General features: G+C 41.0%; 1 protein-coding gene and 2 pseudogenes across 1 annotated transcript; 1 reads left to right on the top strand and 2 right to left on the bottom strand.

The window, feature by feature from the left end:
* Positions 1-13,894: 13,894 nt before the first annotated feature.
* Positions 13,895-21,138, bottom strand: LOC147464439 (uncharacterized; annotated as a pseudogene).
* Positions 21,139-25,232: 4,094 nt separating this feature from the next.
* Positions 25,233-26,184, top strand: LOC147464438 (uncharacterized; annotated as a pseudogene).
* A 9,553-nt stretch (positions 26,185-35,737) lies between these two features.
* Positions 35,738-37,177, bottom strand: LOC147464437 (uncharacterized). The gene is made up of 2 exons (XM_086493569.1): positions 36,748-37,177; positions 35,738-35,832 (listed from the first exon to the last, which is right to left on the bottom strand). Exons 1-2 carry the CDS (start codon positions 37,175-37,177, stop codon positions 35,738-35,740), a joined length of 525 nt encoding a protein of 174 aa, XP_086349695.1.
* Between the last annotated feature and the right edge of the window lie 34,912 nt (positions 37,178-72,089).

Raw genomic sequence — 72,089 nt, 5'->3', positions numbered from 1 at the left:
ATTTCAAGAACCTTCTTGAAGTGCTCATTCTGCACAACAAGAACTCTTAAAGTACCATTCTCCATTGCAAGTGAGCGCAACTCTTCACCTTGCTTGGTGACGGTTTCTTGTAATGAGATCAAGTAAGCCATGATCATTGATTCCGTTGTTGTAGACGACGTGCTTGGATTAGCATCCAAATTCCTTGGAGATTTTGCATCATTCTCCATGGCGAGTGTGGATTTTCCACCCTTGCGAGTTTTGTCTGACATTGCCTTCAAGTCGGCAACAAAAACGTAAAGTTTTGATAATTTTTTCAGTTTTGAGATGCTATTACAGAAAAGCCTTCCATTGCTCAAAAAAATTCTGTCTTTACATCAATGCGTAGAGGGCTTCGTGCTCTTCGATTGAGGCTATAGATCACCTAAATCAGGGTTCAAATGAAGAAGTTATGATCAAAAGAGTGAACTGGTGTCTACTAGGTCAAAAATTGGTTGTGAGTGAGTGAGAGAGAGAAAGAGAGGGGGGGGGGGGGCAAAGAAGGAGGGAGGGAGGGACGTAATTAAACGATAAACCTTGCAAATTTATACTGATTTCAAAATATTTTAAGCGAAGTTCTCTCCTTTTCCCTCCACACAACCGGCTAATTCAAATTTTGAACTGGCTCAAGGATGAATTGAGACACAGTTTTCCCGAAGAGTGTTGAGAGAGAGAGAGAGAGAGAGAGAGAGAGAGAGAGAGAGAGAGAGACAGAGAGAGAGAGAGAGGTCCCAATGTTCGAGAAAAGAGTGTCTCAACATACATCAATATATATATATATATACATCAATATATATATATATATATATATATACACACACACACTAAGAATAAAGGGAGCTCCCTCCTCCTAACACATATCCACATTTCCTTCTTCCGGCGCGCGCGCGCACGCAAGAGAGAGAGAGAGAGAGAGAGAGAGAGAGAGAGAGAGAGAGAGAGAGAGAGAGAGAGAGAGAGAGAGAGAGAGAGAGAGTTCTATTATCGTCCTTGGAGGTCAAATATGACATATGGGACCAAATGAACATGTCACGTGGTGTGAGTGCAAGTCATAAGTAACTCTTGAGTCTCAAAAATGGTTGAAATGAGCATCGCAATAGAGAGTCCACATCATGGTTGGGAGAGGAAGGTATGTAGGGAGAGCTATGGCTGAATATATGGGGAAAAGAGGACCTAATTTGGTCAAAAGCTGAGCACTCAAGTAGTGTGTGGTACTCACTCTCTCGCACTTGATGAGGGTATAAGGTGCAAAGTCGATGACACTCCTCGTCAGTGCCGCAACGTTCTGTCTCACATCATAGAGAATGGGAGCTAAGACGAATGGAGGCAATGGTGTGGATCGCACTCAATGGGATGGGCTCAAGGATGTAGAGATGGGTTCGATTACCTCGTTCAAAGAAGAAGAGAGATTTGTAGTGATAGCTGTTTTTCGGCTTTCCATAATTGCCATAGTAAGCTACCTCACCCTATCAAATCACTCAAACATTTTGGTTATGCCTACCATTTCACTGTACATAGGCGTGTGTGAGTTAGGAGACTTTCTCCATATTTTCTCAAAAAACCTTCAATTAGCTAGTCACTGGGCTAGTTGACCCAACAATTTTTTTTTAAAAAATTAAAAAAAAGGTATATTATGGCCTCTTTGTGTGTAAATATTTCATTGTATATAGGGCCTAAATATAAGGATTTTTCATAATTATTTTGGTATTTATTTAAATATTTCTACCTATGGTGTGTTATTTATGCTATGTACATTGACTCACCATTACCATATTTTTTCTTACCATTTTGCATACTCTTTATTCCATATAAAAATAATTTCATTCAAGCTTCTCTTATTTTTGGTGTAACTCCATCCCAACAAAAATCCAAAAAAACTAGTTCTATTTATGTGTATATTTTTTCACTATTGTGATTTTTTCCTTCCTACATCTATTCTCTATTACTCTCATAAATTAGACCACCAAAAATATTCATCTTTTTATGGTAGACTTATAATGAGAGAGATTTATTTTGACCCCTTTATATTTTTTCCACCTATATTATTTATATTTGACATATACATATTTTTTAGACCCCTCAATATTTGATTTTCTTAGTTGTACTATTCACTTATATCATGATCTCAACAATATCTTCAATGATAGACCCACCAAATAAGGTCAAGGGTATGTGGCATGCATGCATGCACCATGGGGAGCTCACTCTTGGAGGTATTCAAAAGAATCATCCAAAGAAGGACCTCACAAGGACTTTGTGCAGTGGAAAAAATAGTCGGTTTTGCTAAATTTTTAAAGATCACATGCTCCCCGAATTTGAAAGGTGATACAAACAAAAGTTGTAGCTCGTGAGCTGAAATTTTACCTCAAATTTATTCATATATTTTTGAGATATGAGCTGTGAGCTATGATTTTATTGGTGGACCCCAATTTGCCCATGCTATGTAGCCACACCCCCTCTTCCACTTTATCATTTTCCTCTTTCACACACACTTCTCCACTCATCATCCCTACCTCTCTCACCACTCCTCTCTGCACCCTACTCACCTTCTTCTCAACCTTGAAGAATAAGAGAAACCATGGTGAACTCATGTCTCCTACACACACTTCCATTCCAAAATTGACCACCTAGTCTCATTTTTCCTCTTCCATATTACCCATATCTATCAAGAAAACCACAAAATTCAGCCTCTTCACTTGAAGGACAGCATCATGGTGATTCACTCACCTTGGCTCCCAAGGAAGGTCAGGAGTGGAGAAAAAACGTACCGTCAAAGCTAGTGGACCGTCAACAAGCGTCAAAATTGACTCTACTCAGGACACTTGGAGCATCAACATTGTAAGAAATCTTACCTATTAAGAGTTTTTTCTTCCTTATTTGTATCCTACTTGGATACTCCTATTGTAAATATCCAATTCCATTTGTAAATCAATAAAAATACTAACTCTACTAATTTACTTAACACTAACCTACTATGAAAAGTCCTATCACCTCCACTTCTCTCCTCTCTCTCTTCTTCATCTATCCACACCAACTTCTTGATAATTCCAAGAAAAAGAAATTAGATAAGTGCTGAAAATCTAACCCAACCATGGTTAGAGGAGTATTCCTAGCCTTCAAAATTGCTATAAAAGGAGGGTGTAGCTAGCACAAAAAGGGGAGAGTCATAAGAAAGAGCACTATGCTATAACTTGAGAAGCCAAGCTCAACCTCTCTAGAAGAAGCTCTTGAGTGAAAGCTCATTGTCTTATGCATGTGCATGTGTTGTAATAGGGGTGATTATCAAGGGAAATCTATGCCATTGTAAGAGAGAGAGTGATCATTCAATTGAGAGTAGGAAATCTATCATTTCTCCTGACTCCCCTGGCCTTAAGATAGTGATTGGGGTGGCTTTTCTTGTGATGTGTTGTGGTGTAATTTACTCAAGCTATGTTGAACAAATACTAATCTCACTTTGATTGGTCGTGACAGATTTGTAAGAAGGTATTAATGCAACAAGCATCCCCTCCCACTTTCTCTCTCTTTCTTACACATATAATTGTGTTTGCTTGATCACTGTCGATACATTTCAAAGAAGCCCGAGCATTATCTCTCTCTCTCTCTCTCTCTCTCTCTCTCTCTCTCTCTCTCTCTCTCTCTCTCTCTCTCTCTCTCTCTCTCTCTCTCTCTCTCTCTCTCTTTACGCGTCCTAGTTCGCATCCAAAACTAGGTGGTGCCCCAAATTTGTGTAGGGTTAGGTTGCGGGTTTGTGTGTGTGTTTGTTGTTTTTTCCAACCCCAACCCAATTGAGCAGCACGGGAGCCTACAAGGGTGCTTAGAGGCTACTCTTCTTGTTGCCCGCCCCGGACCGCCTCAGTAGTTTGGGGCAATGTGTGGTGTAATGACTAAATCCAGAACCTCCAGATTTCTCACAAGCCGTGATACATTGGCGTTGTAAGAAGGCCTCGTTAACCTGGGAGTTGATTGAGGCATGCTTGACCAAGTGACATGCATCCCATCTTCCAAACCATTTCTTGATGTCAAGCATCCACCCAGAACTTAGTATGTTGCTCTTGCATGTCTTTTGAACCTTTTGACTTGCTTCATATGGGATTCTAGGAAGTCGATGCAAAGGGCTACGTTGTGTCTTACGCATGTACTCCACAACCCTTTGCATGCCCAAGACCTTAATGGGAAGCGATCCGGACTCAAGAAGTAAGAACATGTAGGGTGTTTGTGTCTTGACTTGGAGAAAGTTGGTGAGAAACGCTTTTGGACATTCTCAAACTCTTTCCAAGTAGACTTCCGGATGCTTCCACCCCACACCTCAACTCCATAAAGAAGAGAGAGAGAGAGAGAGAGAGAGAGAGAGAGAGAGAGAGAGAGAGAGAGAGAGAGAGAGAGAGAGAGAGAGTCATTGAGAGAGAGAGAGAGAGAGAGTCTTTGAGAAAGAAATGTGTGTGCGCACAGTAGAGAGAGAAGCCATAGAGAGAGTCAAGCATTTAGGGCAGGCCACCCTGGCGGGAAGAGAGAGAGACACTCATTGAGGGCAGGCCGCCCTGGCACCATAGGAAAAAGAGAGAGATACCCATTGAGGGAAGTGAGAGGTTGTTCGCGCCCGTGAAAACAGTTTCATTGCAGGCTGTCTGCGCACGTGAGAGAGAGAGAGCCCTTCGCTGAAATAGTTAGGAGGTCTTAACTTTAATCGTTAATAAGCAGATGTTTTCCTAGAATGGGACTCGGGAGGGTTTTCTATACATAAGAAAATGCCTACTTAGGTGTAGATTTTTTCCTTTATTTAAAACAATTTTTTTCCTTTTCCCTCTCCTCTCAACCGACTATTTCAATTTTGCGCATGCGAGAGAGAGGGAGCCCTTCGAAGTTTGAGCGGCAAGGAGAATGGTTCTTGGATATAAGGTTTTAATGATAAAAGGGTTTTCTATATTTTTTCCTATATTTTCAACAGAGTTTTTCTTATATGTTAAGCGGATTTTTCCTCTTCCCTCTCCTCTCAACTGACTACTTCAATTTTTGAACTGGTTCAAGGATGAACTGAGACACACTTTTTTCGAACACTGTTTGCAACAAGCGCGCGCGCGCACACACACACACACACACACACACACACACACACACACACACACACACACACACACACACACACACAGACAGAGAGAGAGAGAGAGAGAGAGAGAGAGAGAGAGAGAGAGAGAGAGAGAGAGAGAGAGAGAGAACGCCCAGTTCAAGAAAAATTAATTTTTACAATATTATCCAAAAATCCCTTTGAGATAAGTATAGATTCATAAGAGGAATTTTTTTGAGAAAATTAATCATTGCTATTGGTATGGGGAGAGAGAGAGAGAGAGAGAGAGAGAGAGAGAGAGAGAGAGAGAGAGAGAGAGAGAGAGAGAGAGAGAGAGAGAGAGAGAGAGAGAGTTCTATTATCGTCCTCGGAGGTCAAATATGACCTATGGGACCAAATGAACATGTCACATGGTGTGAATGGAGGTCATAAGTGACTCTTGATGCTCAAAAATGGCTGAAATGAGCATTGCATTAGAGAGTCCACATCGTGGTTGGGAGAGGAAGCTATGTAGGGAGAGCTCATGGCTGAATATATGGGGAAAAGAGGACCTAATTTGGTCAAAAGCTGAGCACTCAAGTAGTGTGTGGTACTCACTTTCTCGCACTTGACGAGGGCATAAGGTGAAAAGTTGATGAGACGCCTCGCGAGTGCCCCAATGTCCTATCTCGCAACGTAGAGAATGGGAGCTAAGACAAATGGAGGCAATGGTGCGGTTTGCACTCAATGGGATGTGCTCAAGGATATATGGATGGGTTCAGTTACCGCGCTCGGAGAAGAAGAGAGATTTGTAGTTTGGGGCAATGTGTGTGGTGTAATTACTGAAGCGAGAACCTCCGGATTTCTCCCAGGCCGTGATACATTGGCGTTGTAAGAAGGCCTCATTAACTTGGGAGTCGATCGACGCATCCTTGACCAAGTGACATGCATTCCATCTTCCAAACCATTTCTTGATGTCAAGCATCCACTCCGAACTTAGTATTTTTCTCTTGCATGTCTTTTGGACCTTTTGACTTGCTTCATATGCGATTCTAGTTAGTTGATACAAAGAGCTACGTTGTGTCTTAAGCATATACTCCACGACCCTTTGCATGCCCAAGACCTCAATGGGAAGCGATCCGGACTCAAGAAGTAAGAGCATGTAGGGTGTTTGTGTTTTGACTTGGAAAAAGTTGGTGAGAAAAAGCTTTTGGACATTCTGAAACTCTTTCCAAGTAGACTTTCCGATGCTACCACCCCACACCTCCACGCCATAAAGAAGCACCGGTGTCACCAATGTGTCAAAGAGGTAAACATACATCTTCAATGGTAAAGAAGGGAGGCATAAACGGAAGGGAGCTACAACACTCCATCTTATCAACATTGGGTTGCTCATAGAGGTTCTTGCAATGCGTATACATATCCTCAAGAGTCAAGTCACCAAAGCTCTCAACACGCTTGCCTTTTAGATTTTACCAAAACTTGCCACATGCATGTGCTTTCTCTTGCACTAAAAGAAGTTGTTTTTTGACTTCTCACCTTCTCCTCTTTTTTTGAACAAGTGCTTTGTATGTGTGTGAATGTTGCAAGTAACTTTCCTTGTCTTTGCTTGCATCCAACCTTAGTAAGTGTTTTCGAGCTTGACTACATTCCATGTCAAACCATTTCTTCTTGGTGCTACCCTTCTTAGTTCTTTTGCAAGACATGTGTTTCACCGAAAAGAATTCACTCGCACAAGAGCAAATTATTTCTTTGAAAACTTTCCACTTGCATTCTAATCTTGGGCTCTCTTGATGCTCTGTCATGTTTAACATTTGGTGCACCATATCAACATATATAAGTGCACGTTTGAAGTCTAGACGTAGGTACAAATGATTCATATCATGATTGGAGGCTACATGCTTGGGTCTTTTACCACACTTGAGGTCAATACATAGCATCCTATGATCCGATTCCGGATTCCATTCACCAAGTATAAATCTTTGTATGCATTCTAGAGTGGCTTCGGAAAACAACATATAGTCGATACACTATTACCATTGTGCTTTCTATATGTAAAGTCATTGGTGCCTTGCCATAAAGATACACCGTTTGCAATGAGCATTCCGGTCTCCCATTTTCCCCCTGAATTAAGGCTTCATTACCCAAGTTATCTGTAAAGGTAAAATTCCCTTGTGCACAATGTATGTGGGCCCTATTTTGCTTTAGCCAGTCCATCCCTAGTATCCCATCAAAGAATCCTAAGGGTAGGGTTCGAAATTGGGTGTCCCTCTAAATCAAAGTCAATTTTGCCTGCTGAGTGTTGAGATACTACCTCCTTGCCGTTTGCTAACTCGACAACTAGCTTGCTTGACGGATACTTATCTAGCTTAAGCTTCCTCATGCATCTGGGTGAAAGAAATGAAAGAGTACTGCCACAATCTATAAGAAAGTTAACTTGTTCACCTCTGAGAGATCCTGGCGTATGAATGACTGCGTATTGCTCGCAACCATTGGGATTGTCAATTGCAGCATGCAGGGTTGCTCTCTCCACTGCTTCGTCACCCACAGTTGGTTGAACTACTGCGGCATTCACTCTGGCGGTAGCTCCACGCCCTCACCCTCTGTTCATTCTTCTGCATCCTCCTCTTCCATTAGCTTGGCCATGCCCACGGGTATTCAAGGGTATGGCATTGGCGTTGGTTGCATGAATGTTCCTGGGGCAATTTGATCTGTAGTGTCCATGCTCGCCGCAACCATAGCATCGAACATCAGGGAACTCCATGGTTGTGGTGGTAGCCACAATAGGGCGCTGGTTATAGGTTTGGTTGGCTGGTCTATTGTCCCAAGCAGTGTTCCTTGCCCTCTTTGCCCAATGATTCCTCCTATTCTGATTGGCCTTTTGTACTTCGAGAGCTAGAGGTTTAGCCCTCAACAAGGCATCCTGAAGTGTTGACGGCCTGAGAGCCTCCAGCCGAGTGTTCAAGGGATCGATTAGTCCTTGACAGAACCTTGCCACCTGTTGTTCCAAGGTCATCTTAGGAGCATATCTCCGAAGAGTGACAAACTTTGCATAGTATTCTTCGACCGTTGAATTCAGCTGCCGAAGTGAAAAGAATTCATTCATTCTCAAGGTCCTATAGGCAGGTGGTAAATAACGTCCCATTATTGCAGCTTTGATGTCTTCCCAGGACTGGGAAGATCCCTTAATATCCATGTCCCTGCAATGTTGCTTCCACCATATCTTGGCATCGCCAATTAGGCGGAACATCGCAAGCATGGTCTGATTTACGGGTTGGGTTCCCGTAGCTTCAAAGTAATCGTCCATGGCTTCCATCCATACTTCCGCATCTCTCTCCACATTTGCCCCGTCGCCCTTAAAGATCGGAGGTTGGGCTTGCTTAAGGAGGAGCTTCTTCTCTTGCGCTGCCGAGTACAGAGCAACAGGCAGTACCTACATGGGTTATACGAAATTCTTGATACCATTACTTGAATTTCAAGAGACACGAGACTTTAATAAAATTCAAAATTCCACTTTATCAAGAGACAGAGATTCAGAGACAAAAAGCACTTTATTGATGGAATTTTATTACAATCGAAACTCCTCAAGGTTTAGAATGACTGGTGACCGCTTATTACAAGGCTTTATGGATTTGCGTATAACATACGCCTAGGAAATGGTATTGACATGATGCACTACTTCATTCGTGTAATAGTTCTTATACACATTCTTGAGGGGATAATAAACTAAGATATCGGACCGGAGTTCCGCTTGCAGTAATCCAAAGGTTTTGACTCGGTTTTCTGGAATCACATTGGTGACCTTCTCCAAGAGCCAGTCGTTGATGGTTTGGTTGGAGTTGCCCGAAACAGTCTGGTCCAATCGTGTGGGCACCAAGTAGAATATCTCTATTACTCTCAACTCTTCTCCCCAATGTATCTTCTTCAAGTCGGTAGCCAGGCATCCTAGCTTCTGAGCGTTGATGTAGTAAACCCCTCCTGAAAATGTCCAATCAAGTTCCCATCCTTTGTCAATGCGAGTGGAGTGTGGCGTATAAGCCTTCAACAGTATCTCCATGACATCTCGCCTGAACTGGTAAACAGGGGATCTTCGAGCTTGCTCATAAATAAGCTCAAACACTTGGAACTTCCGATATTCGAGCACGGGGTCTTCCTGCAACACCAATGCAAGGAATTCGGATCAACTACCTATATACTTTCAATTCCTTTTAAATATTCAAACAATACGACTTTATTTTCCCAGCCTAACCTAGGCTCTGATACCAGGTGTGAGGTCCCCACCCCGTCGTATCAAACAACGGATCTGATGGTAAACCTGGTGACCACTAGATCTATAGCGGAAGCAAAAAAAATGGTTCAGGGTTCGACTAGCGGACGATCTCTCATCACAAAGTGAGTCGAGTTCGAGCCTACTAGCAAGGAGATCTAGCTCCACCTCGCAGGGGAAGCGTACTTAAACTATCTAGCGATCCTATGACCCACTTTCCAAGAGGAGAGAAGCCTCGAGTGCCTTTTTCCCCATGTTTCAGAGGCACGTACTCTCGAGAATTCCCCGCTCTAGGGGCAATGAGCGTTACTAATATCGAGTAAGCACTATGGGGACAGAGAGTTCCCGACCAATCGGGACCACCCATCTCGTAGGCATTGGCAACCTGAGCCAAGCCCCCACTTTCCACCCCCACACTCACACTTCCTCGTGTGACCTAATTACTACCACAAAGGTTGTTCAACATAAATATTCCTTGTTTAATTCCGAATCACTTGGTTCGTTAAAACAGCCCTTCAACCAATATTGCAAACAACACCAAGACAGAATTCTAGTAAAAATTCTACTCAAACTTATTCATAAAAATTCCAATGTTCTGGAGGTACAACATCCCCCCTCCAGCGAGAGTTCACTCCTCCCGTTGTCGCCTAGCTGCCCATACAACTAGGTATGTCCACCGCATAGAAAGCATGTCATGTACACTCTCACCGCATAGAAAGCAAGACGTGGGTTCCCACCGCATGGAAAGCAAGTCGTGGGTATCCACCGCATAGAAACCAAGTCGTGGATTCAAGAGCCCTTAACGAGGAACTCTACCCCCTGTGATCAGTAGGGGGGTCAGGACTGATTCGACATTGGAAATAAAATGAACATGCCGAGCTAAATTTTTCCTAGCAGACATTCTTTCCTCTTGAAAACAGCATACCCATCAAACATTACCTTCCTACTTTAGAACTTAATGTATAATGATTTCAATGCCGAGGTTTCCGTCGGATTTCTCCAACATGTTTGGGGATATGAGCATTCCTAACTAGCATATGCAATGTTAATTTAAACAACTTGAAAAAAAAATATGATCTACCTCTTCCACTTCTTCATCGATGGCCCGTGAGATGGCCGGTATTTGCTCATCCAAGGGAGCCTTTCCTTTTCCGTTGACATTGCTTGTTCCCGCCTCGCGGTCGTGGGCTCCACCGAAGCGAGTTCTCTTAACCGGGGCCATTTCTCACTACTTTAAATGATTAGCTTGGAGAAAGAGCTAAGGTTCACAGCATCATAACAGTCCAATGGGTAGATTAGTGACATCAATTAATCCCTCCTATATGAGAGTCTAGATTTCTTTCATAAAGCAATCATTAAGGATGGCACATAATCCTATGGGAACCGGTTCTAAGATAATTATTCGGCTTGCATGATCAAGAATAATTAGTATTTCATTATTGGAATTACTAGAGAATTGGATTAAGTATGATTAAACTATTTCCTAGCAATTAGATGATGCAGATTTACCCTATGCATATGTGTGAGGAAAAACCAATTCTTAGAGACTTATTGATGGATTAATTTCTCCTTAATTACGTCTTAATGCATAAGAGAAATGAATTAAATTAAGCTACAATGTTAATGAGTGATTACAATAGTGATTCTCTTCAATCTGCACAAATACTAGCTTACCGATTAATTACTATGCTATCTAGAGAGAGAAGATTCTGATAATTATTCTCTAATCATTAATTCGAGAGTGAAGAATGGCTGATAATTCAGCTATGGGATGATGATTACATAATAGAGTACGAATAAGGAGAATTTAGAGAGTAGTCATAGAGATTTTTGACTAGGAATAAGCATAATAGACAAGGGATTTAGATGGCATAGAAAAAGATTCACAGATGGCATTAATTAAACTGTCGTTACCGTGATTAAGAGCTGGTAATCTTCTCGATTTTCTGATCTAATCGAGCCTCTTGAGATGAAAATTCGGCAGCACCTCCCTCCTAGCTTCTTCTTCAATAGGTATGTGATTCGGCAGCACCTCCCCAATGTGTGTGGGTGTGTGTGTATGCACTGTGTGTGTGTGTGATCATAAGTGTGTGTGTGTGTGTGTGTGTGTGTGTGTGTGTGTGCAGGTCTTTAAATAGGCTCCTACAGGCTGAAAATTGATCTGGGTTGCTAAATGCATCTGGGAGCTTCTCCAGTTAAGCATGGCAAGTCCAGTTCACTGCCCACCAAGTGTCAGGTTGGCTTGGTTAACTGGTTCTGAGACTGAGTTGCAGGCTTGGCAGCTTTCCCAAGACTCCCACAAAGCAAGAGGGCACCCCCTAGCTGCTAAAGCTGATCTGGAGTGGCCTGGGACCTGTTCCCACACAGTCCCGGGCCCCCGGTGCCTCCCCGGACAATTTTTAGGAAATTTGGTTCTAGGCTAAATCGGGTCATACGAATCGGATTTTGATGTCGTAAATTGCCATACAAAGCTCTAACTAAGGCGTACTGGCCCGAGTACCTGCCATATTTAGCAGCCCCCGGGGTCCGAAAATGCATTTTTTCAAATTCGGGGTACGGGTGCAGATTTTCGAGACGGTCAAGACTGGACGGGTCGGGTGACCAAAAACATACTATTTTTGGAAATTTTTCACAAAAATTATTTTAATTCACATTTTGAAGCTTTATAACATTCTAAACATCATGGCACTGACAGAATCTGAAAAACTGCTAAAAATAGTAACTTATTCCATTGTATTCATTTCGTGGTACAAGGGTGCTCTTGTGATCGGGTCAGAGACCTTACAGGAGGTAATGGTGCGGATTGCACTGAATGGGATGGGCTCAAGGATGTAGGTATGGGTTCGGTTACCGCATTTGGAGAAGAGAGATTTGTAGTTTGGGACAATGTGTGTGGTGTAATGGCTGAAGTGAGAACCTATGGATTTTTCCCAAGTTGTGATACATTGGTGTTGTAAGAAGGCCTCATTAACTTGGGAGTCCATCGATGCAGCCTTGACCAGGTGACATGCATCCCATCTTCCAAACCATTTCTTGATGTCAAGCATCCACACCGAACTTAGTATTTTGCTCTTGCATGTCTTTTGGATCTTTTGACTTGCTTCACATGCTTAAGTATCGACTTCTTAGAATCGCATATGATTTGCATGCCCAAGACCTCAATGGGAAGCGATCCGGACTCAAGTAAGAGCATGTAGGGGGGGATATTAAATATAGGAGCTTTTCATTTAGAGCTTTCTCTACAAAGTTAGAGCTTTTTATGGGTAGAAAAATCAGATGTAACCTTTTGTACATACTAAGGTATATAGCTTTTGAACTAGGTCGATAAAGTGCATAGTAAAAAATTTGTGCTCTACATGTTTGTGACACAATTAAGGGCCATCGTAATACAACATAGATTTGATTTTTAAAAAAATAACCATATCAATGTCAATATATTGATACTGCAATGTCATATACGTAGTATTTATAAGAAAGATCGTCACAAAGTCTATGTTTATGATCCACAAGAATTTTAGTACAAAGTAAAATATTTGAATTTTTGGTATGAGGTAAGTTGAAGTCTACTCTAGCACAACGAGTCTTTATCTTGTTCGCATTATAAGTCAAGTAGAGAGAGAGAGAGAGAGAGAGAGAGAGAGAGAGAGAGAGCAAAGTGAAATATTTAAATTTCTTGCATGAGATAAGTTGAAGTCTACCCTGGCAACAAGTCTCTATCTTGTTTTCTCTACAAGCAATTAGAGAGAATATGAGAGAGAGAGAGAGAGAGAGAGAGAGAGAGAGAGAGAGAGAGAGAGAGAGAGAGAGAGAGAGAGAGAGAGAGAGAGAGAGACAAAGTGAAATCTTTGAATTTTTGGTATGAGGAAAATTGAAGTCTACTCTAGTAATGAGTCTTTATCTTGTTGATGCTATAAGCAATTAGAGAGAATAAGAGAGACCCCCCCCCCCCCCCCACACACACACACACACACACATGATGATTATTGAGTAGGAATTTGCTTGCATTACCCTAACCCCAATAAGAACAACAAGAACAAGATAATGACATGAGAAACACAACATTTTCCCCATAATTGAACAACATATAGATTGAGCTTCGATTTTCAAGTCAAGGCACCATGATTGTGGATGAAAAAACCCTTGTGGGGACAAGGGAAAAACCCACAATCTCCATATGTTTCTCGTTGTTGCATTAAAAAAATACTATCTCAAAAAATACATAGAGTCAAGCCACAAAAATAATTGTCCACCAATGGAAGTAGCTAATCTACTAGTTTTCCTCCTCAGGAGGAGGACCACAAACTTTCTTCTCTAAACACTCAGAGAAGACAAAGAAATCACCCTCTAACATTAGACAGTGACGTATCTCCTTTGTGCAAGCAAGCCCCAAACCACCACACCCGGCAAAGATGTCCATAACATGGTCGTCCTCATATGTGAATGTTTCTAACAGCCAACTGTGTTAAACATAATAATCAAAGTTTAATGACAAGAGATTGCATAGAACTATCAAGATGTGTGTCCTGATTCACAAGAGTTCATGGCGAGAAAGTTACCTGTAAAAAGTCTCAGTACGCTCTGCTCCCCCTCGAATCAAATCTCCAGCTAAACTTGTATAATCATTACATGAACGAGGAGGAGACTCTGTGAGGTAGCTTCTTGAGGCCGGAAAGAACTCAGGAGAAACATCCTCCCCAGCCTTTCTATCATAATGAGGTGTAATGCTTTGAGCATTCTTACGATAAAATAGACCAAGAGTGAGATCCATCACCTGTGAAAGGAGAGAACAAATCACTTAATAAGAAGAACTCTAAATTCATACGCAAGCTTTAGATAGAGAAGGCAACCTCACCTGCTCACCAGTCTCTGGGTGTAAATATCCCCCATCACACATCAAAGTCCACGAGCGATGGAGCTGCAAACTAAATCTATTAGCTTGCATGACAAGATCTCCCAAATGTTGTGCAAGAGACAAAGTCACCAAGAAACCCTCGTCTGCCAAGTGAACATCAGCAATCTCCATGACACCAGTTGCCAAGGCAGTGGAAAAGTGGTTCCACTCAGGAACAACTTTTACATTACCTACACAAGCAAGTTAAAATGAAAAATTACATCATAACATATATGCATTCTATAACGAGCACGAAGCCTCCCAAATGACATAAAAAAAAGTTCACCTATAGTGTGATTGTGAATACCATCAATTAACATGGACGTACGGAAGTCTGCAAAGATCAATCTTGCCACATATTGGGAGATTTCCCCCTTCAATGCATACTCGCGCCCATCATAGATTGGTGTTTTCTTGAACCACATTTCAATACTAACACAAAACAAATGATTATGATAAGAGTACATTATGGTAATATAACTTTTTAGAGAAATATGTAAGTCTTACCTATGCCATTCTAGGTCATCAATTGCTTCCACATCCAATAACAAAGCATCCACACATGTAATAAACTCCTCTCCTAAACATGAAAATGCAATTTTCAATTGCTTAGAATCTCAAAGAATGCTTAGAAAACCATAGGACATGTCAATGGTTAATGCAAGTAATAATTAATTAGAGTAATAAAAAGCAAATAAACAAGCAAATAACGTCTACCTGTGGTACGTTTTGTTGGCATCCACTCATTTAGAGAACGACTCATAATAGTCTCGGAGAAGCAAGACTTTGATGCTAAGGTGGATCTTTTTGGTAGAAGAGAAGTTGGAAAGCTCTCCTCCTCAACATCAACATCTGCAGGCACACATTGGGGGGTTTTTTCTATACTTTTTTTTACCTTTTCTTGCACGTGAGGGTGGCTTGGTGGATGGCTCAATGTATGTAGCTTGGGGTGAGATTACACCGTCATTAGAGATGGGACTCTCTTCCAAAAAACCTTTCCATACAAAAGTTCACAAAAAAAAAAGATCAACGAAATTCTATTTTAACTAAAATATAGTACTTCATACAAGAGATTGTAGTTCACTTACGAGCATGAATCTCTTGCTCGCTCTTTGGGATAACACCTAGGGGATACTCCAACCACCATGGACAGTGAGAGCACTCCCAAGGTGTAATACCCTTTTCCAAGAGTGTTGACGAGAACATAGTATTCTCGTCCTCTTTATCTAACCATTCTTGTACATCCTCCGGCATAGACTCTATCATCTTTAGCCGCATACAATTCAATCTCCATCTAAATGAAAATTCAATATAAAAATGAGACAATAAAATACATCATCATGAAACGAAATTAGTATTCAAGAAATCCAATACCTGTACACAAGACGTTTGCTTGCATGCATCACTTCGGGTAAAGAGACATAATCTGAAGCACTCTGCATGTTTGCCATAACATGAGTATAAGCCAATGAAACATGTGTCTTCCTAGATGCCTTAACACTAGGTTGGTAATGGGACACTTTTATGTCCTAGGACACTTTTATGTCCTGTGAAGTGACCATTTTCCTTGAATTATGTCAAGAGTTTCAAAATGGATTTTGAGGTGCTATCTGTCTAGAAAGTTGTCTCATGAGCTGAAAAAAACTTGACATTTTTTTGGAATATCAATTCCATCTTTAACCTTGTCCTTGCACAACATTTCACAACCTAAACTGTGTGAAAAAACGGATCCTGTTTTTGGCTTTTTACAACTTTTTGCAACTATACCACTCTAGAATTCATGTTTGTGAGGTCTATAATGCTAGAGAACTATCTTTAGTAGTCCTCAACATGTCCTGATGCTTCTAGGGAGAAATAAATATTCAAGTTATAAGTTATAACCAAATTACAAAAATTGTCAAATCCTGTTTTTTAGCCAATTTTAGCTCTTCTATGATTTTTTTGGTGGATTTCATGATATCCAAATTCATTTTTGATTTTCTATGTCGCATATTGTAACATAAAGCTAACATTCCTTGAGTTTTGGGGCACCTAATACCGTATTTTGCATAGTACACAATGATGGTTGATTTTTTCAATTATGGAAGAAAACGAAACATTCTAGTATATTAAGTATAGCTTTTTCAATATTGTTAGTTTCTTGTGAAAACTACATGCATTTTGTAGGTAGTAACCATATCTAGTCATAAGGATCAAATTTGGCTAGTTATTGAATAGTTTCTATGGGATTCTACAACTCATAATGTTCAACCCAGTTTTTTCATGTTTGTTGTATTTAACACTTCATCTTTGTCCCCAAGATTCCCCTTGGTAAGAGATGTATTATTCTTTTGACATGCTCCATGGCTCCTTATGAACATAAAGGACAATAGGGAACTAAGAAAACATGCATATATTATTTGTATTGAGCGTGGCTATAGAAACTTTGATGATAGGTTTGCAGAATGGTAAAAATTCAACTTTTTTGTACCTATTTATTTTGGTAAAACAAAAAATAGTGAGTGAGAAGCAATCATATGTTCTGATCACCAACCCATTGAAGTTAACTAGGGAATTTATCTCAAGTCCTACAAAAATCCCTAATCTTATTTTTATGCAACAAAACGTAAGAAATGACTGTTTTGATGAAAATTCACTGGTCCATCAACTTTGGAGGCTTGGTGTGACGAAAAGATGAGAAATTTTACAAGTTTCTTATTTTTTCCATGTTTAGTAGGCCTTGAACTATAACCTCATGAAAGGATTTTACAAAATGAGTGGATCTACTATGGTTTTGGAGGTTTTTTTCAAAAACCTGAAAGGACACTTTTATGTCCTGTTAGGTTACCAACCTAGTGTTAAAGAAGGCCTCAAATGTTTTTGGCAACAAAGGACCCTCCACCTCAAACTTAGCAATAATAATTGTAGCTTCACCAAACATTCCCTGCCAATAGGTCTCTTGCCTCATGTAAGCTCTAAGTTTCTTATAGTCTGCAAAATGACCTCCTTTGGAGTCCTTAACTTTGGTCAAAATCGTCATGTGAAGAAGTTCTTTGCGTCTATTGAATTACAATCGTTGATCCAAAAATTAATGTTACTAATTACATTGCACATAAAAATAATAAATCAAAGTTTAAGATGAAATAAAACATACCTCTCTATTGTGATCTTTGCGGCGCACAAGCTGTATAATTTATCACGAGTGATCCCTACCATTGTTTTGTCATGCCAATCCTTGTCAAATAGCATAGTAAAAAACTCTTCACCATGTGCAGGATTTGCAATAGAAAGGTACTTATATCCACTATCCCTCATTTTTTCTCCTTCCTTCTTTAAAGCTTCATTCATCTTCTTTTTTAAATCCTCCCCAAGAAGACCTAAAGTTCTAAGCCTTCTCTTTTCATCAGCCAAAAAGGACTCCCATCTCCCCTTCAAAGCAAAACAATTATTTGGCAATGTTTTCATGAGCCATTAGCAACACAACACAAACAAATCCATGACTGCAAATAAGCTTCCCATGCAAGAATTCAAGGTATATTTCAAACCATCACTCCCTCCCTATCTTGCCACCGCCGCAAAAGCTTCCCACATGGGAATTCAAGGCATATTTCAAGTCAAAATTTATCCATAACTTGCCACCTATGCAAAGGCTTCCCACATGATAATTCAAGGAATATTTCAAGCCAAAATTTACCCATAACTTGCCATCTCTGCAAAGGCTTCCCACATGGGAATTCAAGGCATATTTCAAGCCAAAATTCACGCATAACTTGCCACCTCTGCAAAGGCTTCCCACATGGGAATTCAAGGCATGTTTCAAGCCAAAATGCCATCCATAACTTGCTACCTCTGCAAAGGCTTCCCACATGGGAATTCAAAGCATATTTCAAGCCAAAATTCCATCCATAACTTGCCACCTCTGCAAAGGCTTCCCACGTGGGAATTTAGGGCATTATACAAATCGTAACCCAATCCATAATTTGAATAGACTTCCCACATGAAAATTAAAGGCTTATTTGAAAACATGGAGTCATGCATATCTTGTAACCTTCAACTAAGGCACCTTCAAAGTAAAGTAGTTGAAGACATACTCATTCTCAAAGTACTTGCAATTTAATTTTTTTAAAGAAATGTATTTATTATCCCAAACAAGTTGAGCATCATGACATACCTTCCAAACAAGCTGAGCAATCAAAATGCATGGCGTTGAGTACCATGGCACAATCCCTTGGTTATGTCTTGCCTCCAATTTAAGCTCAACCTCCATCCAAGATCTCTGCTCAGGAGTGAGATACTCCATTATGCTTGACTTATTTACTATACCAAACTTCTGAAACATAAATACTTCATGTGCCAAGTTGGGTGGAGCTATAGCCCACGAGATTCTAAAAGCAAGAGTTGAAGGATAATCAAATGAAAAAGCACATTACAACCAGAGAATTGAACAACAATAATCCATATAATTCTTACTCGTTTGTTGTATCAAGAATCAAAATCAACTCTGCTTCCTTCTTTTTATCTATCTCAATAAATTCACAACGAACTTGCACATGATATTTTTCATCCTCAGAGTGCTCTACAAAAGAAACATCATCCAAAATAAAATTTCAAGTGCAACAATGTATATTCAAACTCAAACACAAGAGAAAAGAAGCACTTTCCTTCTTCAATTCGTCGCATCCAAGTTTTTAACCTGTGGTTACCATCCCACACAAAAAACAGTTTTCCTCGAAGATCTACCCAATCACCCACAAGATTCTTTTCAAATTCTACATTGAGTCTTTGCCATATTGGATCCCACTTCTCAATCGTGTCCTCTGTCAAATGTTTTGTTTCTCCATGTCGTCCTTTAAGTGAAACAATAAAAGAACCCATTGAAGAGACATAGCCAACCCTATCAAACGTGGATGTCAACCAAGGTGCATCCGAAATTGCACATCGAACAGCATCTGTAGCTATTAATCTACATAAGGGAACAAAACGGGGTTCTGACTTTCTTTTGATATGAAATTGACTTATGACTTCATTCATCAACCCTAGAGACACATTCTCCCCAAAAACCCTGTCATGCTTTGAAAAGTCATCTTCTTCATCCTGGTTATTGTTCTTTGTGTGAGTAGTTTGTGGAGTGGGAGCAAAAGATGGACCAACAGTATTTGGAGTGATAGCAGTGCTGTTAGAAGCTCCATCTATAGACCTGTCCAAGGACCACGCTTCATCATCAACATACACACATTGATTTCTTCTTTTCACAGACTTCTTTGGCGGACTCATTGGTAGAATCCTTGAGGAACCATCCTCAAGTGTAACTTGCCTTCCTTGAACAGTCCCAGACCGTAGAGTCATACCCCCTGAACATTTCACTTCTCGTTTTCTCATGGAGCGTTTAGGAGCCACGGTAAATATATTAAATCTCTATAAAGAAAATAAATAACATAATCAAAACTTTGTTTACAATTACTAACTCTCTCTTAAAATACTGCAAGTGCAAAAAAACCATAACAAATATATAAATACCAAAGGACAAAGAAGAAGAAGAAAATCTTGACCTTCTCCTAAAAAATGAACATACGATAAATACCTGATAAAAATGATCCTTCAAGATGGTTTCAAGTCATAAAAATTGCACGTCAAAACCTGTCAAAACCAATAACCAAATAGCAACATGTCAAAACCAATAACTAGCACCAAAATTTTCTCAGTGGAACAATTCTCCATTAATATTTTGAAGTGGACTTGAGGTACCGTATACTCATATACATACCTTGAGAAACATCAAAAGACACTAATTTGTTTTGGCCTCCAATAACTTGCAACTAAGCATGCCATGATTTTGAGTAATGGAACGACTTTGCTAATCACCTCTTAATTATGGATTAAGTGGCTTGCAGTGCTCCTGTGGCTTAATGATTAAGCATACATTGGCCATGGAAATGGCATGATTTGAACCCTTAATCAAAGCTTGTGCTCAAACGGCATTGCAAAGTAGAGGGGGCAAAGTCCTATAACCAACGCTCAAAGCTTACAGGTGACAAATGGACGGCCAAAGTTGAGAGAAATTTGAGTTTGTTGATGACAAATATATACCTAGATTGCCTAAATCCAAGAAAATTAGAGAGCAGCAGGGTGGTAGAGAGTGGAGCTTGCATGGTACTATGTGGTTCTTGAGATGGATTATTATTAAAAGTTACTGTATTTCTAAGGGTCGAGTGTATATGGAAGTTATAAATAGCTTCATAATAGGACTTAACTTTAGGCTAAATGGGTTTGGATTAGTGCAAGTTAGAATCCCAACCATAAGTTGGTGTAGTGGGTAGGCCGGGTGGGAGGTTCTTTTTGGTTTTCCTTTGCAATATTCCAAAGGGTAAGGAGGAGGCAATAAGGACAATATGTGGGAGGCGGAGTGGAGGTTGTGGCAAATGCTAAGCCAAAGGATCGGTCACACGAGTAGCTACAAGTCTTGCATGGCGACCTTCACTTGACAGTAAGCAAGAGATAAGCCATGAATGACCAGAATGGATGGAGACAAAGCCAACTTATAGCATAACTTGTGCTCATTATTGAAGGATTGAGCTCGCTTGAAAGGAAACCAGCACAAGAAGTTTTGAACAAATTATCACAATAATTCACACATTGTGGCTTACCTCAACATCATGAGCTTCTATGAGGTCTGGGATCTGAATTCATTATGTTTGCTGTGTTTTTTTGGGTGCAAGGCGGCCACATGTGCAGATAATTTTTTCCTGATCCGAAGACCTACAGCCTCAACTTTGCCCCATCCCAAACTATAGTGCATTTCAGTGGTGTCTAAAAGTTACTCCCACCTGCGGACGGTGCTTGGGGTATGATACATCCCAAACTACTCCCATCTGCACCTGGGTATTCTAAAACCAGTTCACCATGTACAAGGCACGCCACGCCACGCCAGGGAATCTCCAGCATCTACCGTCTTCAAAGCCAGAACAGTGCAGCGAATGGAAACGGTAAACAGAACCTACAACGTTCACCTGAGCTCGCGTAAACTGCAGTAGCTCGCGTAAACTGCAGCAGCATTCTCCTGCACGATACTGAACCTCTGGCTATGGGTCTGACGACGACGATGCAGGGTCTGACGATGACGTCGACGCAGACGATGTAGGGTCTGACGATGCAGGTCTGATGATGACGACCCAAATGCAGGTCCGATGCAGGTCTGATGATGACGACGCAGGTGTACAAGCACGCTATCTGTCCGCGCGCGTGCAGACGGACAGCGAGCTCGCACCGGAGAGGGTGAAGTTTCACAAACCAATCAGAGCTTGGGCAGAACACAGTCAAAATGCTTCTTACCTCTCTTCCTCCATCTCTCCCTCCATGCCTTCTCCCCACTCATTGAGCACGCTATCCGTCTGCGCGCGCGCAGACGGATAGCGTGCTCAATGAGTGGGGAGAAGGCGTGGAGGGAGAGATGGAGGAAGAGAGCAAAAATGGGATGTACTTCGTCTGCTCGTTGCTCTGCTTCGCCATTTTTTCCACAGATAAGAAGCTTTGTAAAGTTAAGGGTTATTAATAATTTTAGGGTTTTAAAACTTGAGGATCTTCTTAATTTGAGAAAAAATTACCAAAATACCCTTCTAATTTGTGCAAATTCCAAAAATACCTCTCAAATTTCAAAATTTCCCAAAATACGCTTGCTCACGATTTTCTATCTTTATTAATTTTTGACAATCAAGATCCAATTTTTAGTGCTCACCTCCCAAAAAAAAAGAATTATGTCTAAAAATAATGACTCAATTCATCTCCAAAGCGTAAATAACGAGCTTGAATTTTAGTTTTTGACAATCAGTCTTCTTATGAAAAGCTATAATTTTTTTAATCTTTGGATAAATATACTCTCACAAACAGGGGTATTTTGAGAATTATGAAAAATTTGAAGGATATTTTTGGATATTCCACAAATTAGAGAGGTATTTTGGTAATTTCTCATTAATTTTATTATCAAATTTTAGATGGTCAAAAAAACCTTGGTTTTTGTGAAATTTAGTGGATTTTTTTCGTAATACCTACGAAACTTATCCAAAAAAAACCTCTTGGTTTTTGTGTTTATATTCTTGAAAATAGGTGTATTTTGTGGAATGATCTGCATATCTAATGATTGCGAGTCTCTTTTACCTCATAAATATATGATTTTTACCTAACGTTATGATTGGACAGAGGATATTAAAGTATGATTGTAGCCGTCGGTATTATTTAAAAATCAACCATGAGAGAATATTAAATTATGATTGTAGCCGTCGTCATTTATGACGCGGCAGTCACTGATTCTGTGAAGAATATTACATTAGTAAAAATATATGCATTCTCTTTTAACATTATGTTTTATAATTTGGTAAGAAATTTGTATTAGGTCTAGACAAGCCGTTGCTTCCTTTGTCTTGCTATGGAGATGGACAGAGTAACTATCTCTTGGACACTTGGAAAAGAGACTCACACTAGAGAAGTAGAGCTTCGACACAACAAACTCTTGCTCAGCAGATATTATCTTCAGTGTCTTCTTCCTCCAACCTACAAATTTACCTGTTTGAAAGCAATAGTTTACATCGGGTTGGAAAAAATGTATATCGAAACCCCTTCAGAGTGGGATATTGATGAAAATGAGCACTTTTTACTAGACTCTACTCTCTCTTCTGAGTATTTCATTGAACATTCTAGTGATATGCTCTATATTACAGATAGTGGCGAGAGTGATTTTGGTGCTAAGCCAGGCATAACAAGCATCAACAACAGTCCATGTGCAAAAGAAGATTGTTTTGAGATAAACAATCCACCAATGCAAGAGGAAACAAAGCCGGTTGATAAAAAACAAAGACTGGACTCCAGTGATGATGACATGCATGATTTGACAAAAAACTCCATTATTTTAGGTAGCAAAACATGTTTCAGACTACAACATCTGATAAACAATAGTAAGCAAATCAAACAGGTGACTGAACTTCCACAAGTTTATGATGGTGACATTTCCTTTGAGCTACCCCCCGTTGAAGAAGGTTGTAAGAGGATGGAAGGGATGGAGCAAAAATTTGATGGTCATCTTTGGACTAGGCCGCATAAAACTAACATGTCCATAAATTGTATTTTTAGGCTTAGTTATTGCTTGGGCTCATTAGTTTTTCATAGAGTTCTTTGCCTGTATTATTTGAACAACACCAAGTTCAATGTATCCTTCTTTCATGGTTACTTGGATAAGCAAGTAAGCAAAGGGCTTCTATGTGAAGACGAAAACCTACGTATCATTTGTCATTATTGCAAAAAAGTTGTTTTCTGTGAGAGTCCTTGTTCTTGTAAAGTGTACTACATTTTGCCCTCAGATCCAAAGCTTACAAGAATGATGATTCACATAGGTCATCACTTGCATGAAGTTCAAGCAGGTACGTCAAGAGCCACAATAGAGAGAATACGGAAGATGGCTGCAAGTGTCTTGAAGGTGGATAGAAGCAGTGGACCAAGAAGAGTTCAGATGATTGTCGCCAGACAATTATTGGTTGACGCTATTGTTGGTTCAGATGAACTAAAAATGGGGGAGTCAGAGCTCTCAAATATATTGGAAGAAATGATTCCACTGGTTCAGAATCAAAGGTAAAACATTTGACATTTAGATTTTTCAATGCAATAAGGTTATTTCAATTTTTGACTTGTTTTGTATAGATTTAAGGTAATGGTAGCCACTGAGAAAAGACAACAATACTCGATTGTTGGGGATGGGTTTGACCACATCATGGTTTTGAAGAAAAAATGTCACTTTCCTTACTTTCATGGGAGTCGTTTCCTTGGACAAGGTGGCCCAAATGATAAGTGCTACATCTTTAAGATGTCAACAAAAGGTCCAGGGTCTGGTATAGACCTTGTCAATCGCATGCGTCGAGGAGGAAATGGATATTTGAGTGCTTCTTGGGTGCATTTTGATCACACACACAGAATAGATGGATGGGCAACTATGTCATGCTGTGTCTATGATGCAAGGTAATTTTTTAATGGTTTGCAGCATTTTGTCATTGCATCATTTGCATACTTGTTATGGCTCTGATTTGTTATTTTCTTTAGTTTGAAGGGATTGATGGTTATAGCGGTTTGTGACACCAAAGAGGAGGATACAAAAACACAAGTCTTGTTTTGGAGATCTCTTAATGATGTTTTGGCTCAAGAAGGTTATCCATCAGCAGACTTTGCAGGCTTTATGGCTGATGAGGCTGGAGAAAATTGGGCTGCCGTGCGTACAATTTTCAATGGAGGGCCAAATAAAATCATGATTGGAAGGGAAAGGTCATGTCTCTTCCATTGGGAGCAAAGTCTACAGAAACATACTAAAAAATATATAGCCAAAGAAAAGTTTAGTATCCACAAAGACATGTGTGAGACTTGGCGCAAATCAAGGACAATGGGTCTGGCAATGAAGCAAGCAGAAGCAATTAGAAGATGGTGGTCAAATAATGTTGCAAGTGAGAATATCAAGTCACTGGAGAAATGGTTCAAGTGGTGGGAGACAAGGATATCTCATTGGGGTAGCCTACACAATGAAGTATGATACAATGATGAGCCTAACTTTGACCTTCTCTATTTTTTGTTTCACTGATTCAAAGTTTTGTGTTGGTGGAATGCAGATATCTATGAGTCCTTGGGAAAAAGCTCAAATTCCTAGTACCAATTTGTCAGAGACCATTCATGCATCTTGGCTTGCTGGTGAAGGGGGTAGCAAAAAAAATTCCTTGTATGATGCATGTGTCACTGATGTCATCAATGCTTACATTCAATGCACAAAGCAACATGGCTATCTGACTGGTAGATACATAGGGCTTGGTCTGGATATGCAAACGTATCTAGAGAGATCAAGAAATAAAGAGAAAACTCTCAGCCCACTGGCACTGGCACATGCTCTCCAAGGAGTAGTCGCAGGCACACCATTTTATGGGCAACCTTTATTGCATGGAGACAGGGAAACCGTGCAAAGAAAGAAGGCAAGAGGGTTTGCAGAAATAGATTCTCATAAGCCTGGTTATGTGATGGAGTCTAGACAACGAAAAGAGCACGGACGACCACGAAAGATTTTGTTTGATACGGACATGAAGAAAGAGGGACATAAATTTGATGTGAATGCAGATTCCACAGATGAGGAGATTCATGAAGATAATGACATAAGAGATGACACCGCACCCTCTATTAGTGAATATGCTATTTGTGATTTTGAGATTGATATGCCAAGGGGTCATTGGGCAATCAGACGAATGCCTCAAAATGTCTCTCGTAAGTGCTTTGGTGTGCTTGAAGGGATCGAGAAGATGTGAGAATGTCATGCAAAGTAGGTCTCCAGGACTTGTGGCCCCATGATTTTGGGGAGAGAGAACTTACAAAGACCAGAGGCAACACCAATGGATGTGGTTTTGTGGCCATGATGTGCAGCACACTGAAGTTGTGGCCAAACAAGTATTGTCACCACCGGAAAGGCCAAAAACTTGGCTAGTAGAGAGTGGAACAAGTGTATAAAAGGAGGAGTATGCTGGTTTGCTAGGGGCAGGTTTTTTTATTAGAGCTCCTTCTCCAAAGGTTTTCAAGAAAGGGGAGACAATGGGAAGCTCTAGCAAGCGCAGTAAAAAATGGAGGTCCGGTGTCTCTAAGGAGGCAAATAAGAGCATGGAAATAGGAGCATGTATGGAAGCTTGTTTTGTACAAGAGATAATTATGGTGCCTGATCGTCATGCCGTGTTCAAGATATTAACGCAAGATGTATATGATGTGCATGTGGCTATGGAGCCCTATTGTACATGCCCTAATTTTCAAGGACGAGAGAAAGCAACAAAATCTTACATAGCTTGTAAGCATTTATACTTTGTCTACACACAGATTCTTGGGTTGGATGGTAAGCAACATATGATTATACATCAACCAACAGTACGTGAAAGAGATCTCACTTTCATCTTGAATCAGCCCCGACGGTATACGCCTTCAAAGAAGTAGAGAAGATAGAAATGCCCAGTAGTTTGCACAATTTGTTTTGACATTTTGGTGGGAGATCGTACAGTTTGTGAGGCTCCATTTTGGAATTTCCCAGTAAAACAATCTCCTCGATGGCATGCTTTTTGCCTTGTTCTATTTGGGACCCTAAATATTATTGCTTTTGGCGAATCTTTATTTGAAATGATGGTAGTGCTTGTAGCATGTGCAAAATTGTTTTGAGTATTTAACTTTGACATGTGCAAAAATAGTACTATTTTGGTTGTAGCCTTGTAGGTTTCTCTACAAGAATGACATACATAGAAGTTCTTGTTGGGTTGTACTTTTTTTTTATACACTAATGCTGTTGTTCTGAAGGGATTGTACATGTATCAAACTTACAAAGATAGATAAAACTTAGAAACATCTAAGTGAACACTCTAGTTTGAGCATGCAACTTAGGAAGACCTAAACTATGTGAGAAAGCTCCAAATGAAAAGCTTTCAAAAAATTGACACTCCATGTAGGGTGTTTGTGTCTTGACTTGGAGAAAGTTGGTGAGAAAACGCATTTGGGCATTCTCAAACTCTTTCCAAGTAGACTTCCCGATGCTACCACCCCACACCTCCACTCCATAAAGAAGCACCAGTGTCACCAATGTGTCAAAGAGGTACTTTTTGGGAGCCCAACACTTGATCTCTCTAGCATTGCACAAATTCTCAAATGAATAATAAACCCTCTTTCCGGCTTCCAAGCAACGCATTGCGCAATCCTTCCATCTATGATTGGATGGAACTTAAAGGCCAAGGTACTTGAAGCTATCTACCACTTCAAGTTGCTCATTGTTGTATACAATGCATGGATTTTCATCATTGAGGGTCTTTACAAGCATAAACTTGGTTTTGGATCCATTCATAATCAGCCCGCTATGTAGGCAAAAGCGTTCCAAGACACTCATAAGCTTTTGTGCATCTTCTAAGGTATGTACCAAGAGCACTACATCATCGGTATAAAGCAAAAGCATGATCACCGCATTCCGATCTTAACCTCTTCTATGCCTTCTTGTTGCATAAAATCAAGAACCATGCATTCCAATTCATCAATGAGTAGCCCAAAGAGGGTTGGGGAAAGTGGGCATCCTTGTTTGACATCAATGGTGCTTGCAAAAAATTCTTAAATTCCATCTCCCATATGTAGTCGACATATCACTTTTTGGTAGATGCGAAAGACTCTACGCATAAATTCTTTCGGCACTTGAAAGCTTTGCAAACGTCTCCAAAGATTTCCTCGTGGTACCATGTCGAAAGCTTTCTTGAAATCCACAAAGCAACAATACAACTTTTTTTCTTTCAATCGAGACGCTTCCATAAGAACTTGAAGAGTGACAAGGTGATCAATAGTGGTATGATGCTTTCAAAAACCTGCTTGGCCTAGCGCACGTTTGTCGTTCTTTCCAACCCATTCACTTATGTTCATCTCCATGATACATCCAAATAACTTTGCCATCAAAGAACCAACCATTATAGTGAGATACTTGTTCACATTGTTTACATCTCCTCCTTTGTGCAAAGGTTTGATTCATTTTCAATCCAATCAAGAGGCATGCCATGCTGAAGTGCAAGGTTAAACATATCGCATATCCAATATCGTGTTTTCTTGCTTGTCCATTCAATCATTTCAGCCTTGAGAGAGAGAGAGGGGGGGGGGGGAGAGGGAGAGAGAATAAGAGAGACAGAGAAAGAGGGACTAGAACATACAAAGAGAGGTATGTGGAGAGAGAGAGAGAGAGAGAGAGAGAGAGAGAGAGAGAGAGAGAGAGAGAGAGAGAGAGAGAGAGAGATAAAGCTAGACATGAATAGAGATGGAGAGATTGAGAGATAGAGAGAGAAAGAAAGAACTACAGAGAGTAAAACATAGAGAGAGACAGAGGTAGGTATCATGAGAGAGAAAGAATGAAAGAGTGATATAGAATTGAGAGGGAGAGAGAAAAAGGAAGCATGAGAGAGAGAGAGAGAGAGAGAGAGAGGTAGACATGAATAGAGATGGAGAGAGTGTGTGAGATAGAGAGAAAAAGAAAGAACTACAGTGAGTAAAACTAAAAGAGAGAGAGAGAGAGAGAGAGAGAGGTAGGTATGGAGAGAGAGAAAGAATGAAAGAGAGATAGAGAATTGAGGGCGAGAGAGAAAAAGGAAGCAGGAGAGAGAGAGGGGGGAGAGAGAGGTTGGGAGAGAGAGAGAGAGAGAGAGAGAGAGAGAGACAGAGAGAGAGAGAGAGAGAGAGAGAGAGAGAGAGAGAGATAGATAGATAGATAGATAGATAGATTTTTATTATCGTCCTCGGAGGTCAAATATGACCTATGGGACCAAAGTTACATGTGATGTAGTATGTGTATGGCTGATGAGTGACTCTCGATGCTCCAAAATTGTAGTGATGAGAGTCGCAATGGAGAGCCCACACTTTGGCTGGGAGAGGAAAGTGTGTAGGTCTAAGTTATGGCTGAAAATGTGAGAGAAGCAAGTTCGGATGTGATCAAAAGCTGAGCACTCTAGTAGTGTGTGGTACTCAGACTCTCGAACTTGCAGTGAGCATAATATGCACAATCGATTTGACTCTTCTCCATTGCCCCAACGCCCTATCTCGCATCGAAGGAAATGGGAGCTAAGCCGAATTGCTGCGATAGTGCGTATCGCGGACAAGGGAATAGGCTCAAGCATGTAAGTGTGAGTATTGTTTCCTCTCTTAGCGAAGAACATGGTTTTGTAGTTGGGGGCAATATAGGTGGTGTAATGTATGAAGCGTGACCCACCGGATTTCTCCCAAGCCGTAATACATTGGCGTTGAAGAAAAGCTTCATTCACTTGAGAGTCAATTGAAGCATCATGTAGCAAGTGTAATGCATCCCATCTCCCAAACCACTTCTTTATGTCTTGCATCCATCCCGTGCTCAAGATCTTGCTTTTATGCGTCTTTTGAACTTTTTTGCTTGCTTCCCATGCAATTGTAGGAAGTCGATGTGAGGGGTTTTGACGCATCTTTATCATGTACTCCACAACCCTTTCCATGCCCATAACCTCAATTGGAAGAGATCCCGACTCAAGAGGTAGGAGCATATATGGTGTTTGTGTCTTAACTTGGAGAAAGTTTGTAAGAAAACGCTTTTGGACATTCTCAAACTCTTTCCAAGTAGACTTTGAGATGCTCCCGCCCCACACTTCAACTCCATAAAGAAGAACCGGTGTCACCAATGCATCAAAAAGATACTTCTTGAGAACCCAACACTTGATGTTTCCCGCATTACACATGTTCTCAAATGCATAATATGCTCTCTTTCTCGCTTCCAAACGACGCATATCACATTCATGCCACTTGTGATTGGATGGAACCTCAAGGCCAAGGTACTTAAAGCTCTCAACAACTTCAAGTGTCTCGTTGTTGTACACAATGCATGGCTTCTCCTTATGGTTGGTTTTCACAAGCATAACCTTTGTTTTGGATTCATTTACAATCAGCCCACTATGCAAGCAAAAGTTCTCAAGGACAACCATAAGCTTTTGTGCATCTTCTAAAGTGTGTGCTAGAAGCACTACATCATTCGCATATAACAAAAGCATGATTACCGCATTGCAAATAGTGACCTCTTCAATGCCTTCTTCTTGCATAAAGTCAAGTACCATTTGTTCCAATTGATCGATGCATAGACCAAAGAGAGTTGGTGACAATGGACATCCTTGTTTAACCCCAATAGTGCTTACAAATTTTTTTGAAATTTCTCTTCCCATGCGCAATTGACAAATCACCTTCTCATAGATTCGAGAAACCGCAAGCATAAACTCACTTGGCACTTGGAGTTCTTCCATCCTTCTCCACAAATTGTTACGTGGAATCATATCAAAAGCTTTCTTAAAGTCCACAAAACAACAATACAATCGCTTGCCTTTCAACCGACTTTCCTCCATGAGAACACGAAGAGTGACAAGATGATCAATGGTGCTATGGCATCGACAAAAACCCGCTTGTCCCTTTGCACACTTGTCATTCTCTTCAGCCCAATCACTCAATTTCATCTCCATTATGCACCCAAACAACTTTGCCATAAGAGACCCAATCATTATAGTCCGGTAGTTGCTTACATTCTTTACATCCCCTCCTTTATGCAAAGGCTTAACCCAATTAGTACTCCAATCATAAGGCATACCATGTTGAAGTGCAAGGTTGAACATATCACACATCCACTCATGGGTAAAATCTCCCGTCCATTTGATCATCTCCGGCTTGATACCTTGAAGATCTCCCGCTTTGCGAGTGGCCAACTTTTCAATCCCACCGCATACATCCTCAATAGTAAAAAAAGACGGCATACATGGGAGTGAACCGTAAAATGGCATTTTTCAGTATTTTCTTGCTCATATAATTGCCTACAATGTGTGTACATATCCACTAGACTCAAGTTACCAAAATTCTCAACCCGCTTGCCTCTCAAGTTTCTCCAAAATCTTCCACATGCATGTGCCTTTTCTTGGACTTGAAATTCTTGTTGCTTTACTTCCCATCTTCTTCTCTTCTTTTGAATCAATGCCTTGTATGTATGCAAATGACTTTGATAGTTGTCTTTGTCCATAGTTGCATCAAGCTTTATCAAGGACTTTCGAGCATCTTGACATTCTTTATCAAACCACCTTTTGCGTGATCTATCTTTGTTGATACCATGGAGATGCTTTATGGCAAAGCATTCTTCCGCACAAGAACAAATAGCTTTCTTGAAAGCTTCCCATTTAGTTTCCAATGGTGCATCACATTGAAGCTTTGTCATCCATAATTTTTGCTCAACCATTTCAATGTACATTGGTGCCCGTTTGAAATCCATACATAGTGATAACTTCTCTTTCCTTTGGCTGAGATTATCATGCTTAGTTGCTTCTCCACATGAAAGGTCAATACATAAGGTGCGATGGTCGGATTCCGGGGTCCATTGACCAAACATAAAACTCTTTATGCGATACATGATGGCTTCAGAGAGTAGCATATAGTCAATCACACTATCCCCATTATGTCTTCTACATGTAAATCCATTGGTTCCACTCCACAAAGATACACCATTGGCAATGAGCATACCTGTGCTATTACACATGTGTAAAAGTAACTTTCCATAGTGATCCGGCTCTTTCTCATCCATTGAAGTACGATCATACAAGTGAACTTCCTCCAACTCCCTTGAAATGTATGGCATATCAAATTGTTGAGTATCATGTTGCAATGTTTTTGTGCGAGCATTCATATCCCCAAATACAATAACATCACCTTCACCTTTGAAATAAGCAATGTCCTCTTCCAAATCAGAAAATGGTTGATCTCTATCCATGCAAGCAAAAAAGGGAGAATCATGATGAGGAATGTAGCAACCGGCTACAAAAAATGGGTGCTCTTTTTGGTGTCATAATTTTCAGCCATACATAACGTTTGTACTTGTCATCTTTCACAATTGATACAAAATCTTCCAATCCTTTCTTAACCATACATGCTAACCCTCCTTGTCCTCTTCGTTGCTTGAGATTATTTGACCACATCAATGAATGTACATTGTAATCCTCCAAGCCGTTAATCCTTTGTGTATCATGCTCCCAAGTTTCAACAAGAAGTACAACATCGGCTTTGCTTGTCAGTTCATCAATGCCAACCCCCGCATTCCATGGGTATCCATTACAATTCCAAAAGCATATTTTCAGTTGTAACTCTGTCTCATAGGTCACGCATCCCTATTTGCTTGAGAGAGTTGCCTCCTCCTTGGGCACATTTTCTTCATGAGAGATCTCCTTGTTTTTATTATTCTTTTCCTCATATGCTTTGCGACGCATATTTTGTTGCTTAATAGTGCGATCTTCACATACAAAATATTTTGTATCCCTCAAATAGATCCAACTATTATCAAGGATAATCTTTCGCTTGGTCTCATCCGGCATGGTGCATACAATTGGCCGTTCTCCCGAGCGAGGAGCTCCTTGCTTCCCCACTCTATGTGCTCCATAGACCATAACTCCGGACATGCCAAAGTGGGTTTGAAGAAATCTTCAATAACAATGGCAAGAGAAGGAGGTGTCTCTAACTTCTCTTCGGGAATTCCACGAATAACAATGTTCTTGGAACATCGCTCCCGTTCCTTCAACTCCTCCACATCCACATCCTCAACATTCTTTGTTTGAACCATAGCTTGCATGAGTGAGGAATTAGAAACCACATTGCTACCACATACATCAGCCCAAGACTTGTTTGTGCATACATTTTTCATGTCGCATACATCCCGGCTCATAGTGTCAAATTTCTCCTCTTTCAATACATGGTCATGCTCTACTTTGCTCATCCGCTCCTTCAAAGCATTCAAGTCCACAAGAGAGCGTTTACATTCCTTGACTTCCTCTTCAAGTTGCATCAAACGTGTTGTTTGCATCTCAAGTGTCCTCTTGAGATTCTCATTCTCAACCACAAGTACCCTTAGTGTGCCATTCTCCATTGCAAGTGCTCGTAAGTCTTCGCCTTGTTTGTTTACGGTCTCTTGCAATGATACCAAGTACGCCATGATCATGGTTTCCGATGTCGTTGGTTGGGTGGTTGTGTTGCTATCTCCACACTTAGGAGATTTTGGATCATTTTCCACAATGGTTGTGGACCTTGTTGAAGAAGAAGAACCCTTGCGAGTGCCGGACGACATTGTATGTAAAATAGGAGATGAGAATCAATTTTGTTGAACCTGTTCACTTCGGAAATGCTGCTACAGAAACGCCTTCCATAACTCTGAAAATTTCCGTCTTTACATCAATGCGTAGAGGACTTCGTGCTCTTCGATTGAGGTTATAGATCACCCAAATTGGAGTTCGGATGAAGAAGTTATGATCAAAAGAGTGGACTGCTGTCTACTAGGTCAAAAAACGGCTGCACTGAGAGAGAGAGAGAGAGAGAGAGAGAGTAGGTTTCTAGGAAATTACAAAATGAAGATCCACTTTTACCATTAAAACACAGAGGTTAGGAATGCTCAATAAAACTCTTATTGGAAGCCATTATAATTAAAAAATGCTTATTTACAAACAATGGAGAGAGAGGAAAGCTTAAACTTTGGTAACTTGAGCTAGATTGCAATGTTTTAGCCAAAGGAAGATCCTGTTACCTGTCACCATCACCATCAAAACAAACATAAGAATGTTAGTAAAAAATGGTGGAAGGCAGGTGTCATAGGATGATCCTACATGTCATAGATGTCAAGCTAAAAAAGAACAATCAAAAGCAAAAGTAAGCTACAAACCTGAGAGGAAGATTCCATTTGAGTAGAGTGGTGAGAGGGTGTGGTGAGATTTCTCTTTTTTTGAAAGCTTGTTTGTGAAAAAATGTCACCTTGAAATGGACAACCAAACCTCTATATTTATAGGCTAGAGAGAAAGAAGAGTACAACCTCAAAAACAAAGAGAGGGAAGCCCAAAGGGTGCACGGTTAGGGAGGGGTGGAGTGGGGGTAGTGGAGTCTTCTATATATATATATATATATATATATATATATATATATATATATATATAATTGGGGGGTGAGGTTGAAGTAAAAGATACTTCCATCCAAAATCTTGTAACCTTATAAGCCTCTTCGTCTAGGCTCTAATGTGTGCACTAGATTAGTCTTTAGAGGTGGTTTTTGTGCTAGTGAGAGAGACCCTCCTCCACCCGCACTAGGAAGGATGAGGATTTGTCCCAAAGGGGGCACTAGGCCCCCCAAAAGGGTCCTAGTGCCCTCCAAAATCTAGCAAGTCCAAGAGTAGAGTTGGGTGGCATGAGAATTTTGAAGCTGAAAAATCTGAAAGGAATCTTCTCACAAGTCTCCAAAGTTTAGCTCTTTCAAAACCATTTTTACAAAAAGAGTCCACAAGCATTTTAATGTCTTTAGCGGCTTCCGTAGCGTTGGAGTTACAATAGAGTATTGGTTTGAGATGTGAGATAATGACCTTATGTGCCCATTCAGTTGGTCGGTTGCTGGATCATTTGAGGTATCTTATGGGTGTGCACGGGATTTTATCTTCTTTTGGCGTGAGGCTTTTTGTGAGATAGCCAAATTGGGTAGGCAGATGGAGGTTTAGAAATTTGGTAGAGTTACCAGAAGTGGTTTCAATGGGTAAGCAATTGGGGTAGATATTGTGTTGCTCTATGAAGAATGATGGGTTTGTAGAGTTTATGAGTAAGGTATCGTCGTAATATCTAAAGGGATGGCCTAAAGTTGAGAGAATCTCTTTAGCATTATGTGTGTTGAGAGTGTTAGAGAGGAACTCAAACTCTAGGGAGTGGAGGTAGAGATTGCACCATAGTGGGGAGCATGCAAGTCCCATTGGGATTCCGTTGGTTTGCCTATATATTTTCCCTTGACATTGTAAAAACATGTTATTAATGAGCCAATCGTTAAGTTGGAGTACTTCCTTGAGATTAAATGAAAGACTTGATTTGTATCTATAGGAAGACCAAGTACCCTCTATGCAACTCGATGGGAATCTTTTGAAAGAGATGAATGTTTCTAGAGATGCGGAGAAGGCATGGGAGATTAACAAGGTAAGATGATGGATGAGGCCTTGTACCCCTGCATGTGGGATGTTCTCAAAGCATCTTTTCACATCCCCTGAATAGAATTGTGTTGCATGAGAGGGGAGGTTGAGGATGCAATCGTAAACCAAATCTACAATCCACCAAGATTGTAAATGAAGATGGTGACATAAAAGCGCTTTGTTATTAAGTTTTTTGGCCCGTTCCTTGAGAAGTGGTATACAAGTTTTTAGCAAGCAAGCCATAAGTGTAGAAATTTCTGAGTAGCAACAGGTAGCCCCACATGTAATCCATCTAAAAGAGGCCTTATGAAGTTTGTATATGCTGGTAAGGTAAGGGAGGGAGTGGTGTTCTAGAAAGGTGTATTGAGAAAGAAATGTTAGCACAAGGGAGGCAACTCCATCGATCCCTAGAGGAGATTGTGTAAAATCGTTGCCTTGTAGGCATTTTTGGGCTTCAAGAAGAACAAAGGCCTTAAAATGATAATCATATTGTTCGGAGTCTTGTCGATGCTAGTAATAAAGAATTTGTTCCTTAGTTCTTTGATTTCTCTTGTGAGATCATTATGGATGTGGTGTTGTATTTTAGAAGGGAGGAACTTCCCACAATAAGCTGAGAACGCATTAGTTAATTTTCCGAGTGTTAGGCCAGAACGTAGAGTGATGCAACCGGATTTTATGAGATATAAGAGTGCTTGATTTAGCTCCTCAAATGCTTCTATGAAATTAGGTGGCTTAGTTGGTATGTGACCAAGACCGTGGCCACAAAGATGAGCAAGAGAGGTACTCATAAAATCACAAAAGTTCGTGGAAATTACGTGTTGTGCGGTGTTTTCCAAATTACAAAAGCATTCATGGGGTGTGAGAGAGGTGAAAACTTCCTTCACATTACAGAGAGTTACTTTCAAAGGGGGATCAAAAGCCCAACTAAACATGCATTCATCCCATAGGGGAGTGGTGGAAATGCCAAGCCCAAAGAAAAACAAGCTAAAGAAAGAGGTGAGATTTTTTATATCAAGCAAGGGGTTGACAAAATGAAGGGGTACAAAGGTGCCCTTCGCCTTGCACTTGGGGATGAACCGAGAGCGTCCATGCACATCCTTGGAAACCTGCATCAATCATAAAGGAGGGATTTAGCACTAGTTACGCATGCCTGGGTGAAGGCTGGTTTGGTTTTTGGAGTTGGGATGGGGGGTGGGGCAGAAGCTTGGACAAAGAAAGGTGGAAAAGTGGGGGTGGGGTTTTGAGGGGTGCGGCTACTAGCGGTGGAGTTGGCTAGGGAGGGTGTCTTCCATCTTGGAGGTGTAGTAGAGGTATTCGAGCGTTGAGAGGGGAAGTTCCTTTCTCTTCCACGTGCGGTTTGATTCCCTTCTCCGCGTGCTTTTTTGGCGAACGCGTATCATGGGATGCCTTCGAAATTGGAGCAACTGCCGCATTCACAAAAGTATCCACTTCCGTGGATGAACTGCAAGAAGATGCTTTTTGGCTAAACAAAACAGAATGAGTGATAGCATCCTTTAGCTTTTGCCTGTAGAATGTATGGAGGAGGAGAGCTTTAATCACTTCTTGGGCTTCTTTAGCAACCCAACTCATAAAGGCAATAGTAGACCGTTTAAGGCTTGAGCTTGGGAAGAAGCGAGGTAGTTGATTGAGAACCAACCATAAAGCATGATCGAACCACAAAACATTGTTGTCCCGGCAATGATCCCCTTGCCCAATATGCTCGCAACCGCACTTAAGAAAAGGTCGGTGCACGTTCCATACTTGTGTAGTATAATTAGTATCTCGGTTTGTGGTAGAGATGACACCCATAACCCCGACCACGCAACCAAAAGTTGCATTACAACGGCGTGGTTTGAAAAAAGACATAGAGAAAGGGGTAGCAATTAGAGTGTTTTCAAAAAGGTTGGAGTTATTGCCCTCAAGAATCTGCATAAGACCTTGCTTGATCGCAATCTTATCATGATCATTAAGTAGAGTAAGGAGAAGATTCTCGGGGAGGGGAGCAAGTAGAGTAAAATTACCGAAGGACCAAGCTTCGTGGTGAGCTTTACCCAAAAACATTTCCAAAAGACGGCTCGGGATGAAGGGATCGGTGTAGGTTTCGAAGGGCTTTGTGGTGAGGCTTCGACTCGGTGTAGTAATGGTGAAGTCTTTGTTTGCAAGCATGTGCTCCTCTTCGTCAAGATCCATAGGTAAGAGTGAGCTTCCGGTAGCAGTTGGTGGCGTTGTGATGATCTTTGAAAAACCATTAAGCAAATGTCTCTTTCTCTGCCGGGTTAGTGGGTCGTTTCGCAGCCGCTTTCCATTACTCTCCATGAAACGTCGCATCAAATTTGGTGCATGCTCGAGCCACTCTTTCCGCTCATGCTCATCTGCATCAATAATTGCAGGCAAATTTGCTGCCAAATCACGTAGGCGGGTAATCGCAGCAGGAGGGTTTTCCCGTGCCATGGCATACAAGCGGAACCATGTGGGAAGGTCAAGAGTGGATAGTATTGTGGTATCTTCAGCCTGCTGAGAAGGGGTGGCTCCATCAAGTTCAAGCAGAGTGGAGTGAAAGCTAGGGTCGCTAATACAAAGGAGCAAACCCTGGACAATAACTGAAGGGGGGAAATTTTGTGCAGAGTATCCTAGAGCCATAAGGCTCTCATCCCATCCTGAGAAAGCCGCAGCTAGCTGTAAGGCATGGAAAAGAAATTAGAAAACAGAAGAATAAAGAAACATAAAGGGATAATTTAAAAGAATACTTGAATGTGAGAGAGAGAGAGAGAGAGAGAGAGAGAGAGAGAGAGAGGGGGGGGGGGGGGGGAGGGAAAAGAGAGAGTAATAGACACTAAGGTAGGGAGAAAGAAAGAAACAAAGAAAGAAAGAGAATAGAGAGGGACAGAGAAATATGTAGAAAGAGAAAGCACAAGCGAGAGAGGGTGGGAGAGAGAAAAATAGGTAGAGAGAGAGAGAGAGAGAGAGAGAGAGAGAGAGAGAGAGAGAGAGAGAGAGAGAGAGAGAGAGAGAGAGAGAGAGAGAGAGAGAGAGAGAGAATGGGAAAATAGGTGGAGAAATAGAGAGAAAAATAGGGGGAGAGGGAGGGAAACATAGATAGATAGATAGATAGAGAGAGAGAGAGAGCTAGAGAGAGAGTGCACTATTTGATAAGAGGGTTCTCTATACTTTAAGAGGGTTTTTTACTATATTTTAAGTGGGTTTTTTGCCTTTTCCCTCTCCTCTCAACCGGTGACTTCAATTTTTGAACCGGTTCAAGGATAAATTGACACACTTTTTTTGAACACTGTTTGCAGCATAGGGAGAGAGAGAGAGAGAGAGAGAGAGAGAGAGAGAGAGAGAGAGAGAGAGAGAGAGAGAGAGAGAGAGAGAGAGAGAGAGAGAGAGAGAGAGAGAGAGAGAGAGAGAGAGAGAGAGAGAGAGAGATAGTTCTATTATCGTCCTCGGAGGTCAAATATGACCTATGGGACCAAATGAACATGTTACGTGGTGTGAGTGGAGGTCATAAGTGACCCTCGATGCTCAAAAATGGCTGAAATGAGCGTCACAATAGAGAGTCCACATCGTGGTTGGGAGAGGAAGGTATGTACGGAGAGCTCATGGCTGAATATATGGGGAAAAGAGGACCTAATTTGGTCAAAAGCTGAGCACTCAAGTAGTGTGTGGTACTCACTCTCTCGCACTTGATGAGGGCATAAGGTGCAAAGTCGATGACACTCCTCGCCAGTGCCCCAAAGTCCTGTCTCGCAACGTAGAGAATGGGAGCTAAGATGAATGGAGGCAATGGTGCGGATCACACTCAACGGGATGGGCTCAAGGATATAGGGGTGGGTTTGGTTACCTCGTTTGGAGAAGAAGAGAGATTTGTTGTTTAGGGCAACGTGTGTGGTGTAATGGCTGAAGCGGGAACCTCCGGATTTCTCCCAAGCTGTGATACATTGGCGTTGTAAGAAAGCCTCATTAACTTGGGAGTCGATCGACGCATCCTTGACCAAGTGACATGCATCCCATCTTCCAAACCATTTCTTGATGTCAAGCATCCACCCCGAACTTAGTATTTTGCTCTTGCATGTCTTTTGAACCTTTTGACTTCTTTCATATACGATTCTAGGAAGTCGATGCAAAGGGCTACATTGTGTCTTACTCATGTACTCCACAATCCTTTGCATGCCCAAGACCTCAATGGGAAGCGATCCGGACTCAAGAAGTAAGAGCATGTAGGGTGTTTGTGTCTTGACTTGGAGAAAGTTGGTGAGAAAAAGCTTTTGGACATTCTCAAACTCTTTCCAAGTAGACTTCCCGATGCTTCCACCGCACACCTCCACTCCATAAAGAAGCACCGGTGTCACCAATGTGTCAAAGAGGTACTTTTTGAGAGCCCAACACTTGATCTCTCCAGCGTCGTACATGTTCTCAAATGCATAATAAGCCCTCTTTCCGACTTCCAAGCGTCGCATTGCACAATCCTTCCATTTATGATTGGATGGAACCTCAAGGCCAAGGTACTTGAAGTGATCTACCACTTCAAGTTGCTCATTGTTGTATACAATGCATGGATTTTCGTCATTGAGGGTCTTTACAAGCATAAACTTGGTTTTGGATCCATTCATAATCAGCCCGCTATGTAGGCAAAAGCGTTCCAAGACACTCATAAGCTTTTGTGCATCTTCTAAGGTATGTTCCAAGAGCACTACATCATCGGCATAAAGCAAAAGCATGATCACCGCATTTCCGATCTTAACCTCTTCTATGCCTTCTTGCTGCATAAAATCAAGAACCATGCATTCCAATTCATCAATGAGTAGCCCAAAGAGGGTTGGGGAAAGTGGGCATCCTTGTTTGACACCAATGGTGCTTGCAAAAAATTCTGAAATTCCATCTTCCATACGTAGTCGACATATCACTTTTTGGTAGATGCGAAAGAGTGCATGCATAAATTTTCTCGGCACTTGAAGGCTTTGCATACGTCTCCAAAGATTTCCTCACGGTACCATGTCAAAAGCTTTCTTGAAATCCACAAAGCAACAATACAACTTTTTTCCTTTCAATCGAGACGCTTCCATAAGAACTTGAAGAGTGACAAGGTGATCAATAGTGCTATGATGCTTTCGAAAACCTGCTTGGCCTAGCGCATGTTTACCGTTCTTTTCAGCCCATTCACTTATGTTCATCTCTATGATACATCCAAATAACTTTGCCATCAAAGAACCAACCATTATAGTGAGATACTTGTTCACATTGTTTACATCTCCTCCTTTGTGCAAAAGTTTGATCCAATTTGTACTCCAATCATGAGGCATGTCATACTCAAGTGCAAGTTTAAACATATGGCATATCCAATATCGTGTTTTCTTGCTTGTCCATTTAATCATTTCATCCTTGACACCTTGAAGGTCCCCTGCCTTGCGAGTAGCAAGTTTCTCAAGCGCGTGGCATACATCTTCAATGGTAAAGAAGGGAGACATAAACGGAAGGGAGCTACAACACTCCATCTTATCAACATTGGGTTGCTCATAGAGGTTCTTGCAATGCATATACATACCCTCAAGTGTCAAGTCACCAAAGCTCTCAATGCGCTTGCCTTTTAGATTTTTCCAAAACTTTCCACATGCATGTGCTTTCTCTTGCGTTAAAAGAAGTTGTTTTTTGACTTCCCACTTTCTCCTCTTCTTTTGAACAAGTGCTTTGTATGTGTGTGGACATTCCAAGTAAACTTCGTTGTCTTTGATTGCATCCAATCTTAGCAAGTGTTTTCGGGAAATTGATTTTTTTCGAACATTAATGTTGAGACAAGTTAACATTAATGTTATGGAGAGAGAAAAAGGAAGAGAGAGAGAATTGAGAGAGAGAGAGAGAGAGAGAGAGAGAGAGAGAGAGAGAGAGAGAGAGAGAGGATAGAGCATGAGAGAGAGAGGTAGAAGAGAGAGAAACAAATAATGAGAGAGAGGGGGGAGTAAAACATAAAGATTTTGTTAAGCCTGAAGTGCTCAGATTACTTAATTACATGCAGTGCTGGGTTAGTCAATCTTAACTATGGTCCCTGACCATGTTATTACTTATGCACACAGAGACAAGTGAGTTAACAATAGTAAACAAGATGACACCCTTATCCCAAGAAGACAGGAAACCATTAGAGACAATTGTATTACTAATAGAGAAAGAGTACAGAATTGGAATGAGTGATGCCTTAGTAGATCAGTGAAGACTAAGCTACCTAGCTACGCACTCTGTTATACAATAATCAGTTGGCGTGCACCCACCCAACACCCACCCCCTCAGGATACAACTATGCTCTGGTGCTCCACCAAAACTCTGTCACCTCCTTCAGTCGTATCGCCACCCTTTTATATCGCTGCTTCATTTAACTGTTGCCTTTTCTTGGTCGTTATTCTTGATAACCACCTTCATCTTAATTCTTGCCTTTAACATTCTTCTCAGTTTTTTTGAATCAGCTCCTGGGTCTAAGTTGGTTTGAAAGGTTCGATTGCTTTGGAAAAATTGGTTTGGAAGGCTTGGCCCTTCGAAACCTGGGGTACCCTGCTTACTCTACCCTGGAAGATCAGAGGAGACCAAGAAAGTTCCGGTTTTGTGAGACGACAGGCTGTGAATCTCTCCCTTAAGGAGAGCCAACCCTTGGTGGTCCACGAGAGAATGCAACTCGAATTGGATCTGCTGGTGTTGTGAAAAGACCGGCCATCTATTTTCTCATGACTAGCCTAGATTAAAAAGAACCCCCCTGTTCTGGGTTGCCCAATTGCAGCCTCAGTAGTCTTCTGACTCTGAACTAGACTCTGAATCTTCAGCCCCCTCATTACCTTGTGCTTCCCTTTCCAGTTTGAGTGCAGCCTCCACCCTCCTGGTTATGATGTCTGGCTGTTGGTGCACCTGAGCTACTGGGTGTGTCTGGATAATCTTGAGGAGATTTGGTTCAACTATTGAACCCGCCATGCCCCTTGAAGTTCTCACCCCAGTTTCAATCTCCTACTTTTCCTGCTGATCATATGGCTCCCCCTTTTCTCTTTCCTTCGTTTCCCATAGTTCAACAGTCCATTTGCCCAGCTTATTCATTTTACACACTTCTACTGGCTTGAGTTTTTCAAACAGATGGAGCCTTTGGTGATTGCGCTTCCCCTTGTCTGTGTCTTCCACCGTTTGATCTGATGCTTAGATTCTGGTTCTGGCTAGCTGTGTACACCGGTACGCTGTTGCAAGCTAGGTTCCATGAGCTGGCTGGTTAGCCTTGATTCTAGCTTCGAATAGTTTTTTTGCCAGCATTTGGACCTCGTAATCCATGCTTGTCGTTTCTTGCTTTTCCAGGGGTATTCTCTGAGCTTTGATGTGATGCTGCAACATTTCGTTGCATAGTAGGATCAACTGGTTCTGCTGTTTGATCCATTCAGAGAATATGTCCCGATATGTTTCTCTTTCGGAGCTTCCCTCCAGCATCTGTTGCATTGTTTTGACATTATCTTGCATTTGCTCTCCCCATTCATGAAATTTTTTACTAGGGACACATATTCTTTTGCATCTGGTAGCTCTGTCACACCAGGATATAAAACCGGGAAGAACCTAGGTAGAGCTTCAGGTGGTGGTGGTATTGCATACAGCAGTATGGGGCTATCTGGTAGCTAAGTAATGCATTCCTCTAAAAATTGAACTCCTCCTTAGCTACCAGGAACTAGTTTCTCACGACTCTGAGCACCATCACCAAGCATTTTTCACACTTTTCTGGATTACCATGCAAGCCTTTTGATGGCACTATTGTGGAGTCTCTTGGATCCATTTTAAAGTCTCTTTGGTGGTCTAGATTTAGCATGTGTGTTTTGTTTGTTTGGTATGTACATGTATGAAAATTCTGATTGAGAAACTGACCGTCATGTGAGAATAACACGATAATAGCTCCAACTTCAATCAGGAAGAACTGAATGTTATTTTGAAAGCTACACGATTTGCTTAACTTAAGACGACAATTAAAGCTAGCTTGAGAGTTAAAATAAACTGTGCCTGTATTGTTGGTGCAAATGGCATAAATTTTCTCTTTCTTCATTAATCTTAGTTCTTTGTTCTGGGACTTACTGCTTGTCACTACAAGAGGTCGCGCAGAAGTCGGCGCAGATATCGACGAAATAGCGCTAATTTTTAAACTAAAAAGCGCTTAAATAAGCCTCGGAAGAGATGCCCGTATCATAGCGTCGATATGACTATCGATGTAGGCCTATTAATAGGCATCATAATAATCAACAGAACAAGCACCTGTATTAAAAAATTAAATTTCGACGCTCATTTTGTTGGCTCTACCGACAGTGATACCGTAACATGTACCGACGACCAAAACCTGCAAATTTTTTTTGGGCAGAGAGGGCTGGGAACTAATGCTGCATGCACTGCAACAAAAGAAAACAGCCTTCTCTGCCCAAAGTAAGAGTGCACAAGCAACCACACTCCACCTACAAGCTGACGCTAAAGAGCGAGTGTATGGAAATTAGCAAAATTGTAAGAATAACATAACTTGTTAACATGATTAAAACATGAGTTGAAAACTGTAAAACCATAAACATAACCTGTGTGCCATACTATAACCATTACCGTAACTTGCTTGTTAAGCATAACCGTAACTATCACACGATTACTATACCATCATAGAAACACCATAACCATCACCTGAATCAAAACCATAACCATAACCTTGCACAACCATAACCATGACCATAGCAAAACCATAACCATCACCTGAACCAAAACCATAACCATAACCATAACCATAACCTTGCACAACCATAACCATAACCATAAACATAAACATAAGTTGACTGTCAAACCTTAACCATACCATAAACATAACCATAAACCATAAACATAAGTTGACTGTCAAACCTTAACCATACCATAAACATAAGTACTACAAAACTGTACATATGCAAGAGGTCACTGAGTGAGAAGCCCTCATGGTAATGCCTCCCATCGACGTCCTCTTCCTCCTCCTGTGCAACTGGGTCAAAAGGACCACAAGTCCATGCTTGTACCCATACTTATCCTCTTGGCGTGTCGAAAGGCGCTTCACGGGAACTTCCTGCAAAATTATGGTTTAATCATTAGATAAAGCTTCAAATAACATATATACTATCAATAATTTAAAGCATACATATAATACTTACAAACTCATGTCGAAGCGTATTGTAGCCTCCACTCCCAAGATGTGACGCTCTAGCAAACTCCAAACGTGCTCTGGTTGCATCTCTCTGCTGATGAAATCTATTGGGATTGTCTTGTGTCTCTCGTGCAATCCCAATCCACTCCTTTGCGTCCAACCATGCTGGCTTGGGATCGCCGTCATTAAACTTGTCTCTGGCCTCTGACCGACGGTGTGATATTGTGGACCTCGTCACACTCAAAATCTAGGCGTTCGAGACCTGATCGTACCCCTCTTCCGGCCTGTACTCTTTTTGAATGTCGACAATGTAATTCTTCTTCTCAAGATCGAGATTTTTCCAAATCTCCATCACAATATGACCAAACTGAATCATACAGAGCTATCAAATCCTCTGTCGCATTTCCTTTCCCACCCTATCTGCCACAACAGCCCCATCCTTGCTCCTGTACAGCTTGCTAGGATCATGCTCGTGTGATCCCCAAGGTGTACGTGGTGTGCCCATCGGTGAACTATCTACTGAGAAGAGAGTGGTGGGCGCTCTCGTGGTGGTGTGGACGCATCGGTAGAACCACTACCACAGCAACCACCGCCTCCAGAACGACGACGATGTTGTCACGAGGATGAACCATCCGTCGGTGTAGAGGGCACACGAGTCCTAGACGTAGGGGGCACACTAGACCGAGGTGTGGGGCCGCTCGGTGTAAGGACCACACTAGTCCCGGTCGTAGGGTCGGCTGTAGTAGGTCTAGAGGTACCTGCACCTGCACCTGCACCCCAAAGGTGTTGTGCCATCGCGATCTGCTCAGGTGTGAATTGAGACAAAAACGAGCCCATTTGCTCGGGTGACATGCAGGTCGGAGTGACTGAAAAACTAAAACTAGGAGCGTAGGGCTCATCGTCATCAGCCATGGCTAATCATACACAAACAACACCCACAAAATACGTTAGTTTACGTAAAAAATGCTTAATCAATACAAACAACAAATCAAAGAAATTGCTACACAAATGAAACAAATCAACCTAACGTAACATAACCTAACGTAGATTAACTTAACTTAACTTAACGTAGCTTAACCTAACCTAACCTAATACAACTTAGCGTAATGTATCTTAACTTAATCTAACTTAACGTATAAGATAATGTAACCTAAGCTAACGTATAACCTAACATAACAGCGTAGTTTAAGTACTTAACGTAACCTAACATAATTTAACTTAACATATAACTTAAACTTAACCTAAAACATAAACCCATCAAGTACATAATTTGAAAAACGACATAATTCAAAAAACAATTATTCAAAACAAGATTTTTTCATAAACTGAAACAATTTTTTTTCATAACTTAGAATGAAATTTCACATAACAAATCCTAATTTCTTTTAAAGCATTGAAAGTTTAAAGCATGAAATTTTCTTTTCTTAATATACAAAGTAATTTAAATAAACTTAATATGCATTTAAAGGTTTGAGCACTCACATTAGTCCTATTTGAGCAATGAAAGTTGTTGTAAAAGTCCTGGAACTTGCAAAAACGCACACACAAACACAAAGTTAAAACCTAAACCCTAAATCCACAAGTAAACATGAAAACAATCTTACCTTAGTGTTATGCGCTAACCCACAAGCAAGAGTAGCACTTTCAACGGCATGTATCGCAGCAGATCTGTGAGAGAGGGTGAAGAGGACAGCTTGAGATGTGGCGCAAGAATTAAGAGAAAGGAACAGAGAAAGCCCACGGGTTCCGTTTTTGCAGGTATTGACGGTACAACTATTAGTATAGGCGTCGGAACAGTCATCAGAAGGGGTGTCGGTATGCGCATTCGCACTGTCGTCGGAAGACCTGCCGACAGAGGCATCGAAAATTTGAAAATGAATTTTTTAAAAAAAACTTAACTCCTTCCATAAATACACACACATATACCGACACCCGCTAGTGACGTCAATAATGTAGTGCCGGAATTCAACTGACCTCTTGTAACGAATTATGATAAGATTTTCTGCTTTTCCAGGAGTTAAGCAGTTTGTCAATATCTAGGCTTATGACTTTGGCTGTCCATCATTCATTTTACATGGCTATTATGAGGGCAAGGTGAGTTCTACGGTGTTAATGCTCGTTAAATGGTGTAAGCAAGCATTTACGTATGTAGTCTTAGAAACTTTACCAATTTGAGTTTCTGTGGGGAAAGTACCTTAGAGAGAATTCTATTGAATGATTTAATGTCAGAGCCTTAAGCAATCGCAATTGTAAGTCTTATTTATGAAGGTCAAAGCGCGTTGTCATTGCATTTGAGAACCGTTTTTAGCTATGATCTATGCACGAATAATCATCAAGTATTAGGAGGGAGATAAGGGCAGGGAAGGTGATGTTGTGTTGTGGCACCAGAAAAGTCTATTCCGAGTTTCTTGTTTGAAGATTCTTTTTGTCCTTGAATACAACGACTAAAAGTTCAAATTTTGAACCGAAAGCAGGGAAAGTATTCTGTTTGAAGCTACAAGAGAATTTTTTTTCGCTTGTGACTTTGGCTTGAGCCAATTTGAAGCTTTTGCCAAATTCATTTTAATTCAAATTGGGAAGAAATAAACAGCTTAGCAATGCAATAATTACAGGTTCTCAAAAGCAGGGTGCTTTTGTGGATGGTCTAGGAGGTGATCCGAGCTGTTTGCTTTGTCCTAGCCATGCTTGCACACAGAAGACAAAATGAGAAAATGAGAGGGTTTTGGTCCTTAAATAGTTTTTTACGGTTTCGCCATGTTTACACTAAGCGGACGTTTAAACCCTAAACTAAAAAAAAATGAACACGCACACCTGTTGTGACCTTTGATCGATCATGAAGGTGATTGACGTGCCACCCAAACTTTGCCAACTCTTTGTCGTGTTGAAGGCCAAGCCTCATGTCCACGGGATGCTTGCGAATGTTTCCACTTCTCGGATGCTGCAACATGAGAAGCCATGTGTATATGTTTCGCTAACATAGACTCTCTTGCCTTCTCAATGGATCGAGTTCTCCCAAAGGTGTGCCTAAAAAACTAGTTGAACATCTCGTGCAGGTAACTAGAGTGTGCCCACCCCCCACCATGCTGAGTATTCTTGAAGTAAACTGCTTTTGCTTGATAGTGGGACTTCTCCATGCCTTGTGTGCTGCATATATCAAGCGAACCATAGTGGTTCATGTAATATGCACCATGTGCATAGAGAATGTGCTTTAAAAATAATAAATGGAGTGAGCCGATTAAAAGAGTGCATGTACAAAAATCACCAACTATATCCACATGCATATACAAACATTACGAATCATATCTATAGACAAGGTTAACCACAAACCATGTAGTGCACGATCTTGCTTTCAGACCATGCATCCTTAACCGCCTTTGAGAATTCGTAAAGCACATTCTTGAACTACTCACGTTGGTTTACAGTGGTGGAGGGGAGATTCATTAATTGCACAACCTTGTAAAATGATGACCACACCAGCTTGCGTTGGTTTGCATCTTCCACGTTGGGATCCTTGTTGGTCGTGCGCAAACATAAATCTTTCCATAACTCCCACCGTTTCTCATTTGTAAGGTCACCATTTTGAGTTGCATTGCGTACTCGCTCAGGGGGCTTTGACATCTTCTTGAAGAATCGACGTGCCTTGACTCCGTGCATAGAAACCTTCTATGCCACCTCATGTGTCTTCTCCCTACAAGTCTCTGCTACGATGTTCACCCGTGAGTTGCGACACGGAATCTCGTTTAGAAGAGTCTCCACTGCACGCAAGGAGTCCCTTGACTGTTGAATGGGATTCATTGTGAAAGCATAATCAATGTGATTTTTTAGCAGCCTATCAAATATGCGCATGAATGCATGAATGTACATTGCACGCATGAATGCATGCAATGTACAAAAGTGAACATTGTTGAGGGAGAAGGGCATTATAGGGTTCCACCCAGGATCTTAAGTATCCCTATCGGGCTGTGCTACCATATCGCATGCAAGAACCCTTGATACCCATTCTCCATTTACTTGGTCGTCGTCATCTTCATCCTAGCCTACCAAGGGAGTTTCCCAACTTGTCTTGTGCCCCTTTGTACAAAATGGGCAAGGAAGTAACGTGTTTGCACCTTGTTTGCACCCAAGCATGCACTTTATGGTCTTTAGATCACCGCCTAAGTGGTACTCAAAATCAAAATCTCCATGCCTTGGAACCATGAGCTTCTCTCCATCTATTTGATCTTTAATGACCTATGTGACCTGTGGAATTCCATTGAAAATCCATGCAAGTACCTGATGTGTCTCTTTCGGAACCTCAATTGCACGAAGCCACCATATCTCTCTCTCTGATTGCACACTAAAAGAAGGTTTCTCCGCTTCAGTTGTGCTGCAAGAATGCTTGGCATAAAAGAAGGCTTCATTCATTAGTGTGACGCTCATTCTCTCCAATTTTTTCGCACTAAAAGAAGGTTTCTCCGCTTCAGTTGTGCTACAAGAATGCTTGGCATAAAAGAGGGCTTCATTCATCAGTGTGACGCTCATTCTCTCCAATTTTTGCCCCTTTACAATTACACACTCATCCAACTTAATCACAAATGCGAGCTTGCTTCCAAGAACTGCCAAAAAAAGTATTTATTTTAAAATGCCTGTTACAAAACTAAAGAGAGCATTATGCTTGAATGAAACTCACCCTCATCACGAAAACTATAGAACGCAACCATGGACTGTTGCAATCTAATCAAGTCCACAAAGATGTTTTTTAGTATGGTGTAGAAAAATCCTTCACCTTGCACCGCAGTATTGGCAACAACATGGGCCTTACCCTTGCCACGCACCTTTGCACCTTGGGCTCTGTTGGAAACCGACTGAAGAGGCATTGTGTCCTCAGTATGCAAGTAGTCACCTAATTGTCAAAGAGTATCTTCATTTGACACCCTCTTGGCAAGTGCCACTCTATGAGGAAGCGGAAAAAGATTTTCTATTATTCCCCGACTCTTAATGCATCTTTCAATGCTTGATGTATTGCTTGGTAGCCCTTGGTACTAATCTCGACTGAATCACAAATATCTTGAATGTCTAAGTCAGTGACAATATTAGAAAAAGAATGAACAACTTTATTTTTGATTGCATCGTTCAAGGGTTTGACCTCTGGAGCATAAAGCATCATAAGAAAGTCTTCTTTGCTAAAACAAGAACAAAGAAAAGATGCACGAGCCGACACATTTTCACCTCCACATGTTTCCTGGATGAAGTTCCTATAAAAGAAATCACACGGATAAGTCCATGTGTTAACTTATGGCACAAGATGAAACTAACATGAGGAGGAAAAGGTCTTACTTCATAGCTGTCACTCTTTGTTTTCTTGCTCCGCCTCGCGGTGCGAGAGTCTGAATGTCCGATAACTCCCGTTTCCTCACCCTACAACCCATGGCAGTACTCTTCATATGTGAGATAGTGTCCTTGAGCTTTGTAATCTAATCATCCTTGGTTGCAATGGTGCCCTTTGCCTCCTCGAGCGCACTTGCAGTTGTTTCCATCTTCTTTTGAAGATCTTGCAAACCTCCATTAAGCAAGTGCCAATGATGCAAATACAGTTGTGACTGAGTAGCCTCATGCGTAGAAAGTCTCTTACAGTAGCCTAATAGTCCTTGCTCTCCATTGCCAACATATTGTAGAAGCGACGGAAGATTAGTGAATGGAGGATGCACAAGGAGTACGGGATTCTTTGGGTACAAGTATCCCTCTGTCCAAAGGTCCACATTCCTCTCCCCTTGAGCGCGACGTTCGTTGACTGAGGGCAATGTGCCCAAGCAAGTCCTCTTGGTCGGAGCATACTCTTGAGGTAGGCGCAGGAAAACCCCGAGAGATCTACCTCGTGAAGAGCCTGCTGGGACATTGGTCACATCTTCAAGTGGCATTTTTTGGGTTGACAAACTTCAAGATCCGCAAATTTGTCGCGATGAATTGATCCAAAGCCGGGATTGGCGGAAGAAGGAGGGTTTTGCACGACAAAATCTTCTCCTTAGTGGAGGTTGAGACATAGAGTGAGAAAGAGAGTAGAGATGCAGCTTAGAGGGAGGAGAAATGGAGGGGAGATGGGTGTGTAGGTGCTGAGTAGCTAAGGGAGATGGGTGTGTAGGTGTTGAGTAGCTAAGGGAGAGGGGTGCAGGAGTAGGTGCCAAGTTTGGGAGGGTGGTAAATCATTTGGGGGGAAATTCCAAAAAGATTTGGTGGTCAATCATTGGAAGCGAATTTCAAAAGTTTTAAAAAGGGTTAAAAATGGCTAAGTTTTGAATAACTACGGTAAAAAATTTGATTTTTTATATGTATATATGGTGGGACCTCTTTTTAGAGAGAAATGGGCCTTATTTGAAATTTTTGAAAAAATGTCATTTTTTTTACTAGTTTGACCCATTTGCTTAGGTGGCATGGGATATTAAAGGGGTTTTTAAAAGGGTTAAAAATTGCTGAATTTTGAATATCTAAGCTTAAAAACATTTTTTTAATATGTATATATGGTGGGACCTCTTTTTAGAGGGAAATGAACTTTATTTGAAATTTTTGAAAAAACGCTTTTTTGACCAGTTTGACCCACGAATTTGCTTAGGTGGCATGGGGTATTAAAGGGGTCCCTTATAAGAGATGTTGAAAGCTAGAGAGAGAAGATAGCATCTACCCCCCTCCCCCCTATTTTCTACGGATTGAGCCTAGAAAAGGACCCACCAAAATGGATCCTTAAAAGCCATTTGTCTCCCTTAATCTTGACAAGCTCCCTTGAAATTAGGGATTCTTAGAAGGCCCATGGAGAGTCCATATTTTTCCTAATGCTATGAGGATCTTTTCTTATCAGCTCAGTTCCTTCCACACCATAAAATATGTCTCTATCCTCACTTTGGTTTGCCTCTTAAAGGTCCATTTAACTTCTCACTTCATACTAGAGAGATTAGTGTGGCACTCTCTCAATGAATTATTCTTATAAATGAAAGGCCTAATATGTGCCCTGCTTGTAATTGTTTTTTCTGCGATCATGTAATGGATGGACTTACTGAATTGTAAAACTACCTTTCTCTCTTATAAGGAGGTGAGGTACCTTAAAGAAGGAACACAATTTGGTACATGTCACGTAGTCTGCAACCGCTGTGACCTAGACCAACCACCTTCTGGTCGTAGAGCTGAAATGGTGGAGTTCAGGGGGAGACCACCCAAGGCCGGAGTGCCTGGGCGATCAGACCAATGTGGATGGCAGGCCACTCTACATAAGAGTCCGGGCAACCTCACCATTCTCATGGTTGGGTGGAGAACAGTCGGTCTACCCTCTCTTGTGTGTAGTTTGTGTTGAGTGCACGCCCGGAGTGGAATATGAGCTATTCTCATAGCGGTGTAGGTGCACGTGCTCGTGTAGGTATTACACGCATCTGACATTTGTCATAAAAACTAATATCTAGCTATACCAAATGATTCTCTCTTATTAAACTGATCAATTAATACGGGAGGATAATGGAAACAAGAGTTGGATCATTAAAAGGTGCTTTTAGATCTATCTCCACATGGGACCAAGAGGAGAGATTGGTAAATCTCAATATGGGTCCACAAGGAGAGATAGACTACTTAAGAGCAAGGAGCAGAAGTGCTATTAGGCTAGTCTTAGCACGGGATCCAGAAGACAGAGATGTAAGCATCTCTCTAGGAGTCCAAAAAGGAGACAATCTATCAAAGAGAAATGCTTTCATAATGGAGCTTAAGAACCTTAGGGTTTGCTTCATTTAAGCGTCCAAAGGTAAGTGTTACAAGTCCTTAGGCCTAGGACCATTAGATAATAAGTCAGAGGACACCGAGGGCTATAAACTAGAAATTCCTTAATTTTAGGGATTTCTCCTAAATTTTAGGAGGTGTCATTGACTTAGTCAAAATGCTCAGGGAAGTCCAAGTATGTGGTCTAGGACACAAGGAGCCTACCTAGGAATCTTTATTTTTGTCAGTCCCAAATTAGCAGGTAGTAGCTACCCCAACGAGACCGCATAACCTTCCCTAAGATATAGCTAGAGGATGGTCCTAATGTTCTAAGAAATGATTCGTTATGTATATGAGTTAATTAAATAACCTTGGACATTCTAAGCTCTAAGGTTAATGCCACTTAGGCATGCCATGTCAACAGGTCACATGGTTCTAAGAAATGATTCGTTATGTATATGAGTTAATTAAATAACCTTGGACATTCTAAGCTCTAAGGTTAATGCCACTTAGGCATGCCATGTCAACAGGTCACATGGGATAGCACATGGGCAGGCATGGGGCACACATGGGCTCAAGGAGGCTTCCAGAAGATAAGGCGGGTCACCTGGCCCAGAAGGGAAGTATTTCCCAAGAACCTAAGGCCTCACCATTATGCCAAAAGGCTCCATTAAGATCGTCCAATGAGAATTGGCCATGCAGAATTTATGCATAAGCATTGAGCGCAAGTTGATCAAGTAGGCTAGAGATTAGAGAGAGAGAAGACTCAATAACCCCCAAGATGGAGCGTGGAATTTTGATAGCACTCCTTGTGTGTGTGTGTGTGTTTGTGTTTGTGTGTGTGGTGTGTAGGAAAAGACAAAACAAGAACCTTCACTCACAAAGCACACACAACACACACAAAGCCTCACTGAAGTAAAAGTGCTCTTTTTAGCTAGTCTCATGTGGGGTCCAATGAGAAGAGAGCAAGAGTAAAAGGGAAAAAATCGATTCTACTTCCTTATCTTGGCAAGGAAAGAACACACACATTCCAAGGGTACACACATACTCTTGTGTGAGAGCTTTAATGGAAAGCTTAGTCTTCTTCTCTAGGACTTGAGAGGTTGAAAGTCTACTATGACACCTCTTGTCTATGGATGCAAATCCAAGCAAGAGACAAGCTAAAAGCATGCTCATTTCTTCTCCTTCTTCATTATTATTCTATGGTATACTATGGTAAGATCTAAGAGCATAGTAAAGTGAGTTGAGTAAGTTCTTTCTTGTAAGATACATCTACTTCTCTCGATCTACCTTTATCCCCGCTAGCTCTCTCCACCACATGTGGTGTTTGAGGCCTTGGGATGGAGGGTTGAGACAATTTTAAAGGTTATTGAAGTAGATAAAGATAGGTGCATGAATATTTCTACTTCATGTTCCTCAAGTAGTCTAAGAAAACACAAAGATTGTATTGTATCCAAGTCTCTCTTTATGGGGGAACATATAATACAAATGCCTTTTGGAGGGGGGACCGGCTCCAAGTGAATCCGGTCCTCAACTGTTGTAACTTTCTCTTTCTCTCTCTTTTTCAAGTTATTATTTATGCCATGCTTGTTAGATGTGTTGCTAAATGATGCTATCTCCAACCAAGCACTCTCTCTCTCTTTCCACACTAGGAACTTGCTTAATGAAAAGCTCTCTAATTCCAACCAATTTTTGCTATGTCCCAAATTATTAGATCAATTCCGTTACATTGGTATCAGAACACTAGGTTTCTCTTTTCTTGCTTAAGAAGAGAGGTCCTTAAGTAGATCACGAAGGTTGGAAATTTTTCATTGCAATAGAGTAAGTAGAAAAGGGATTTATTATCTTTGGTTCGCGTGCCTATGGAAAGTAGGGTACAGGGTACACCGTTGCAGTCTATAGTCTTAATATTGGAGTCCTTTGGGGCTTGCCTATTTAACCTCTATGGATCTAGTAGTAAGTGTGACAGGGACCGACGCCGCCTTAGCACTGTTAAACCCTCTCTTCTACTTTTTGCAATTAACAAAGTACTAAACCATATGTGTGGATGCTTGAGAGAAATTGTTCAAGAGTAAAGAGGAGTAGCAACCAAGGTTCTTGAATCCAAAGAATGAATTAGCACACACACAAGTCTATTAACATGGCTGACAATAATAAAGAGAGTAGAATTAGTGTTGATGACTTTGATTTTGCACATGAAGGTGCTACTAATGATGCCCCTATGCTTGTGAATTTTCTTGTCACCAAGCTACAACAAAGCTATGGAAAATCCTGCTTTTCAAGATGAAGTGCAAGCTCAACTTCAAGCTAGCACTCTACTCCCTCTTCCCCAAAATGAAGGATTTTTTGTGAGCGCTCATGGTGAGACCTCCAAAGGACAAATTCTTGGGGGGAAAAGGAGAGTCAATCCCTTATGGACCCCATGAACAAAGAGGCAAGGAATTGCCCCATCAAGGTCATGGGAATTCACATAAAGACCAAGCTCCAATGGAAGACGGGGGTGATTCTTCTGACTCCTCCGATGATAAAGATGTGGCTCCTCGATGATGGAGGCCATGGCGGTCACCCATCATCACCAAAGAGAAAGAGGTCTCCTCCTTCTCGTCAAGACAAAAAGCAGGAGAGGAAAGATCAAAGGAAGGCAAAGAGAAGGAAGAAATCTCAATCTTCTGCTTCTTACTCACCTTCATCTTCCTCTTCTCATGAAGATAGCGGTTTATCACCGCCAAAGAGGAGAGGCCACCGAAGGTCCTATGCTGCATGGAAGAAGTCCCACAAATTGAAGAAATTCAAAGAGGGAGGAAAGAACATCTCTTTCCTCACCTACGATGGCACTTTCTGTGCTCTAGACATTAAAGTGTTGGGCTTCATCCAACAATTTGATGCGGCCTTTGGAGATAAGGACTTCACGGAGTCCTCCAAGCTTCGACACGTATCCATGCACTTTCAAAAATCCGCAAGGCATTGGTGGACAAGCCTACTAGCTAATGGACAAGCTCCAAAAACATGGAAGAACTTGCAAGTCTGCATTCTGAAGCAATTTCTCCCAGGCGATGCCGAAGATAAAGTTCTCACCGCATGGCAAAGCTTGAGTTTTTCTCCTCAAGACTCCATAAGTATGTAGATAAGTTTTGAGAGCTACATCTCAAAACCACTGTCTACAAAAAGATAGATTTTGGAGAACAGAAACAACAATTTTTTTGCTGGGCTAACCGAAGATATGGTGGAATATGCTAACTCCCAAGAGCCCAAGACGATTTCTACTGTCATACACCACACTTTGGTAGCCTCATGCGTTAAATTCCAACAAGGGACTAAGAGGAATTCTAAGCCCGTGGAGACCAAAGAATGAAGTGAATTCAATGGGAAGAACAATGCATCGACGTCTTCCAAAGGCAATTCTAACAACAACAACAAAGCTAAGGAGAAAGGAGTCTACAAAGGCAAAAATCGACTTTCTCCTAAAGAGCTAGAGCATTATCGTAAAGATATCAAGTGTTTTAAATGCGGAAACCAAGGGAATTCCTATCGAAATTTCCCTCAAAAGAATACTCATAATGAACAACCTAGAGCTTCTATGGTAGAGGCTCCACAAGAGGTTTCTCATTGCGAGGGATCCCCACTCTCTTATGCATGGGGAAAAGTGAGAGAGCATGACTTTTTCATACTCTTTAATAATGGCTCCACCCATAACTTCATCTCTTTGGAACTAGCTGAAAAGCTAGGAGTACATCCACATGAGATGGGGGAGACCATTAATGTTGATGGGCCTTTCAAAGGCATCAATCACACCTCTCATAGGTAAGCTTAAGCTTCATGTCCAAGGATATGTGGACAAGGAGGATTTCTATATCTCTCCACTTCAACATGAAGATGTAATCCTAGGCTTACCATGGTTTGATTGTATGGGAGCTACCATGAAAGGAAAATCAATTTTAGGTTTTGGGAAAGGGATGTTTGCATCCAAGACAATGAAGCGGGTCACACTATACCCGTTGTAAATACTCTTGCTTTTGACAAATCAATGAAAAGTTATGTTTCTACGTACATGATTTTTGTCAATGATTCTTTACATGTTAAGTCTAATCCAATGATTGTGTGTGAGCAATCTAGTGAGGAGTTAGAGTTGTCTCAATTCCTCAATCAATATCAAGATGTGCTCATTGATGATATCCCTTGTGAATTGCCACCAAAAAGAGGGGATGATGACTGACCACTCTATAGAACTCTTTCCACGGAGTTCACTGCCTAACAAGCCTCCTTACAGGGTCTCTCAAGCCCAACAAGAGGAGATTATGAGGCAAGTTAATGAATAGGTTGAGAAGGAAATGGTGAGACCTAGCTCATCTCCCTTTTGCTCACTCGTTATTTTAGTGCACAAGAAAGATGGCACATATCGAATGTGTATTGACTATAGAGCACTAAATAGGATCACTGTCAAAAATAGATTTCCTATGCCAAGGGTAGAGGATCTATTTGACAAGCTTCAAGGATCTACCTACTTCAGTAGGATTGATCTTAAAAGTGGATATCATCAAATAAAGATAGTTGATGAAGATATAGTAAAGACTGCATTCCGCACAACCTTTGGTCTCTACGAATATCTTGTCATGCCTTTTGGTTTGACAAATGTTCCAGCCACATTCAATCGAATGATGGAGAAGCTCTTCAGACCTCATCGTAAATTTACTGGAGTGCTTTTCGATGATGTGATTATCTACTCTAACTCACTTGAGGAACACAAGCAACACCTCGAGATAATATTTCAAGTTATGGGAGAGAACAAGCTTTATCTTAACCAAAAGAAAAGTGAGTTTTTCTTACAAGAGATTCAATATTTATGTCATACTATCTCTAAGGATGGCATCCGTATGATCCAACAGAATTAGAGGTAATAAAAGAATGGCCTAATCCAAAGAATCTACATGAACTACTAAGCTTTATAGGTATGTGTGCATACTATAGACACTTCATAGAGAAATTCTCACCAATTTCCGGACCACTCCATGACTTGACGAAGAAAAACTTTAAGTATTTATGGGCTGCAAAAGAACAAACAGCTTTTGATAAGCTCTGCTCAAATTACCAGATCTCTCAAAGCTATTTGAGGTTCAATGTGATGCTTGTGGTGATTGTCTTGGAGCTGTTTTTCTTCAAGAAGGACATGCCATAGCATATGAGAGTAAAAGACTTAATTTTGATGAGCAATTATTGGGCATATATGAAAAAGAGCTTCTAGCTGTTCTTCATGCCCTAGATACATGGAAGCACTATCTTTTGGGGACTCCATTCATCTTACGCACATCACCGAAGCCTCAAGTACGTCATGATGAAAACCAAGCTCTCCGAAAAACAAATGAGGTGGGATGAAGCATCTATAATTTTCATATTGCTCACAATGCTGGCAAGCACAATGTAGTCGCTGATGCACTATCACGACGACCAAAAGTAAATGCGGTGACCATAGAAACTCATAATGATCTATCCTCTATGATAGGGACGATGAGACAAAAAAAGACCATGACTCGGTCCCCATTAACCACCACGAAGCACTGAACATGCAATAACATGGCATAAACATCCATATAAACATGGTGGTGTCAAAAATTCACACATATAAAACGTAATCAACAAGAATGCACCAACAAAACATTAAGACCATGTAAACGATATACTACATAAAACAAAACCATGTATATGTGTCAGAGTCATGATATTGGCTTGCTTCTAAACATATTTTCTATCCTCGGGATAATGGAAAAGTGCTGGAACATGGGATCCAATAACGTCGTCTCTATACTGCTTCGCATCACATTTTGGGCACTTGTCCAAGTTTCATTTTGGAAAAGAATACAGTTGTTTTGACACGCATGTATTTTATTGTAGTCCATGTCCATGTCGGTGACAGTGTTGTTTTCGTACCTGGTATGAAATGTTTCGTACTGTTCTTCATGTACTGTCCTTTTTGTATGTTTTCGGACTGTTGAAGGACTTTGACCACTTTGTTGACCACCTTTTTGGGACCCGATTTTAGAGCTTTGGATGCCCTTTTTGGGCCAACTTTGGATGCTCTTGTTCTCTCAAGACTCGCTTCCTCTCACCTTGGTCCTCTCACTTCCCTCTCTCCCACCTTGGTCCTTGGATGCCTTCTCTCCCTCCCTCTCTCCCACCTTCCATGCCTCTCTCACTCCCTCTTGCGGAGTGTTGCAAGAAATATCTTCCTTTGAAGAGTCGCAATGCGCCAGCAATAGGAAGGGCATCGGAAGAGGTAGTGGCACCCGACATTGATGAATATAATTCCGAAGAAGAGCCATCTCCTACCATCTCTATCTCTCTCCCTCTCTCCCTCTCTCTCTCTCTCTCTCACACACACACACACACACACTCCCCCTCTCTTTTTATCTCTTTATCTCTCCAACCCTCTCTCTCTTTCCATCCTTCTGTGTGTGTGTGTGTGTGTGTGTGTGTGTTTTTCTCTACCTCCGTCCCCCCCCCTCTCTCTCTCTCTCTTTCTCCCACCGTGGATGCCTCCCTTACTCCCTCTTGCAGAATGTTGCAAGAAATATCTTCCTTTGAAAAGTTGCAATGCGCCGGCAATCGGAAGGGCATCGGAAGAGGTAGTGGCACCCGACATTGATGAATATAATTCCGAAGAAGAGCCATCTCCCGCCGTCTCTATCTCTCTCCCTCTCTCTCTCTCTCTCTCTCTCTCTCCCTCTCCCCCCCCCCCCCCCTCTTTTTTCTCTCTTTATCTCTCCAACCCTCTCTCTCTCTACCTTTATCCCTCTCTCTCTCTCTCTCTCTCTCATACACTCTCTCTCTCTCTCTCTCTCTCTCTCTCTCTCTCTCTCTCTCTCTCTCTCTCTCTCTTCTCTCTCTACCTCCATCCCTCTCTCTTCTCTTTCCCTCTTTGTGTGTGTGTGTGTGTGTGTGTGTGTGTGTGTGTGTGTGTGTGTTCTCTACCTCCATCCCCCCCCCCCCCCCTCTCTCTCTTTCTGTGTTTCATTTAAGTTGCATTTCATTAACAATTAATTAATTTATGTTTTTAAACAATTGATTTACCAATTAATTAAATAAACATATTTAAAAATTTTAGATATTAATTTTTTAATTAATACAAAAATAAACAAAAGTCTCTCTCTTTCTCTGTTTCATTTAAGTTGCATTTCATTAACAATTAATTAATTTATGTTTTTAAACAATTGATTTACCAATTAATTAAATAAACATATTTAAAAATTTTAGATATTAATTTTTTAATTAATACAAAAATAAAAAAAATTAAATCTCAAGTAATTAGGGCGCTTACATCAAGTTGGCTACTCCAAATTGAAGAGATTGAACTCCAAAATCTGGAAAAAAAAATCCACAAAGACAAAAATAAAAGTCAATTTTGCAAATATTGCACACACTCACACACATGCATTGCTCACACATGCACACATGCACTCACCAACATCAAGGAGAGAGAGAGGAAGATAGAGGGAGAGAGAGTGTGCAAATATGATGCGTGCGTGTTAGTGTGTGTGTGTGTGTGTGTGTGTGTGTGAGAGAGAGAGAGAGAGAGAGAGAGAGAGAGAGAGAGAGAGAGAGAGAGAAATTGGGGTGTGTGTGTGAGTGAGAGAGACAGAGAGAGAGGGACAGCTCAGATCTATTTTCAAAACAACAAATCTCTCTCTCTCTCTCTCTTAGTTATGTGTCTGTGTGTGCGTGCTTGTCTGTGTGTTTGTGTGTTTGTGTGTGTGCTCTTGTGTTTCTTTCCCTCTCTCTCTTTCTCTCTCTCTTTCTTATATCTGTGTGTGTGTGTTCGCGTGTGTGCGTGTGTGAGAGAGAGAGAGAGAGAGAAGAGAGGAAGAGAGAGGGAGAGGCGGATGCTTACCTGCGCACGATTTGGGGGCGAGCTCGTGAGAGCCAAACTCAGAAATGAGTTTGGCGCTCTCGGGTTTAATTTTTTGACCTATAGGGTGTCGCTATCGGCGTCGTTATTTAGCGACGCTCATAGCAACGCCGATATTTTTTTGGATTTCGGCATCGGGCAGTGAGCGTCGCAAATGTATGTACATCCTAGTGGTGACAACGACGAAGAATGTCATCTTTTCCTTGCTTGTAGAGAGTTCCAACAATTAAGCAATAAGGTGCACATTCCGTAATTAGCCTTCGAGCCAATTAGTTACGAAGCTCCTTAGGTGGAAAACCATTAACTAGGAAGTTAGTAATTCTCTCACTCCACTTAGGCATGGTCTCCACCATGAATAGAGACGTATAAAAAAAATCTTCAACTCCAGTAGGGGCTTCCCCATTGGGTATGCGAGACGAATTGTCTGCCATGACATGTTTTTTTCCAGGCCTCACCACAACGGTGAAATCAAACTCAAGGAGAATTAATAACCATCGTGTAATTCTTTCGGTGGAGCATGTTTTGTTTACTAGATACAACAATGCTTGATGGTCCACATTAAAAAAAAAAAATGGTGGCAAGAAGATAATATCGAGACTTCTTTACCGCATAAATCATAGCCAATCCTTCTCGCTCTGTAGTGGTGTAGTTCCCTTCAATATCGTTTAACTGGCGACTTGCAAAGCTTATGGGTAGTCCAATTTATGTTCTCCTGGTTGAGTGAGAACACACCCAATAGCAAAGTTTGATGCATCAATATGCACATGGAAGATAACAGTCCAGTCAGGTGCTCTTAAAATTGGGGCACTCGCTAGGGCTTTCTTTAATATTTCATAAGCTTCATCACATTCTTCGGTCCATATAAATTCAATAAGAAGCTTGTACAAGGGACGAGCTATCTCACCAAATAACAAAATAAATCGACGATAATAACCAACATGGCCCATGAATCTTTAAATGCCCTTATAGTTTGTAGGTGGTGGCAATTCAAGAATGACTTTGATTTTGTCCTCATCTATAGAAATTCCATTCTTGGACACTATATGCCTTAAAATAACTCCATGTTTAACCCAAAATTGGCATTTAAAAGGGTTCAATGAGATATGATACAATCTGCACTTTTCAAACACCTTTTGTAAACACGTTAAATGTTCTTCCCACAAAGAATAAACATGTTGGAATGTAGCAGGGGCATTGGTTAAGCCAAAAGACATAACAAAAAATGCAAATAACCCAAATTCTGTTATGAAAGCAGTTTTATCTTGGTCCTCTACCGCAATTGTGATTTGATTATAGCCAAAATTCCCATCTAGAAAACTATAAGATTCCTTGCCCGCAACCCTCTCTAGCACATGTTCAGAATACCCATCTAGAAAACTATAAGCTTCCTTGCCTGCAACCCTCTCTAGCACATGTTCAGAATATGGCAAGGGGTAATGATCTCTCCTAGTGGTTGCATTAACCTTTCTGAGGTCCACATACTAAGTTTCCCATTCTTCTTTGGTACAATGACTATTGGGGAAACCCATTCTAAGTGCTTGTTAGCCAAGCACATATCATTTGGGGCTTTAATTGTAATTGACGGATTCATTTCACCATATACATTATTTGGGGCTTTTCCAAAGCTTCCAGCTTGTGAATATTTTCAACTTTTGGATTTGAGTAAGTGATTCTGATATTAGGGCATCCACACATTGAGGGTATAAAACCCAATTTTGTAAACTTTACAAGGACCTTAATCATTTTATCAAATCCCTTATCTTCTTTGTGTCATACTGTGTGTGATTGAGAGAGAGAGACAGTGAGAGAGAGATTATCTTGACGCTACGCGCACATCGGGTCGTGTCAGAATCGCAAACGGAGAGTAGCAACGTGTCACCCCCGAGGAGAGCTACGCAGAGACGTCAACATCGCACGCATTCAGCCTCAGCTCGGGAGCTTCACCCACGAGCTTCAATCTGAGTTTTGGTGAGTTGTGATTATCTGTTTCCTTACTTCTACATATCCACGAGATGAGGGTAAGTAGAGCTACAATCTAGGCACTTTAGGTTTCAGAAACAATGACTTGTCATACCTGACCAGACATCCTACGTGATTGTTTTACAAGGGTATTGGGGTAGGGTTTGGGGTGGGTCAGAGACCATAGGGATAGCGGCCTTCTAGTGTGTGTAGGACATCCCTTGAGTCTTGTGAGGTTTCAAGATCGTTTGATAGGCCATTAGCTTGCGGTAGTGTCATAGGTCACTCTCACATTAATGAAGTAGTCGGCATATATTTAGGTTTGATATCTCCATAGGAAGTAGTCATTAGTCGGTCGAGTAGAGGATTGACACCCCTTTGCTTTCTTCCACGCACGTACGGATCGAGCTCCATCCTTGGCTGACATTCTTTGTTTGTTGGTTGAGTCCTCGCTGTACTAACGTCCACTTGCGGCGTATCCACCAACATTGGCGCCGTTGCCGAGACGAGGACCCTAGGTATTTGACTGAGACTAGTCCTAGAGGATAGAGGTCTATCTAGCTTGCCAGAGTCATATTTTTTCTTGTAGGTAGGACCGGAGAGGAGTGGACTCTTTTGGTCTTAGAGGGATTTTAGGGAACGTGCGTCTGGCTTAGATCCTTCGACTTAGGTAGTATTAGGTAGGAGTTAGGTGTGGGATTGTATGTGGATTGATTTAGAGTTGGTGAGGTAGAAGAGTGAAAAGTCAGTGAGAGTCCGTGTGAGTAAGCTACTTGAGCACCAGTTTTACACCATCCCATATGATAAGTAGGAGTAGAGTAAGTAGGATGTATTGATTTTGATCTTGAGCATTTCATGCATGTCATATTTTCTACTAGGCTCATCAAAGTGGTTAAAACGTAAAATCAAGGAAAACATAAAATTGCATTTGGATGCTTGCTTGATGTTTCTTTCTTGTTGCAAGTAGTCCAAATGTGTAGGCAAGGCTTAAGGAAAAGTCAAAACTGGAAAATCACAATTCTGCCATTGAAGACATCCTACGTGTAGGATGTCTCTAGAGGTAAATTTGTGAAGGTTTTGGAAATTCTGATATCACCAGTGTGTTCACGGGATGTGTTTTACCCTACGTACATGTGGAGAGGATTGTTTTTGCATGAGTTTGATGTCCAAAAGTTAAAAGGCAAGACTAGAAACCGGAAAATTCATAAAGTGCTTATTTTAAGTGATTTCTGTGCTTTTTCGTTTTGTTTATGATTGCTATGAAGTGTAGAGATCACAAAAAGGCATAAGTACTCTAGTCAAAGAAAAATCATCAGGAGATATCCTACACGTAGGATGTCTCAAGTGCTATTTGAGGAAGCATTTGGCAATTCTAGGTTATCAAAGCGTTTATAGGATAGATTTTACTCTAGGTACACCTTGAAGCCAGGGTTTTGACCTTAATTTGACTTCCAAAAGACAAAAGGCAAAAACTAGTAGACATCCTACCCATCTGATGTTGAGGAGTGATTGAGAGATCTAAACCAGAAGCTGACTTCATACACATGTTCTAGAAGTGTTTTCTAAGTGTGTCTACCAAGTTTCATCTCATTTTGACACTAAAATTGGGGCTAAGTGGACTTTAGCATTTTTGGCGAGGTATGAGTCAAGAAGAGTTGTTTTTAGTGAATTTTGATATCTAATTGAAATTCTAATCATATCAGTGAGGTAGCAGACTCAAGGGGAACATCTGGACAAAAAATTGTTTCATTTTGAAGCAGAAAGACATCCTATGCGTAGGATGTCTCTAGGCTGCCTTTTGGACCCCTGACTAACTTTTGACCTGACCAAGGTGTTTCTTAGCATCAATAAAACTAGTACCCCAAGTTTGGATAAGTTTGAAGTTCATTTGACCTGGAAATCATTTTGATAGAGAAGGCAATGCCTAGAACAAAATTTTGAGTGATTGACCAACCAAGAGGTGCCAAAACCACCAGGTAACAATATATTTAGGTTGAGCACATTAAGGACAGCCAAATATCCAAGTTTGAGCTAGTTCTGAGCAAAAAAGACATCCTACACGTAGTCTGATCAAAGAAGTAAGGAAAAGATACCTATGGAAAGAGAGGAAGCAGTAAGGGTCACATCGGTGAGACCAACTATGACCACAAGTCTAATAGATGAGCCTATGTACGAGAGTGGTGGACATCCAGTCACATCAGGAGCAACACATCCACATTGAAGACCTATAGTATCAAAAACTAGAATGCCTGATCCAAGGATACCAAAGCCACAAGTTTCGATAGCTACAAGACCTGCTATAGAACCAATTATGGGGCATGGATTAGATCGTCTATATCCGGCAATGCCTACAAAATGTGGAAGAGGTTTGGGGTTTGAAAGAATGTTTCATGAAAGAATCTTGAGACCTTCATAGATAGCTAAGTGGGTGGGGAAAAAGTTTTTAGGACCTGGAGACCCACATTCCCATGTGGCAAGTTATGCTCAAGTGCTAGAAGTTGAAGGTATTGATGACTTTAGGACTCAATATCAGGCATTTGGGTTAATGTTAGAAGGAAATGCAGCTGATTGGTTCCAATCATTACACATATATGAGTATGACAATTTAACGGCCTTCTTTGAGGAATTTACGCAAGAGTTTTCAAAGAGGGGGATTAAGCATACTACCTTCTCATTGATTTACGATTTCAATCAAGAGGCTAGAGAGTCAGTCAAGAATGTTTCACGAGAGTGAAACGTTACGTCAAAAGATGTCCAAGAGAGAATCTGCCAACAAAGGAGCGTAGAGTGAGTAGATTCATTGAGGGATTAAGGAGTGAACTGCTTAAGAAGGATTTGTACATGCGAGGGTGTCGGACTCTAGAGGATGTCACCAAAGTTGCGATCGACTTGGTTGACAAGTGTAAAATCTATGAGGAAGACAGCTCCAATACCTTTTTAGATAAGAAAAGTACAAAGTCTATAGAGGTACCTTCAGTAAAGACTAATCCTAAGGCTGGAATAGTTGACTACGAGTAGTTAACTGAGGAGCTTCTCAAGAAAGTATCTCAAGTCCAAAAACCTTTGTGTAGATGTTACACGTGTGGCGGGGATCACTTGAACAAGGATTGTCCCGTGCTACCAAAGAAAAAATGGTGTACCATTGAGCAAAAATATACGAATCATACAACTGAGGAGTGCTACTACAACAAGGGATATGTTAGGGAACGACCAGCGATGCCACAAGTCCCTTTAGTACCACCACCACCAAGGTTTACCCCAGGAAATTACCAAGGAGCAATGGAGCGACCCAAACCAATGCTAGGGGCACAACCACCATTGCCAGGTGATAAGCAAGTTGCGGTCAGATATGCGCAAGGTGAAGAAGAGGATGACAAAGCGTTAGTGCCAATGGTGTATTACAAAGATCCTACGGCACAGGGAACGAACCATGGGTATTACACTTATGAGGAACCGGTAACTTAGGAATATTGGAACGCAGGGGCTAGTGGTATTGCAGCAAGAAATGAGGGAAAGGTGTCATTGGATATCCCAACCCTTTTCTTCATTGCGGGACATGGAGGAATGGCAAGGCCTAGACCAGCCTACCCTCAACATCAGTATGTTATGGCTCCAGCGCAACAAAGAGGACCTTGTTACAAATGAAATGGGGATCATTTGATTAGAGATTGTCCAAGAACAGATATAGTGCAAGTGAATGGTTTTTGTTCAGAGTGTGTACTTACGCACTTGATTGTGGATTGCCAAAACAATCGAGACAAGAAGCCTAAGATAACCTTAAATGTGTTGAGCACCATTCCATCTAGTGGTTCTGAGCAAGAGAAAAAAGTGCCTGCGAAAGTAGTTACATGTGCTCAGAGGAAACGGGACAAAAAGTCAAACCAAGAAGAGAAAAACCCTTATCATGTGAGTATAAGTGAGCTATGGAAGGTAAGGCACACTAAAGCGAAGGCTAAACGAGAAGAGAAGTTAAAGGCTATAATTGTTGAGCTTGAACAGGCTCGAGAGCAATTGAAACAAGAAGGAAAAACCGCGATTTCTAAACAAGCAGAGAAGATAAAGAGTGCTAGCTCGGGAGGTTTTGTGATTGCAGAAAAGATTTTTGAGCCCTTAGATGTCATCATAGAATCATTTGAAGTGCGATTACAGCCTTGACAGACATTAGAGGAAAGATGGTTAACGTATATATGCAGATTTGGAAAGGCAAAGATTTGAGATGTGCAAAAAACTTATCAAAATAGCACAATCTTTTGCTTGAGCCACCTCCAAAAACAATGCGGAACAGGGTAGTCAGTTTGCCATTAGACCAGAGCAAGTAGAAACAAAGATGGAGAAGAACAATGAGCTAGACACACCAGAGCCGGTACAAGGAGGGTCCCTAATACCACTAAAAATTCTTTTAGGGAATTTCCACCTTATGTGCCTGTAGTGGAAGAACAATGGCCTGAGGAAATATGGAAGGCGGTGCGAGATGCCAAAGGAGAGGATGATGATAAGCCAACGTTTTTCATCGAGATAGGGACTGATGGTCCTCAGCCAGAAATGGATTTAACGTCCTTGTATGGGGACATGGGTCCATTAAGTCTAAAGATAGTAGACTAGCTTCATTAAAAACTTTACCACCATATTTGGGAGAATATGAAGCAAAGTCGAAAATCAAAACATTACCATCCCAAAATAAAGCGGGACAGGTTAGGCTAGACACGAAGACTTTAAGTGAGATCTTGTCTACGCCAGTGAAGTGCACGATCACATTGGCTGAGCTGCTAAAAATTACGCCAGGATTGTGGACGGAGGTAGGAAAGTGTCTAGAGAAGTTGGGATTGAAAGATCCAATTAAGGTTTTACATGCAGAGATCAAAATAGGAGACCGTCCTAAGAAGAGTGCCAAACATGTGCCAATTAATAAAGTGGGTGACTATTGCGAAGGCAAAGAAGGCAATACTACTCTGCCATTGGAATACAATGGTGTAAAAACCAAGGCTATTCTTGATAGTAGAGCGGGAATTGCTATTGTCACCAAGAAAATGTGGGAAAAATGGGAAAAACCTACAATAAGGGAGACTAGAATGAAGTTCCAATTGGTAGATGGTTATGTAGAGAGACCCTTGGGATTACTAGAAAAAGTAGTGGTCCAATCATGCGAGATTGAATATGAGCATACTTTTGTGGTGGTTGACTTCGGGAAGAAGAATAATTATGACATCTTGTGCGACCCTTCATGCGGCGGTTGAAGATGGGTCAAGACTGGGGTTATGATTACATCTATCTAAGGCATATGGAAATCGCTACATGAGTAAATGTAAAAGACCATAGCTATAGGGATGTTTTGAGGACCCCTTTGGAGGAATTTGACTCGGCTACACATAAAAGTTCAGGTGGGTTCACATTAAAAAGTAGTCCTCAAGCTATTTGGATGTGTGCGGCGTCTAAATGTGATAGCCTTGTGCAAAAAGACTCTATCATTGAAAGGGATATAGAAGATCCATTCTATATGCCAGAGCCTTTTCCAAAAGAGATGTTGGAACCATTTGAGTGGGGCCAAATTTTGGCAACTTTAGATGTTTGCGCTAATGAGGCAACACCAACCAAATTTTGCAATGAGTTTGGGAAGGAAGTTTTTCCTATCCTTATGATTAGCGTGATGCACAAGAACCTTATAGAAGAAAAGCCAATGGAGAGAAAAATGGAGAATGAAAGTCAACCTGGAATAATTCTTGTCATGAAAATGCAGGATGAAATCTCAATTGTTGACAAATCTCTCGAAGAAAGTCCTGAAGAAATTTTATATGACTCTCAAGAATTCTTAGAGCAAGAGGAAGCTGTAGAAGCAGACAACAAAAAATCTAAGTTGGAGCAAGAGGAGCCAAGTCATGATAAGTTCTATGAATTTCATAACCAAAAGCCTAGGCAACAGCTCAGGTACAAGCAAAAGCCAAAGACAGTGTTGAAGGAAATACAACCGAGAGAGATGCCTAAAATTCGAGGTAAAACACATTTTTTGATGGTAGTTAATGCTATAGACTACATTAAAGACAAGTTCTCAAGGAGGTACATGGAATCAATACCAGCCCCTAGAGCGATTGCTATCAAGAAGATGGAAAAATCATTACAGAAGAGTGTTAAAGCTCACTATGAGAAGGTGGATATTTATGGGGATCCAATCCTCACTAAAGTGGAGCACAAGAAGAAACATGTGAGTTGAAGCAGAGGCTGAAAAGAGTGTGGAACACAGAGAATGATAGTAGCGAAGAAGATAAAAGTGGTTCTGATGTCCCCTCACACTTCAAAAAATATACCATCCAAGATCGAACTTGTTAGTTCAAAAACCCATGAGAGAACCCAAGAAAAATGAGTCATATGATGGACCTCAAGATGCCAAGAAGATAGACTTAGCTGGAACTTGGGGAGGAGTCTAAGCCAGTCTATATAGCAACAGATCTGAGTCCACAAGAAGATGAAATGTTCGTCAAGACTTTGAGGGAATATAGGGATATCTTTGTATGGTCTTATAAAGACTTGAAGGGTGTGGATCTTGACATTTGCCTGCACACCATTCCCCTCAATTCTGATGCTAAGCCAAGCCTTCAAAGACCCTATACATACAATGAGACATTTGCCAAGAAAATCAAGGAAGAGATAGATAGGCTTAAAGAGGCAAAGTTTATCTACGAAATTGAGCACACGGATTGGGTTTCTCCAAAAGTGGTGGTACCTAAGAAGAACGGTAAGTTACGAGTGTGTGTCAGTCTTAAAAAGGTTATCCTCTTCCTATCACGGAGCATGTTTTAGAAAGAGTAGCAGGTAAAATGGCATATAGGTTTATGGATGGTTTTTGCGTTATAACCAATTGGGTAGTAAACCTGAGGATCAACATAAAACTGAATTTTCTACTGAGTGGGGCATTTTTGCCTTTCGGGTTATGCCATTTGGTTTAACCAACACACCTGCTACCTTTCAAAGGCTTATGACTCACGCGTTCAAGGAATATCAACGGAAATTTTTGGATATTTACATGGATGATTTGTGTGTGTATTCTCTGATAAGAGATCAACACATAGAGCATCTTAGGCATGTATTCGAGAAGTCCAAATTGTATAGAATTTTCCTTAACCCTGACAAATGTGTTTTTATGACTAGACAAGGCAAAATTCTGGGCCATATAGTGTTAGCCAATGGAATATCTACTGACGAGGACAAAATCCAAGTGATAGTAGAGTTGCCTAGGCCAAGAAATGTGAGGAAGGTTCAATCTTTTATGGGACACTGTGGATACTATTGGCGATTTATATTCATGTATGCAGTGATCGCTAAGCCTCTCTATGGTTTGATAACAATTTTCATTTGGACGAACGAATGCAAGGAATATTTTCAAAAGCTGAAGGACGCATTGGTGTCTCACCAATTTTGAAAGCACCGGATTGGTCGAAAATCTTTCATGTGCATGTGGATGCATCAGCATTTGCAATAGGGTGTATTTTGGCTCAACGAGGAGATGGAAACATGGATTTTCCTATATGTTATGCCGGTAGAAAACTCAATAGCACTGAAAAGAACTACACGCCCATAGAAAGAGAAGGATTGGGTATGATCTATACGGTAAAGAAGTTCAGGCATTATCCGCTTGCGACCAAGTTCGCATTTTTTGTGGACCACCACACATTGCTATATTTGGTAAATAAACCATGCAACACGGGAAGAATTGTTAGATGGTTTATCATATTGCTTGAATTTGACTTTACAGTAGTAGCAAAGAAAGGAATCACCCATCATCGGGTAGATCATCTTTCAAGGTTAGTACATGGAGAAAACCGTACGGAAGTGGACGACGACCTGCTGATGCCTAGCTTTTCAATATTGAAATGGTTCCACAATGGTCAAATTACATAGTGCAAATTTTAACCTGTGTGATCATTAACGAGGAAAATGTCAAGATGATAGCCAAATCCATGGTGTGGCAAGCTAAAAACTTTCAAATGATTCAGGACGCTTGTATCACCTAAGAAATGATAATATTTTAAGATTGTGCTTTTAAGTCTAGATGAATATGAGACATATTTGGAGGAGGCACACAACAAAATACTAGGTCTGATTGTTCAAAGAATAAACTTATCAACAATTGAAGAGACTTGGAGTGTATTGGCCAGACATGAAGCACAATGTTAACTTTTATGTTAATAATTGTACCACATGTCAAGTCAAACCACCTGTGGATTATGCCACATGTTACCAAGTAACCCTAGCACCAAAATGGAGTCAATATTTAATTGACTACTTGACAATGAGGACATTTGTTGAAGACATGTCAAAATCAAGAATAAGAGCAATAGAAAAGAGGCTTGAGACTATGCATTGATTGGAGATCAATTGTATAAGAGATGTGCGAACAAAGAATTAAGAATGTGCGCTACGGAATTGGAGTATATTCCACTTCTAGAACAAGCTCATAAAGGGGTGGCATGAGGTCATTTCTCGACAGTCAAAATGAAATGATCATACAAACTGCAGGAATTTGGTGGCCTACCTTATCACACGATGCAGACGAGTTTGTTAGAAGGTGTGATGAGTGCCAACGCACAAAGACACCTATAAAAAAGGATGACATGCCTTTGCGACCTATGATGGGTACACGAGCTTTTGCAAAATGGGGAATAGACTTTGTTGGTCCTATTAATCCCCATGCGTATAAATCGCATGCTCAATACATAATTGTTGCAACTGATTATCTCACAAAATGGGTTGAAGCAAAAGCAACGGTTAAAGTAGACGCGAGAACCACGACACAATTTCTTTATGAATTTGTCATTGTAAGGTTTTGTTTGCCTATAGAAATTGTGAGTGATAGGGTACACACTTCTTGAACGAGGTAATTGAAATCTTCTTGACAAATTCATGATCATTCATAAGAAGTCAGCTCTGTATCTTCCGCAAGCTAACTGATTGGGACCAGAAGTTACATGCTGCATTATGGGCCTATAGAGTAGCCTACAAGACAAAATTGCATACGACACCATTTAATCTTGTATCTGGTTTGAGTGTTATTCTACCCATTGAATTCTTGTTCCTACTTTAAGAATCACTAAGCAAATGGAATGGACTGGACATGAATTATCCGATAGTCTTAATGAGCTTGAAAAGCTAGGTGAGCTCCGCCTACAAACGGTAGCGGCCATGCTTGCATTAAAAATAAGACAAAAAGAATTTTTTGATACGCATGTAAAACCTAAGAAGATCAAGGTTGGTGACTATGTTTTGATCTATACCTTGAAGCAGCATGCAAAAAAATTAAAAAAGCGAGGAATGGGTCCATTTGTGGTAAAGGATATATATCCAGTGGGGCCATCAAAATCGCAACACTTGAGGGAGGTGAGATGTCTAACTGGATTAGTGGATGCCGGATCAAGAAATATGTAGCACCGTTATCCCAGGACATGTTACAACAAATTCACAACGCGAAGCAAATTGAACAAGAAAAGAAACGTGTGATTAAAGAAGCACAAGACAAAGCAAAAATCCGGATTTTTAAGCGCAAACAACAACAGGGGTTGCGGCAAAACAATCTTCCTCTTCGACAAATTCTTTGCAAGTCAGAGTTCACACCCGCATCAGAAGCACAGGATATATAACACCAGAATCAATGGTCTATCACAGAGGTGAACATGATTTGTGAGACGGTCGAATCACAAGCCTTAGTTGAATCAATTGTGGAGCAAGTAATCAAAAGTGATGATGGTTATGATGACATTTATATGGAGCCATTCATCAAAATTCAGATCGGTCAAAATCAAATAGCAACATACGCACTATTGGATACGAGGGCTAGTACAGAGCGTCATTTTTTACAGGTTGTAAATTGAGGCACAGACACCACTGAATTTGCAACAATCATTCAAATAAAAGTTTAGGGACATTAATACAGACACAAATTTCATGTGCTACCATATGCCAAGGCTTCCAAACCTTGCATTCTAGACATCCCATGGATGATCAAGCACAAAATCAATGTTGATTTACTCAATGGTCAAGCAATCTTTCAAGAACAAGCCTTTAACAAGCCATTTTTGTATTCTAACCAATATAATCCTTTGCACCAACAATATTTACATCAGCCAAACAACTTCAACACAAATAAGACCAGCTGGATCTGATTGGCAAAAGCAGTATTGTTGGAAAAAACCTGTGCACACAAAAAAACCATAGGCACAAGTTTGGGTTAGATCAACTGAGATATATAAAGCCAGATTTGAGCAGACCAATCACTACTAGGTATGGCTACCCAAAGGTCAATTGTTCACACACCATACACCACCAACACAATTACACTAAAAGAACCCTCATTCCCAGAAGACATAAAATCCCATGCTAGGAACCAAGCAAAAGGATCCTCTACAAAAAACCACCGGATTACAATGGCGTCCTGAAGTATTGTTCACACAACAGATCACAAAGAAATCCCCCAAAATAGATATTTGGGTACCCAAGAAATTGCAAACCGAGGAGATACCAAGCAAACTTGAAAAGCCCCAAATACCAACTGAGCACAACCATAGGATATGGGCAAAAGCAAATGCTCTCCAACATATTTGGAAGGTGAAACCGAAGCCACTCGATACTATACAGGGAGCCAAGACAAGCATACAACAACGTGC

This window comes from Adiantum capillus-veneris, chromosome 1, assembly GCF_014529385.1.
Source record: "Adiantum capillus-veneris isolate H3 chromosome 1, ASM1452938v2, whole genome shotgun sequence".
Taxonomy (NCBI): domain Eukaryota; kingdom Viridiplantae; phylum Streptophyta; class Polypodiopsida; order Polypodiales; family Pteridaceae; genus Adiantum; species Adiantum capillus-veneris.
The sequence above is the reverse complement of the archived record's forward strand: the minus strand, read 5'-3'. Positions and strand labels throughout refer to the sequence as shown.

Bases quoted from the DNA above. Each gene is read 5' to 3' on its own strand.
- LOC147464437 (XM_086493569.1), bottom strand. From the start codon at position 37,177: ATGGCACGGGAAAACCCTCCTGCTGCGATTACCCGCCTACGTGATTTG. The intron at 35,833-36,747 runs GTAATTTTACTC...TGATTGATGCAG, and splicing joins CCACGAAGCTTGGTCCTTCG to GTTTCCAAGGATGTGCATGG.